Source organism: Dryas octopetala, chromosome 2, assembly GCF_963921425.1.
Source record: "Dryas octopetala chromosome 2, drDryOcto1.1, whole genome shotgun sequence".
NCBI classification, from domain to species: domain Eukaryota; kingdom Viridiplantae; phylum Streptophyta; class Magnoliopsida; order Rosales; family Rosaceae; genus Dryas; species Dryas octopetala.
Genome location: NC_141367.1, coordinates 14,499,708 through 14,568,278, shown reverse-complemented (window position 1 = coordinate 14,568,278; position 68,571 = coordinate 14,499,708). Strand labels below are relative to the sequence as shown.

The following is a 68,571-nucleotide window of genomic DNA, read 5'->3' as shown; positions in this document are numbered from 1 at the left end:
AAAACAATAGGCAATGAATTTCTACCGTTGCTAGGGTCGTTGCCCTAGGACCCTTGCCAATAACTATAGGCAACGATTTTGACAGTCGTTGCAAAATTAGCAACGACTTTGCAACGAATCATTTGTTGCATTTTGTGGCATTGAAATCCCAATTCATGGAGTTATGCCCAACGATTTATGCGTTGCCAATTATATTGTACAACACCATTTCTATTGCCTAATTTTTTTAATAGGCAATGACTTTGTTGTTGCTAAATTTTTTTGTAATAATAAATTACTTTACCATTATTAATAGGCAACGAAGACTGAGTTGCCTATTATATTATGCAACACCATCATCATTGTCTATTCAATCTAAAAGCAATGACTCTATTGTTGCCTATCATTTTTTATTGCAATCTATACTGTTGCATATGATATAAAGAAACAACTCTATTGTTGCTCAAACTTGCAATATACGAGGAACGACTTTGTTGTTGCTCAAACTCTCTGTTATTTTCATTAATTTTTTTTATTTATAAAAATAATGCTATTATTTAAAAATATAAAATTTAGAGAACCATAAAAGCTTCATAATATAATAAAACAAAAAATTACTTGACTGTTACATTGAAACTTGGCTAATTAATCCAAAACATAATTTTTACAAAAAAATAATTCCATCACATAATTTTTACAAAAAAATAATTTCATCGCAGAAAGTACCATTTCACTCATGCTGCTATCACTTAAAACAGAAGCTCTAAATGGCATATGAAGGACTACAGCTTGCAGCTCCTGAAGACTTCAGCTATGACACATGTAACAACATCACTGGATACAACAGCTCCCCGAGAATCTTGCTCCTCTCATGCATGTAGGAAGCAACAGTCTTCACAAAATGTCACTTATTACTCATTCTCAAGATCCTGTTATAGAAATATTATTATCTATGAGAAGATTAAACAAACACAGTAGCAACAAAACAGGGTCAGTGCATGAGCCTTACTGACATGTCACATACAATACTAAACAGTTTATAACACAAGTCACCATTGCATATACACAAGAATAAATTTGGCCTCGTTTAACATGATCCTAAATATAAAGGTTACTACATAAAAGAATATGATACAAACCTAGAGCTTATGGATGCATGGTTCAGTTTAGAGATTTAAAGAAAATACATCTTCTCCTATGGAAAACTACTTCATGTAACCATAAGAATAGTAGCCTTTAATTGAAATCAAGCCAGATGGTACAAAGTCTATTGTGTCTTGAGAAAGCAATCAGATTAGAGTCTATCCCAGCAGAGGCAATAACAAGTTTTATTTACAACTAGTACAAACTAAAAGCGAATTGAATGATAGATTACATGCAGTCAAAGCATGGTTAAATGCTGCTGATGGTAGTGTCTAAAATCAGTTAACTGGTTTGGAAAGATATATCTTTTATGGAAGCCTAAAGCTAAGGTCGTTGGCCAAGATATCTTAGGTTCACAAACTTGAAGCGAAAACTAGGAAACTAAAGAGAACAATGAAAGCTAAAAATTAAGTAGCCAAGTGGTTGATGTTGAGGTGTGTAAGGTACAAATGCATTAGACAAGGGCATCACTTCAGTATGTAAGGTAAAGATGTAAGAAAAAGATCAAACTGAGGTCTTATATACAAAAAGGAGACCTACCAGCATATTGTAAAGGACATGTACAATTTATACAACTGCATATTGTGTGCTGACCCTGCACGCACACAACAAAATAAAATCACCCAATAATAAAAATAGAGTTTCTAAGTTCTCAAACAAAAGGGGCAAAAAATGGTTCTAGAAAACCCTTTATTCATGTTAAACCCAGCATTTCCAAAAATGAGTAGACTAGGCAAACATCTATGCTAATATGAACAACACCTATTTAGTGACAGAGCACAAGAGAGGAACATAAGAATGGAACACAGACGTTTTTCCACAAGTCTGCAAGAAGCCAAAACATGCTAAGAGTCATTGATGCTTTTGATGGTGACTTGCAAACACAAAAAATACTAAATGGATAAAATCTAAATATGAAAAGAATAAGCAGGCAACACCAAATATAAATATAACGCTAACCAATAGGAGATAACAAGAAATAAGATACTCAAACACAAAGAAAGCAAAATTAAGTACTTAAGCACTAAAATCTTTACAAATAAAGAAAAAGATACAACTTTCACATTGATAACCAAACTCAAAATTAAGTATAATTATAACCAAATCAACAAACAACCCAACATTATAATCAAATCCTCAACTCGTCTGCAAAGGCTTAGCCCAAATAGAAATTGCAAAATTAAAACCTTGCACAAATCACAACCTAAAACTGAAACCTAAATATCAAAATAGAAATTTAAAAACTCAAGTTAGGATTTTGTTACCTCAACAGAAACAGAAATTCTAATAATCATCTGGCACCAAACCTGGAAAATCACAAACAAATTCTAATAATCATAATTAACGAAACAAAAATTTAAAAATAAAAAAAGTGCAAAAAAAAAAAATTACCCAAAAAAAAAAAAAACCCAATCGGAAGGGCGTTGATGGTGGCTGGGGTTGGGTTTCGGTGGTGGCAGAGAGAAAGAGGAAAGGCAGAGAGAGGAGAGAGAAAGTGACGCAGAGAAAGAGGAGAGGGGCAAGGATGGGGATGTGGGTTGTCGGGGTGGGTCGTCGGGGCTGGGGGTTGGGTTTCGGTGGGCAGGGGGAGAGGGAACGCAGGGAGAAGGGGAAGAAGATAGGGGCGGCGGGGAGAGAGGAGAGAGAAAGGAGGATCAAGGTAGAGAGGGGCAGATCGGGCCGGGACTAGGCTGGGCTGAGGCGGGGAGCGGCGAGGCAGAGAGAACCAGGGGAGGAGAGGGAGAATGTGTTTGACTGTTTGAGTGTCTTTGATTTTGAGATTTAGAGTGTTTTGACTTACTGGGGAGAGAGAGTGGTTTGGAAATGAAGAGGGTTAGAAAAAAAGTTTAGAGAGGGAGAAGGAAAAAATCAGGTGGGAAATTGAAATTTTTCGCTGTAGGTTCAGGCGGTAATCCCAAAAAAAAAAATTTTACAGGCTTACAAAAAATAAAGAATAAAAATAAAAATAAAAACTTAAAATAAAATTTTTCTGTAATTTTTAAAAAAGTTTATTATGTCAACTTACTTGATTACCGTGTTACCTAATTTCAACGATCGAAGCCGTTCATTTTCTATATTCATACTCAAAGATCATCCTTGTAAAAAATCGGCCAAATCAGAATGCATCTACCCGTTCAATTATCATTAGAAAAACTACGATCGTTCATAAGTTCGACCACCGTTACCTAACTCCTACATATCCGATTGAGCTAATTTTTAGCGGAGATGATCTTTGACAAAGGAACTAAAAAATGAACGGTTTGGATCGTTGAAAACACGATCGAGATGTGAGTTTTTACATATAAATACACTTGAAGAGTATTGTGCTATTAATTTTTTCGTTAAAACCTTGTTGTTTCAATAATTGTGAAGACCACAATGTGATTTCAACGATCGGAGCCGTTAATTTTCTACGTTTATGCTCAAAGATCAATCCTACAAAAAATCGGCCAAATCAAAATTCATCTACCTATTCGATTATTGTTAAAAAACCACGATCGTTCCTAAGTTCGACCACCGTTACCTAACTTTTACATATATGATCGGGCCAATTTTTTGCAAAGATGATCTTTGACTAAGAAACTAAGAAATGAACGGTTTGGATCGTTGGAAACACGATCAAGATGTGAGCTTCTACATATAAATACACATGAAGAGTATTATGCTATTAACTTTTTCGTTGAAACCTTGTTGTTTCAATAATTGTGAAAACCACAACGTAATTTTAATGATCGGAGCCGTTCATTTTCTACGTTTATACTCAAAGATCAATCTTGCAAAAAATCGGACAAATCAAAATTTATATACTCGTTCGATTATCATTAGAAAAATTACGATTGTTTATAAGTTTGACCACCGTTACTTAACTTCTACATCTCTGATTAGGCCGATTTTTTGCAGGGATGATCTTTGACTGGGAAACTAAAAAATGAACGGTTTGGATCGTTGAAAACACGATCGAGATGGAGCTTTTACATATAAATACGAATTATTTTTTCTTAGCCTATATTCTTGTAAATAGGCAACAAATTCTTTTTTTCCTTGTCGATAACAGTAATGGGCAACGAACGACATGTTGCCTATTATTCTAAAGTTGCTGCAGATGTAATGTTCAATATCTAATGTTCAATCGTTGTCCATGACCAACAATTAATTTTTCAGCATTGCCTATTATTCCGTTGCCATTTCAAGTTTTCTTGTAAATAGGATTCGTTGCTAATGCATTTTTCAATACCAAATTCAGATTTGTTGCCTATGTGCAACTATTCCTTGTCTATTCGCAGAATAGGCAATGAATTTTAATTTCTTGCCTATTGTTCCGTTGTCGTTGCCTATTATAGAATAATCGTTGCCAAAATTTATAGGAAACAAATCCATTTTGTTGCCTAAACTCTTGAACATTCATTGCCTGTACGCATAGGCAACGACAAAAATAGTCGTTGCCTATTTTATATTCATTATGACACCAAAATTTCCCACCAAATAAATAGGCAACCACTTGAAAACAATAGGCAACGACCTCATCGTTGTGAAACTTCCCGCCTCCTTCCCACCAAATTATAGGCAACCCCCTTTTTATTTCATTGCCTATTCTCATAATCCGCAACCAAAACATCGTTGCCTATGCTATAGAGATCGTTGCCTATGAATTATCCTAGATCAAGTACACGATCGTTGCGCATATAAAAAACTTTGTTGCCTAATCTCGTAATAGGCAAAGAATTTTAAGGCGTTGCCTATTGTTTCGTTGCCTAATCCCGAATTTCTTGTAGTGAAATCCGTTAAAATAAAATCATTCTCAAATCATGAAAACTGATTAAACCAAATCATTTCCAAAGGACGGAAATTCAATGATAAAACTTCTCCAAATAATGCCAAAAACCATTTCCAGAAACTATCCATATGAAAACCATGTAATGCAACCCTGAATTCATCATCTACCCATATCAAAATATTTAATTAACAAATGATTTTCAAACTTATGGAATCCAACGGATCTCAAAACATCTCATAAATTATATATTAATCGAAAATACCAAGCTAGTTAATCATAAATTTAAGCTTCCAAACAATAATAGTAAATCATTTTTATTTTCCTCTTTTCAATATGGATAAACGTGCACTAATTTGTTTAAATCTCTCAGTTAATTTAGCATGCAATAACTAAATAACTTTATTTAAATAAATAAATCATAAATTGTATAAAACATTTATTAAACGAAGTCCACTCACAGTTTACTCCAAGCTATGCCGAATCCTTTTCTTAATTGATTCCTACTCACGACTCCTCACTTGTTTGTCACTAGAATAGCCGAGAGATGAAGCTATATCGACTGTCCAACTTGTGAAAAGACAAAATTGCCCTTCAGACGCCTTTTCTCGGATCTCCAATCCGGCAGCATGACGGCATCGAGAATAAGATTTCTCGAGGCCGTGCACCAATACCCAATAGGGATCCTGGGATTGGCCTCTGGGAGTCCTAGTGAGGCTGATTAACAAGGGAAACCACCCAACCCGCAGCCACAAGTGGCGGTTCCGACAGGGGTAGTGGCGGCACAACCTAGAGGATTGTTTTTCGAAACTGGACTGATGGCCAAAAGTCGTCGGAAATGGCTGAAATCGGCGATGGAAGCCGGCAGCTGAGTTGGACTTCCCGAGTTCATTGCTCTGTCGTGGAGCATCATCGGAGCAAGAGGACACCACGGCTGAACTCGCGGTGATGAGTGGAACAAGACCCAGTGGGTCCGACCGCCAAAAAAGTCAGATCGATGGTGAAGGTTCAAATCGGGTCTGGGCTGGGTTTCGGGTTTCAAGGCTTTTCTGGGTTGAATGGAGACCAGGGGTAGAAGGAGGAGAGGTCTGTGATGGTGGGGAGCCAAAGCCCAACACTAGCCGCCACTGGACGTGCCTTCACACGCCGGTGGGATGGAGAGAGAGAGAGAGAGAGAGAGAGAGAGAGAGAGAGAGAGAGAGAGAGAGAGAGAGAGAGAGAGAGAGAAAATCTGATTTTTGGGTATTTAAAACCTACTTCTGTAAATTTATAAAATTGCCCTTCACTACACATGTCTGTATCTCTCAAACCGTAACTCGGATCAACGCGTGCTACGTGTCTATGAACTCGTGGACTCGAGACTTTCCCAATGGGCCCAAAGTCAAAAGCGAAAGCCTACTAGAATAAAAAGTCAACTTTTGGGTGAAAGAAATTTTAAAAGAAAATTAAAAATTAAAACACAACCTTTTTATTTCTCAAATCAAATCCATAATTCTTGAAAATAAATTCTCAAAATATTAAAAATAAATCTTGAAAAAAAATGCGGGGTCTCATAATTTAAAAACATAACACCTTTAACTGATAAGTTTTGAATAGCGTAAATCAATTCCAATGAAAATACCGAATAAATTCTTAAAACATTTCCAAAGTAAAATAGTAAAAATTTTTCCGAGGTCTTTTAAATTTCATTTCCTTATAAAATCTCTTAAAATGAATAAAGTTAAATAAAATTTTTAAATTTGCCTAAGAAATTTGAGTCGGGTTGTTACACTATCCATTAGAGAATTGTTACTATCTAACAGTGACAATATCAGAAAACCAAATTTTAAACCCTAAAAAATATAAAAATCATAATAACATGTTGTCATTGTCAAACAATAACAATATATAACATGTTGTTACTTACAAACAGTAACAATATATAACAAATATATAACATGATGTTACAATATATAATATATTGTTACAATATATAACATGTGTTGTTACTGCCAAGTAGTACAATATATAACATGATGTTACAGCCAAGCAGTAACAATATATAACATTGTGTTACTTATAGTTTTGATTCTATGTAAAAAATGGGCAAAAAGCCTAGCACAATTCAATCTGAAAAAATCACAATTAGTAGACCATGCACCTAAGCCATCAAAAATCGTAATTAGTAGAACAAAGGGAAAAAATGAAATTAAAGTAAAAAACACTACAACAAGCTATCAAAAACACATACTACAGCAAGCTATCAAGCTACCTAACCAACATCTCCAGCTAGCCTTTGCCGGCGATGCACTGCCGCCGAATCCAGCCCACCCTCAGATCGAGCCCACCCTTCTAGCTTGCCTCAGAGATCAACCCCAGTTGCCCCAGCCTTAGATCGCCTAGGTTAAATGAGTTTTATTTATAAGTTATTTAAAATTTCCAAAATATCCCTGCTACATCATATTTGCACCAATAATTTAAATTGAATTAATGATTTGAACCCAATTGGAAACGTAATGAAAATACGAGATTAAAATTTCAAAAATTGCAATAATAGAAATAAAGTGAAATTTTCGTTAAAGGATTGAGACCAAAAATGTACTTTAGCCAAGATTATATTATTTGATTTTAAATTGATTTCTTTTCTTTTTATTTGTGCATGAGTTTTAGTACTATATAGTTATACATGGCTACTTTTCTTTGCTCAGTCTAGCTAATATATATAAATAACTTTGATGCTATTTTTTATACTCACAAAAATTTTAAAAAACACAATTCATCAAATACTCACTACATTTTGGCAATCATAGCACAGCTGCACAAGAGTATTTTCAAATTCAAAACAGTACCATAATATCGTGTCAAACCAAAAGAAAAAGACTTTAATATTTAAACATTTTTGTTCACAACTGGAAAGATTTTTTTTTTTCTGGCCGGTCCAACAACAACTGGGAGGCTTCAAGTCTTCGGCCAAGTCTTTTCCCGGCCCCCACTCTTATCTTAAAACTGTTTTTCATTGTCTTTTTCAATCGTCTATAAAGTCCATAAACCAGAAGTTTGGCAATAAAAAATTTACAAGCTGCGGAGCTTTTTGAAGATTGCCCCAATTAGCTAGATCTGTGAGTAGTAGTTATATACTTATACTTTAATATGTAGTTTTGTTCCATTATTAATTATTATTTTTGTTTATTTTCACATATACTCGCGGACATATAATGAACTTAGATTATTTGACAGATTGAGCAATATGGCAGCTACAGTTGTCGCCAACGCAATTGTTCTTGATTTCCTTAACCAAGATAACTATAAAGAATGGAGTTTTCAGGTTAAAACCTACTTGTTGGCCGAAGGTCTTTGGGACATTGTTGAATCCACTGCTAAACCTCCTACACCAGCAGATATTGGACAAGTTAAATTTCAGGCATGGATGAAGAAGAATGCCAAGGCTTTGCATGCGATCCAGATTTCTTGCGGGACTCAGATGTTTTCTGTTATCAGTGACATTGCAGCAGCCAAAGTTGCATGGGATACTTTGGAAAAATTGTTCATGCGAGGATCATTTAGCATTGCAGGTATATATATATATATATATATATATATATATATATATACATTTTGTGTCGATCCAAACCGTTCGCAAAGATAATCTTCATTGATAGATCATCCTTGCAAAAAATTAGTCAAATCGAAAATTATTTGCCTATCTAACTTTGATAAAACTAATGGACGGTTTCATCGAAAATATTTGGTTCGTCCACTTATTTGATCAAAGTTAGATAGGCAAATGATTTCCGATTTGGCTAATTTTTTGCAAGGATAATCTATCTATGCAAATGTAAAAAATGAATGGTTCGGATTGACACAAAATGACTCTTGTGGGCCTCAATAGGGTATACTTCAACAGAAAGAGCTTGTATATATATATATATAGGGTTTAGGGTTTAAGGTTTAGGTATATAGAGGAGTGCTCTAAAGCTAACCAGTTAGCAAGTTAATACGAAGCTAACCATGCTTTTAGGCCCATCACATAACTAATTTCATAATCCGAACCATCAATTATTTAGGTTATACTTCAAAGATCATCATTACAAAAAATCAACTAAATCGGAAATCATTTCGTCATCTAATTAAGATCAAATAAATAGACGATCAGTATTTTCGATAAAAGCATATAAATAGTTGTTATTATAATCAAATGGCTAAATGACTTCCGATTTTAGAGATTTTTTACAGGGATAATCTTTGAAGTAGGGCCTAAAAAATAGACAGTTCAGATTTTGAGTTTACATTATGCAGTGGGCCCAAGATGGTGGTTAGCTTTATATTAACTTACTAACCAGTTAGTTTTAGAGCATTCTTGTAGGTATATATATATATATATCTTTCTCAAAATAAAATCGATCAAATTACTGCATGAGCAATGCTTGGGTTTTCTGAGGACCTATGTATTCCGAGTTTTGCTCTCTTATTTGGGGAAGTTTTAATTTTTCTTAAAGAAAATGACAAAGAAAGCCAAAAGAAAGTAGATCCAAGGAGTAAAATTTCGACAAAAATTAGACAGAAATGACAAAAATTGCTATCAAAGTACGAAAATTTTGAATGAAACGTACTTTACCATATATTTATTTAACATATTATCTACTACATTGATAAAAAAACATTGAAGAAACCAAATTATATATTAGGTTTCATGTGATATAAAATGAACATAATGCGCACTGAAGGCAAATACTGTTAAATAAAATTAGTATAATTAATAAATAAAATTAGTATATTCTTTATACTCTATAATCTATACACTAAACCCTATATACTTTATATACCATAATACTCTTTATATTCTATAATCTATACACTAAACCCTAAATATTATATATTTTTTAGGATATATATGGTGTAAGATATTAGGGTTTAGACCTTTAGAGTATTTTTAATTATTTTATATATAGAAATGTATTATGGTTTATGGTTTAAAAAAATAAACGAAACCCCAAAAGAGCTAAACAAAACCCCAAAAGAGCCAAACAAAACCCCAAACAAAACCCTACACCTTTTTTTTTCTTTCCAATTGTCCAAATGCCCCAAATCCCAATCAACCCTAAATCATTTTTTTCTTTTCTTTTCTTTTTTGTCTTTTTTTTTCCTTTTCTTCCCGTGATTCTCTCTTCTTCCCTCTCATTTCTCTCTCTCCCGGTCAGCCCCAGCCACTGTGTCGCATAGGTATATATCATATATCTCTTTCTCTTCTCTCTCCTCCCTCTCTTGCGCCAATCTCTCTCTCTTTCCCCGATCTGATCTTCTCCATCCCCGATCTGATCTTCTCCCTCCCCTATCTCTTCTCTTTTCTCTCTCTTCTTTCCCTTCTCTCTCCTCCCTCCCCAATCACGCCAGTGATTGGGTTTGTAACCGCCAGCAAAGAGAATGTAGAAGACAAATCGACAGAGATGGCTTGGTTCTCTAAGCGAAATTTTGCCAAATTCGATAATTTCAGTGAATACTAACAAAAAATTGATGAACTAGTGTTAAAATTTCCATACAAAAAAAAAAAAAAAAACGAAATTTAACTCCTTGAGTAGATCTACCATGACACAGTGAACTAGTGAAGCACTTGGGGGCAACAGAGTGCGATTGCTGTGGAGAACCCAAAAGTTGCTGTAGATGACAATTTTCAATCACCTATAGCAGTTTTGGTGTTTGGTAAAAAATTTAAAAACTGCTTTTATCCACAATTTTCAACTCCCTACAGCAAAAACAGAAAGCAGCTAGGTTTCTACATGCTTTTGAAAACTGTAGTGAATCACATCAACAATTTTTAGTAATTATACACAGCCACAACACTTTTACATTAACAATTATCAAACACTTTGATATTGTTTTTTGCACTCACAGCACTTTTGAAAATATAATTTACCAAACACTTAACTACTTTACTTTACAGATGACTTTACTTAGTAGGTCGACATACCTTTATAATTAGGAGGAATGAAACATAAAATGACCAGTTGAAGTCATACAATAGAAATAGTTGTATTCATGTTTTTAATTATGTAAATCACATTATGCTTATAGCTAGTAGATTAATTGAATTTGTACAAAAAATAACTAAGGGAAGTAAAATATTGAGGGAAATGGCTAAACATCGAGAGGTCCTTTTTTCAGACAAGAGATCTCGCACTGCGAATGATGATGGGGAGGCTGAGCTTGATGGCCGGGGAGGCTGAGCTTGATGGGGAGCTTGATGGGGAGGAGCAAATAGAAGCACCTAAAGGTCATAATTAATTAAGTAGTATATATTCTGAATGCTATTTTGTGTTCTGATCAAACAAGAGAAAGTGGCAATTATGTCTCTATCCTCGTAAAGATTTCTTTACTCTTTCTTTTTTAATACTAACTTGCCTTCTAGCTTGGAGGTCATAAAGTAGTACAATATCAAAATTCCATCCGAATGGGTTTTGGCAACTATTTCTAAATTATTTTGATCAAGTATTTATGTTTGTCAGCTAACATCTAAACATGAAGAATTCCATTTTCAGATGAGATATCTACCCACTTGTATGAGTCTTTCTTTGGTCATGTGAAACGTGGTAAATGGAATGAAGCAAAGGAGTATCTTACCCAACATCACGACGCAATAAGAGCAGGAAATCCATTCTACGGCTCCGAGGTTCTTGAGGAAGCAATCACGAAGAGGCATGGGCACTTGCCTATTGTACATGAGTTGGTGGAATTGATGACCGAGGAAGACATTTATGGTAGCAAAGCTTTTTCTGTTGCTGTAGAAGAAGGACTCACCCAATTAGTCAAACGCATGGCTAAAAAGAATAAGAAACTACCTACCATGCGCTTTACTGATGGCGATAGTTGGATTCCGGTTCTCGTGGCTCATGCTTCAGGCTACTCGGAAATGGCTCGATATCTCTATTCTGTCACTCCACTTGAACTTCTAATGCCGGAGAATAGTTGCGATGGCCCTGAACTTATTTCTCAGAGTTTAGTTTTTGCCAAAAAATATGGTAAGACTTCAAATATAACCAATTTAAATCTATCAGCCCCTTAGATTTTTGTCCTATAATTTTTCTTTTTTACTCACTACAGATATTGCATGGGATTTAATTCATCGGTACCCAAATTTGGCCGTTTCTAGAGACCACTTCGGACATTCCCCTTTGAAGGCATTAGCGGGCACACGTTCTGCATTCTTAAGTGGAACACAACTCACATTCTGGCAACAATGGATCTATTATTGTTAGTACTCTCCATCTTCTTTTGTCCACCTAGATATTAAGTTTAGCATTCATAAATATCCTAAATTTTATAGACAATCAATTAACAGGACAAATCCTTATATTTCATAATCTTTCTTCTATCCTTGGTGACTTAAAAAGATTAAAACAAAAATTGAGAGTTAAAACCTAATATTTAAGGAATTAACGGATTTCAATATCATAATTTTTTAAAATGTTTTAGTCAAATCCAAACATGCTACATAAGTTGGAAAAAAAATTGGACTAAATAGCATAATCTTAGTTTAATGATTGGGCCAGGTAATTAATTGTGTTCTTTTCTCCATAGGTATATACGTAGAACCAAGCCCCACCTTCAATATTGATATTTGTCTCGTAAATGGATCTGATTTGGAAGATGACAATGGTAAACAAAGGAATCATGTTTGCTCAGGTATGTCGCAACAATGAAATTTTTTCTTTTGAAATGTTTTCGCCTTGTTTTTCCTTTTCTATAATGCATCCTTTTTTCAATCCAACATAAAGTAACGGAAAATTTATATTAATTAATTAATCTGATTCTTAGGCATAATCTGCAGTAAATGAACACTGATGATAGCACAATTTTATTTTTTTTTTCAAATATGAAAAGGAGAGATTCAAACTGGAACTCTGTTCCAACATTGAAAAATTATATACTACTGCATCAATGACTAGTAATTTTTTATATTTTTAATATATTAATAGACCAATAACTAATGGCATAGTTTCGGGAAGGAAAAACACCATATACTACAACAATATATGCACATATTTATTTGTACAAATTTTTTTAATAGATTTTCCTAGGTAAGGTTAGTCCACATATTGTCTAATTATAACCCTAGCCCACCTCAACCCATACAATTTAAGACACCTGGACCCATTTCTGTTTGATAATTCTTATTAATTAAGGGTAACCTACAGAAAACGTACCTCTAAAAATTTAAGCTTTTATATAAAGAGACTTAATTAATGAATGTTTATGGCCTTATTAGGTACTTAGTTCACTAGTGCTCAACAAAAAATACACATGATAGCCCTCCCATATGACAATCCACATGCCACGTACTCAAAGTAAAAAAATTCTATAATCCGAAATTTATGTATAGGTATGTAGTATTTTTATTCCTTTATTTTTATCATGGTGTATATCATGGATGTAATTAAATATTCTTTGTACAGCTTTTGCCAACATATATACTTGAATTTGCAATGCAGTTACGGGTTTATTACGACAACTTGTTATGAAACTCCTTAAACTTTTGGGTACGCTCCATCTATAATAATTGTATTTTTTTGTTTCTACTTTTGTTTTAAGTATCAATTCTTTAAATTATCATTAATTAATGTTGTTTTGTATGTTAATTTAGGAACCAGTCACATATATGATATGAAATTGAAACATACCCGAAGTCTTGAATTTCTAAGTTGCATGTGTGAAGTGCCAAAAAGTGGAAATTATGATGAAATGCAGCGCAACTTCATTGAAGATGCAATCTTCCGAGCTGTAGAACTGGGACATGTTGAGTTTATTATCCACGCGTGCAAAGCAAATCCAAAACTTCTATGGATCATGGATGGAGAAGGAAGGAACATTTTTCGATATGCCATTCATTGCCGTCAAGAAAAAGTTTATAACCTTATATATGGGCTTGATGAAGTTGAAAGAAATCGTATTGTAAATTCTGCAGATGCGGCTAACAGAACTATAATACATGAAGCAGGGAATTTATCCACAAAGCTTAGTCAAATCCATGGTGCAACTTTACAAATTCAAAGAGAACTACAATGGTTCAAGGTAAGAATTTCTCACTATATATATATACATATATATCCTCGTTAAATCTCTATATTTTAAATCGATCTCTTCCAAATCTCATTTTCACGTGTGTGGAATTTATCTATGAGTTTTGCTATTCATACCACCTTAAAGAATAGAAAAGAAAATGATAATATGTATTATTTAATTACTGCCACAAACTTAGCTCCCGTGTGGCTCAAAAGGTTTGGGTTACGCGGCTTTCTAAAGCCCATGATGCTCAAGGATCTGTAAGAAAGTGTTACTTCGTGATCTGTAAGTTTCTATTTAATGAAATGCAGGAGGTGGAGAGTATTGTACCTTCTGATACACTTGAAGTTAGAGATTTCACTAACCTTATGACAGCACGAGACTTATTTACCGAAAATCATAAAGAATTGGTGAAGCAGGGAGAGAAATCAATCAAAGAGACAGCAACTTCTTGTACAGTTGTAGGTGCTCTCATTGTTACGATCATGTTTGCTGCAGCATTCACAGTTCCTGGTGGAAGCAATGGAAATACAGGCGTTCCCATATTCTTAGATAAAAAGCTATTTATGGTTTTTATAGTTTCAGATGCTATATCCCTCTTTTCTTCCTTAACTTCAGTCATAATATTCTTGGGACTCCTCACATCACGTTATGCAGAAAATGATTTCCTCACATCCTTGCCCACAAAAATGATATTAGGCCTTTTCACACTTTTTCTCTCTATCACTGCCATGATGATTGCCTTTTCTTCAGCCCTTTTCATTATGCTTCATGAAAAATCTTTGAATATTGTTATTCCAGTCATTTCGCTTTCTAGCGTTCCAATCATCTCATTTGTTTGTATGCATTTTTCCCTCCTTGTTGAGACTTCCGTTTCCACTTATGGGAAAGGACTATTTGACAAGAAAGTTAAACCTTGGCTAAATTCTTGATATTATGTGATGTACAAGAAAGTTAAACCTTGGCTATATTCTTGATATTATGTTATGTACGTTTATGTTTGGTATTGCCATTTTATAGAAAGCTTTTATGACTTTATGTAAAGAAAAGACAATGTACCTGTTTGGGATGCTTATTCATAAGCTAATATGTTTTATTAGTATTGCCATTTTATAGAAAGCTTTTATGATTTTATGTAAAGAAAAGACAATGTACCTGTTTGGTATGCTAATTCATAAGCTAATATGTTTTATTAGGGATGGAAATAGGTCGGCTCAGGCCATTATTGGTCAAACAACCCACCCACCTGACCATCCGAGATTGATGGATTTTCGAAACCATTATCGTCCCAACTTTGGTCGGTCGGTTGTTTGTTGGTTGATGTTGGGTCGATTGTGGGTTAGCCCGACTTTTTTTTTTTTTTTTTTTGGTTTTACACAAACATGAAACCACCATTTAAAGTTTTAAACATAAGTTACAAGCAATATTCGAAGATCTCATAAGTTACAAACAATATTCGAATAGAAAAACTAAACAACTCCTTCCAGCTAAATAATCAAAAGAAAAAAGTAAACCACTTTATGCATAATCACTTGTGCAGGTAAACCAAACAACTCCTTCCAGCTAAGTTAGTTAACTAGTCCAGTTAATAAGGAGGGCAATCAGCACCATCACCAAGCAACATCATCAGTCAACTCATTCCAAACAACTCTAAGTGCAAGTTAAATAAAACATCATCACCATGCAGCAGCACAATCAGGAGGGCCTGAGTTGAGTCAAAAGAAATTTGGAGAATTAAACCACCAACGGTCCAACACAGGTGGGATTAACCTCAGCCAGAGCACGCAATGTCAAAGTAGCCTCAATTCTTACCTGAACAAAGATTAGTTACATTTGTGTTTCTGAATCTAAACAGAATTTTTATGCCAGAATGAAGTTTGTCTAACAGATATTGATGAGTGATGAGAGACACAAAAACCAATTATAAGGCTTTGTCAAAACAACTTCTCCTTTGATATATAATTCACCTTCTGTCTGAAGCACGTACAAGTAAACGCAAAAACAAAACAATCATCTAGTACCTCTAAAAATAAATTCTTGTCAGCTAGGCCCAATTCCATCAGCCAACCAGTTCCAAACCTTCAATGACCCAACCATCTATGAAGGAAACTCAGGACTTTGTGGACCTCCATTGCAAGTCCAATGCTCAGAATCCAAAAATGGGGATCCACAAGTTAAAGAAGACGTAATCAAAGACGAAGATGGGCCTGAGAAGATATGGTTTTATGCAAGCACAACATTGAGATTCATTGTGGGATTTTGGGTTGTTTTTGGCAGTTTGGTGATAAAGAGGACCTGGAGACATCCCTATTTCGAGTTTCTTGACAAAGTGCAAGATAGGCTTGTTGTGGCAATCACAGTAAAATGCTTGGCTCGTTTACGAAGAAAGATCAAATCGGAAAGCCAACACTGAAGTTGCAGCTGTAAATTTTCTTTTGATATATATATATATTGGGTTTTATAACTTAATAAGTTTCTATTGTCTGTCATGTAGTAGATGTGGTTTGTTAGATATATAATATGTTGATTTGATTTTTAATATCTACTTCAACTTTCTGTTGTGTTTTTGTTTGTTTGTTTTTTGTTTTTGTTTTTTTTTTTTTTTGTGAGTTTGAAGATGGAATAATTACATCTCATTTATTTTATTTTCATCATTCATATGGGTTTGTTTGGGAGTAACAGAGTTCTGGGGTAAATATTAGATGAGAAATTTCTTTAAATGTTTCTTCTTCTACTTCAAAAGAACCATGGTTACTGGTAGATGCTTTATTTTAGAAGTACTGTTTTCTTCTACTTCAAAATAACAGTTTCGATAGATAAACTATGGACACTACTTGGGTCATCCTAGGGGTATCCCAAGGTCACCCCTTCCCCCAAAATTGTAATTTTGGTAATGCCGGTGCATGATCGGAACCGTTAACTTTTAGATCACCTATTATAGATCATCTCTGTAAAAAATCAACTCAATCGGAAATCGTTTTGTTATATAATTATTGTTGATTAAATAGAAAAAATCAACGGTTTAGTCAAAAAATCACTCTTTAATTGAAAACCATCAATTTTTTCTACTTAAGTGACAGCAGTTATATAACCAAACGATTTGCAATTGATTTGATTTTTTACAGAGATGATCTTTAATTGGTTATCTAAAAAGTGAACGGTTTCGATCATGTACGGCATTGCCGAAATCGAAATATGGGGTGATGGGGTGACCTTGGAATACCCCCTGGGAGTGACCCAAATATTTTCCATAAACTATTATCTCAAATAGTTTCGATAAAAATGCTATAATTAATTGCAATGAAACAAAAAGGGACTGTAGTGAGAAACAATGATATTAATGTATATTCATTTGAGATTCCCATTGTTAGTTCATTACTAGATTATGTGCATAGTGTTTTTAGGCAACATTGATAGTAGCCTACTTAGTATGCAATTCCATGATAAAAATGTACATCCAATTTGCTTATCATTAATTAGTAAATTGTAAACATTTGGAAATAACTTCTATTTCTTAAAGCTACTTAATTCCGGCCAAGTGTGAAAAATGTGTAACTTCTTTCATTCTTTGATCTGTTATTGGTAGCAATCTGCACTGATCTGAGCAATAATTAAATGGAGCGTAATTAGGATTAAGGTATGTATTTGATTTTATATTAATCCAGCATTAATCCAGCAAATGGTGTTGGAAAGGTGGGTGATCTCTTTCACATGGGTTGGTTGTTGTCTTCATTAAATAGCCCACAATTGTTTTTTACTTTGTCATTGTTTCATACTAGTTTGCATGAGTATGTATTGGTGGCTGATTTTCTTCATCTGCCCCCCTATGCTTTAGATATATGCACCTAGATAGGCTAGCTCTACTATTTCACCAGCTTGTAATAAAGGGTCTACTGACTTTTGTGATGAAAGCTCCCTATATAAAGGATATGTGTTTGTAAGTTTCTATCAAGGAAATTAGACTTGATCATTCAGTCTAGCTAATAAAATAAATTGTTCTCTTTCTTTTAGTCTTTGTGAGAGTGTGTGAGAGGTGGATAAAGTTTGTAAAATTTTCACCCATATATCTTGGTATTACTTTGTAAAGTATATACCCACAAATGGTACACATGCATTTGATCGACCTCACTATGCAACTAGCAAACCCTCAAATCTAACAGAGCCACGAAGTTAAAATTGGACATGTCAGTATCATTGTTAAGTCACAAATGACCAAAAACTGATCACAAACGATCAAAAGAGAAGGATGAACACGATGTTAAATCCAACCCAAACTCTACACAAGCTACAGTCAGCTAGCATAGTCAACAGAAAACAACAAATTGGTCAATGTAAGAATAAGATTGTAGCCATATAAGGCTTTTTTCTCGATCGTACGTTGATGCATCCTCCTTTTTGCATTTTCCAATATATTAAATGAAAATACAAAAAGTAACATGCTTTTGTGAGAAGAGGTTAAAAGAGCTCCTTCTTCAAGGGTTGGAGCCAAGTATCCTATGGCAACAATGAGCGGTAAGTGATATGCCTGAATATGCCAAAAGATTTACATTGTCCAAAAAAAAAAAAACATTTTTATTACTTAACTATTAGAATCAGAGGATAATTGAGAAATACATAATGATCCAAGCTATCCCAGAGCGATTGGGCTAGCAACACTATCTTAAATTTATACATCTATACGCTATAATTGTGTTTTTCCTATTTCTAATGGGAGTCTATAAACAAATTAAAGCAAGGAAAGGAAAGATAATCCAAATCCTGTATGGAATGGATATATCGTAGGCTACTAACTTGTTTATAAATAGCAAACTTATGCAGCCAAATCAAACACAAGTGTTGCAAGTAATTTCAATCATATTCGATCAGTCGATTAATCATACTCGATCAGTCAGTAATATCAATCATACTCGCGCGATCAGTCAATCATATTCGATCGGTGAAGATGAGGTTGTCGTGCTTATTCGTTTTGTTCCTAATTAGTGTTTTATCATCAGCTAAGCCTGGAGAAGGTTATTCTGTGGTTCTTCATAACCTCCGACGTTACCTTCAAATTGACCTCTCGAGGGTGACTGTCCCCGAAAGCATTGCTTTCGACTGCCATGGAAGAGGATCGTGTTGTAAAATTTTATTTACTCGCAAATATACGAGTCTAGTAGTATATTAACGAGGTCGAACCTCAAGGAGTGATGAAAAACGATACACTAAGCTTAAACTTAAGTTAATTTAAAGCTAACGTAGTTTGAAAATTTTGTTGGTTTGTGAGACAACTTAAAATAAAATGTAACTAAATTAAAAAGTAAATTAAGTAGATGAAAAGAGAATAAGGTAAATAAAGGTGCAAGAATTGAAATATTAAATCTAGAAAGGAAAATAACAACTTTTTGGTTTTAGAAACTAAATAATGATATAAGAACCAAGGTTAGGGTTTCACACCACTTATGAACATATTAAATGAAATTTTTAGTAATTTCCCCTTAAGGGAGGGCACCCAAGAGTCACTTGATGCCCTCTTGCAAAGATAAATATGAATTAAGCACAAAAGTTGAAGATTTATATGGTAGATCTTGATTTTGCTTAGAAAGTACAAATTTTAAGCAACTCAAGTGAACCAAAACTAAGAAACAACTAGAGTTCAAAAAGTTTGTGTTTAAAACAATTAACCATAAAGCTAAAATGTGGAAAGAGGATCTAACAACCCATAATATATGACATTATGGGTGAAAGAGGATCTCTATCTCATTTTAATATCAAAATCTAAAGCTTGTAGGATCTTAAACAAGGGGAAAATTAACATAAAGATTTCATTTAATAATGTTCATGGTGGTGCTTCCCCCTTACCTTGGTAAGGAGGTTTAGTGACCACTCATGAGTTTATATCTTAAATAAAAATAAAGGAAAAAGTAAATGAGCATGGAATTTAAAGAACAATAAAGTAAATAACACTACTAACAATAAAATAAAGAACTACATAAAATAAAAGGCATAAAGTAAATAGAGGATTAGAGAAGAGAGAAGAGTGACACAATATTAAAATTTCATTAATTAAAATGTAAGAACATTACATTCCTATTTTCTCTCAAACATCATAGCCAAATGGCTTGAGAGAGAAATCCTAGGAGAATAATACTAGAAAAGGCAGGAAATTAAATTCTAGGGTAGAAGATATCAAAAGGGGGGCTGAATGTTCCTATTTATAGGAAAATACTAGGGCTAGAAAATATGAGAGGGGATATTCGTGAAAGGAGAGAGGTGGAAGGAAAAGGCTGGAAACAGCTATAGGAGGTGCCACGTGGCAACACATGAGTGGATGATGTTTTGATTAATCAAAACATTCTGCTGGCGTGACAACTTTTCAGGAAAGGGTGCAGCGGCTGGCTGAGTTGACTTGCGGCTGGAAAGCAACGTGAGGGAGAGAGAAGAGAAGGTGGCTGATGGCTCGGTGGCTTTGTGGCTCACATGGGTGTGCTGATTTGCGGAAGAGAGATGTGAGGCGCCATGTGTTGCTGCATCATTGGAGGAGAGGATGATTAATCAAAACCGGTGGCTGGCTTCTGCTAGGCAAGTGACGGTTCAGCTCTCTCTGGGCTGGGCCGGGCTTCAGTCTTCCTTCTTTCAGTTTGTTTTGGGCCGACTGCTCCTCTTTTTCTTTTGGGCCTCCCCATTTCACATCCTACAAAACAAAAATACACTACTTAAAAATAAAATAAAATAAAAACTAAAATAAATCCTAATAAAACATTAAAACATAAAAAACTAATAAACCCACTAATTGACTAAATAATAAAAACAAGAAGTAAAATACTAAAAATGCTAAAAGATATAGACATAAATGTATGGTTTTAAGGATAAACTATGTATATAAATTAAGCTCAACAAATACCCCCAAACCTACATTTTGCTAGTCCTCGAGCAAAACTAAGATAAAAAGAAATTGATTACTTCAAATTTTTCTCAGAGAAATTCTATTACTCAAATGCATAAACTTTGGAAACAAAATTTAACTACCTTAACTCTTAAACGTGTACTCAAGAATATGAACAAGAGATTAAATATTATTCAAAGTGGTAAAATCATTTTTAAAGATTCTAAACTCAAAATATAAATGCACAAAGCCAATGCAAATTTTAACCTCTAAGTAAAATAAATTAAATCACTTTTGGAAAATATGCTTTGACTCCAATTCTCACAAGATAAATCACTCTTAAATGAAGCACATGGAGATGGTTTAATTATTTTCTCTCAAGTTATATGTGAGTATGAGTAAATGTGAACAATTTTCAAAGATAACTCACATATAAAAATCATGAAGAACGAAATTATAGAGAAAATAAAAGATCTCATGAAAGGAAATCAAATACATGAAAATATTGAATCAAGCACTTTAATTCCTACTCATTCTCTCTCCACATTCTAACCAAACTCTTCTTAAGATCAAATAAGACTTTATTGGCTTGTAATGTAAGGCTAAGGTGGAGAATGTAAGACACTTCTGAGAAAGTTTATTTTGAAAATAAAATGATACCAAGGCATTTCTTTTTCTCTCGATCATTTCCCTTTTTTTTTTTTTTTTTTGTTGACATAGTCTTTTTATTGAAGAAAATAATAATATAAAGAGAGACATTAATAACATAATGCCCTTTTTTTTTTCTTTTTTTTTAACAATTCTCAGAAAAGAGGGTAATAGTGTTTAACAAACGAAAAAGACTAAAACTAAGGCTGAAAAGGGATACTAGTGGTAAAGTTTTATTTAATGACAAGAAAGGCTCAAATTAAAACAAAAATGGCCTAAAATCATTTCCTAAGTCAAGTATGGTTATGATGCTTCAATTGAACTAAAGGAGCTTAAAGTGCAATGAGTCAAAATTCAATGTCATTTTCAAGTAATTGACCAAACAAGAAAGAATAATGAGATCATCAACGACAAAATGAGGACCCAAGAAAAATTTAGAGATAAATGTATAACACTCACAAAAATAGAATGGCTCTAAGCTCACTAGGGTCAAGTCTCCACTATTTTTTCTTAGGTAATTCAATTCAAATTTCACTCTTCAATTTCAAAATGCAATTATTGGCTTAAGTGCAAAAATATTCCAAGTTTAAGAATTAAAAAAAATGATTATATCATAAAAATAATAGGAAATCTAATGAGAGATATTCTTATTTTGCATGCAAAAATATTAAAGTAGAGAATCATGAATTTCCTAAAGCTAAGCATTGAATGCAAAAAAATCAATCTCATCATGGTGAAGCAATCAACACAAAAACAAACCTAAAACCTTTTTTTTTTTTTTTTAAGTAACTAGAAAAGTACTGGAAAATTCAAGTAAAATTTCAAAACTCCACCCCCAAACCTAAATCAAACATTGTCCTCAATAATTAAAAAGGAAAAACATAACAATGACAAGAAATAAGAAAGAAGATGGTGAAAAGAAATTACCTGAAAGAGGATACTGTCATTTCTTTAAAATTACCAACAATAAAGCTCAACAAATAATGAATGATAATTCCCAAAGATATGAAGAGAATATACACATAACAAGAAAGAAAAACAAAAGAGAAGAAAAATCCTAAATTAATTAACTAAAACAAAGAACATCAATCATGATAAATGGGATCACAAAGTAAGACTTCCTCAATCTCGTCATTTTGGAACTCAAGAAATGGTTTCAATCTTTGACCATTTACTTTAAAAACATCACCATTTTTAGGATTTTCAATTTCAATTGCCCCATGAGGAAAAATAGTGCGAACAAGGAAAGGACCAGTCCAACGAGACTTCAATTTACCAGGAAAAAGATGCAAACGAGAATTATACAAAAAGACCTTTTGATTAGGTGAAAAAGTTTTCCTCAAAATGTGTTTATCATGGAACACCTTCATACGGTCCTTGTAAGTTTTAGCACAATCATATGCATCATTCCTTAGTTCCTCAAGCTCATTTAACTGGAGCTTCCTATGAGTTCCTGCTTTGTCTAGAGCAAAATTAAATTGTTTTATGGCCCAAAATGCTCTATGTTCCAATTCAACAGGGAGATGACACGTTTTCCCAAAAACTAAGCTATAAGGAGACATTCCAATAGGGGTTTTAAAAGCGGTTCGGTAAGCCCATAATGCATCAATGAGTCGTAAAGACCAATCTTTTCGGGATGGGTTAACTGTTTTCTCCAAGATATGCTTAATCTCCCTATTAGAAATCTCAACTTGACCACTTGTTTGGAGATGGTAAGGGGTGGCAACTCGATGGGTGACGCCATAATTTTTCATTAAATGTTCAAATGGCTTATTACAAAAATGTTTCCCACCATCACTAATGATAGCGCGTGGGGTCCCAAATCGAGTGAAAATGTTTTCCTTCAAGAAACGAAGCACTACCCTATGGTCATTGGTTTTACATGCAATTGCCTCTATCCATTTGGACACATAATCCACACCCACAAGTATGTACAAATTGCCAAAGGAGTTAGGAAAGGGTCCCATAAAATCAATGCCCCAAACATCAAAGATTTCGACAACAAGGATTGGGTTCAAAGGCATCATGTTTTTCCTAGTGAGACTCCCTAACTTTTGGCATCTCTCACAAGATTGGCAATACACATGGGCATCACGAAAAAGGGAAGACCAATAGAAACCACATTGAAGGATCTTGCATTGGCGGCGGTTTTCTTAGCACTAAAGTGGCCTCCACAAGCATGGTCATGGCAAAAAGAAATGATATTGGATTGCTCACTATTCAAGACACATCTCCTAATGATCTGATCAGAGCAATATTTGTACAAGTAAGGATCATCCCAAAAATAATGTTTGACCCTAGCTAGAAACTTAAATCTATCTTGCTTGGTCCAATGGGAAGGCATCTCATTAGTAACAAGGAAGTTCACAATATCCGCATACCATGGTGTTTGGGAAACAAGCATAAGTTGCTCATCAGGAAATGTCTCAGTAATGGGAATGGACTCCTCACATGACTCAATTATCAATCTAGAAAGATGATCAGCAACCACATTTTAGAACCCCTTTTTGTCACGGATTTCAATGTCAAATTCTTGGAGCAAGAGGATCCAACGGATTAGGCGGGGTTTAGCATCTTTTTTAGACAAAAGTTATTTTAAAGCCGCATGATCAGAATAAACAATAACATTTGTGCTTGAAAAGGTAAGACCTAAACTTTTCTAACGCAAAGACAACCGCCAAAAGTTCTTTTTCAGTGGTGGAGTAGTTAAGTTGGGCATCAGTGAGGGTCTTACTTGCATAGCAAATGACATGGGGCAACCTACCAACTCGTTGTCCCAAAACGACACCTATGGCGTAATCGGATGCATCACACATAATCTCAAAGGGTTCACTCCACACGGGAGGTCTAATGATGGGAGGGGAGGTCAACAAAGACTTAAGTTTATCAAAGGCACGGATACAATCATCATCAAAGACAAAAGAGGAATCCTTGGCAAGTAAATTGTACAAGGGACGTGAAATTTTGCTAAAATTTTTGATGAATCTTCGATAAAAACCGGCGTGTCCTAAGAAAGATCTAATTTCCTTAACAGTACGTGGAGGTGGAAGATTAGAAATTAGGTCAACTTTAGCCTTATCAACCTCAATTCCCTTAGAAGAAATGATATGCCCCAATACAATACCTTTTTTGACCATGAAGTGACATTTTCCCCAATTTAAAACAAGATTTTTCTCCTTGCAACGAATTAAAACCAATGAAAGATGGTGCAAACATTCATCAAAAGAAGACCCAAAGACGGAAAAATCATCCATAAAAACCTCAAGAAACCGCTCTACCATGTCGAAGAAAATAGAAATCATGCACCTTTGAAAAGTGGCGGGTGCATTACATAACCCAAAGGGCATGCGACGGTAAGCGAAAGTACCAAATGGGCAAGTGAAGGTGGTCTTTTCTTGGTCCTCGGGTGCAATGGGGATTTGGTTGTACCCAGAATAGCCATCAAGAAAGCAATAATATATAGGCATGACCGGTTAACCTTTCAAGCATTTGGTCAATGAAAAGAAGAGGGAAGTGGTCTTTCCTAGTGACGGCATTCAATTTCCTATAATCTATGCACACACGCCAACCGGTTTGCACTCGTGTGAGAATCAATTCATTGTCCTCATTTTTCACAACGGTGATGCCAGATTTCTTTGGAACAACTTGGACAGGGCTCACCCAATGACTGTCGGAAATGGGGTAAATGACACCAACATCTAACAATTTCAAAACCTCACTCCTCACTACTTCCTTCATGACAAGATTTAAACGTTTTTGGGGCTCACGAGAAGTTTTAGTGTTATCCTCTAAGTGGATCCTATGCATGACAATGGATGGAGAAATGCCTTTAATGTCAGCAATGGACCAACCTATGGCTTCCTTATGTTCCCTCAAAATTTTCACAAGCTTGCATTTTTGTTCATCATTTAAATCAAAGGCTATGATCACGGGCAAGGTATCGGAAGATCCTAAAAACACATACTTGAGGTTATCAGGTAGTGGCTTGAGATCTAGCTTGGGTGGCTCAATAGTGGAAGAAAGTGGAGGATTTTTGGAAAGAGGAAGAGGTTCTACCCTTGGTTTCCAATTGGTGGTGTTCATGATAGGTGTGGAGTCTAAAAGTGCATTAACTTCTTCTATGGCTTCATTAAAATCAAAGTTACAACCAAAGTGGGCTAAGCATGCTTCTAGTGGGTCCTTAACACTATCCCTATGGAAAGAGTTTACCACTATTTGTTCGATTAAATTAACCTCACAAATGCTATCTTCACCCTCTTGTGATTGGTGACTTATGTTAAAAATATTAAGATCCATAGTTAAATTCCCAAATGACAAATTCATGACTCAATTCCTACAATTAATTTGGGCATTTGCGGTGGCAAGGAATGGACGTCCTAAAATTACTGGAATTTGATCACAAGCATTGGTCACGGCTTGAGTGTCAAGCGCAATAAAATTCATGGAAAAATAAAACTCATTCACTTTGACCAAAACATCTTCCACCATTCCCCTAAGAATTTTAACCGACCTATCCGCTAAAGAAAGAGTTACCAAGGTTGGTTTCATCTCTCCTAAGCCAAGTTGCACATAAACGGAGTATGGTAAAAGGTTCACGCTTGCTCCTAAATCTAACAATGCTCTTCCTATATGATGAGTTCCTATCGTGCATGCAATAGTAGGACAACCGGGATCCTTGTACTTAACCGGAATTCGATGCTCGATAATTGAACTAACTTGCTCGGTAAGAAAGGCTTGCTTTGGAATGTTGGTTCTTCTTTTTATGGTGCAAAGGTCTTTCAAAAATTTGGCATAAGAAGGCACTTGTTTGATGGCATCTAAGAAGGGAATATTGATATGGATTTGCTTGAACACTTCTAGGATGTCATTAAATTGTGCATTTTTCTTTGTCCTTGCCAACCTATGAGGAAATGGGGCTTTAGGGACAAAAGTTGGAGAAGATCAACAATTAAAGGCTCTTTTCCCTTTGACTTGACAATGTGATCAACTTTAGGCTCTAGACCACCTAATCCATTTGTTTCATTTTTTTCATTTTCATCATTTTCTTTTTCCAAATTGGGAATTTGAACCTTATTATCAATTTGCCTACCCGACCTAAGGGTTGTGATGGACTTGACATGCTCATGAGTATTGGATGAACTAGATGCATCAACATGAAATTGACCATTTGGATTAGGAATGGGTTGACTTAGAAATTTTCCCTTCTCTCTCTCCCCCACAATGTTAGTTAATTGACCAATTTGATGTTCTAGCTTCGCAATGGCTTATGTATTTTGGTGGGTGGAAGCTTTAACCTCAACAAAGGCTTAACCGGTCAATTGCATTAACTTTTGGAGTGTGTCTTCTAAAGGTGATGATGAATTTTGTTGTGGGGCAACAATTTGAGGAGTGGGATGAGGAACATGGGGAACATGGGAATATGAGGGATTAGGAGGACGGAATGAATTGTTTAGCATTGCATTTCCTCCTAAATGTGTTTGGGGTTGGCCTTGTCTCCAAGAAAAATTTGGGTGATTCTTCCAATTGGGATTGTAGGTCTTGGAAAAGGTGCCTTGATTCACAAACGGCTTCCTAAAATTGTTAAGGGCATTCGCATGCTCAACATTACTCACGGAAAAAGTATACAAGGAAAGACACGCTTGGAGATTATGCATTGGATGGGCTTGCACAATGAGAACAAACCTCATTTTGGACATGGTTAACGGCACTCATGGTTTGACTCAAGGCTAATGCCTCCACCTTTCTCGTTAGGCTCTCAATTTTAGACCCTAAGTCTACATGGTCTCTCACTTCATACATCCCCCCACGCTTTCGTTCTTTGGATTGTCTATCATGCGGGTTGGAGAAATCCCATTGTTGAGAATTTTCGGACAATTTTTCAAAAAAATCATAGGCTTGCTCTTCCCCAAGATTTAAAAACGCACCCCCATTCATGGACTCTACCATATTGCGATTTATTTGAGTTAAATTGTTGTAAAAGTATTGCACCAAACGCCACGTCTCGAAACCATGGTGAGGACATCTCAAAATTAAATCCTTGAATCGCTCCCAACTTTCATAAAACTGCTCATCGTCTTTTTGTCTAAACTCCGAAATGTCTCTCTTAAGCGCGTTAGTCCTAGACATTGGAAAAAATTTTGACAAAATTTTTTTAACAAGTTGATCCCATGAAGTGATGGAACCGGGGGGTTGGGAGTTCAACCAAGCTTTCGCTTTGTCCTTGACCGAAAATGGGAATAAACAGAGACGCACGGACTCATCGGGAAAATTTTGGTATCTAGAGGTTGAGCAAATTTCAATGAATTCTTTAACATGTGTGTACGGGTCCTCTCGATCCAATCCGTGGTAGGAGGGCAATAATTGAATGATGTGGGGTTTAATCTTAAAATGAGTTGCGGTAGTGTGGGGCAAGACTATGCAAGAAGGGGTGTCAAGGATGACGGGAGCAAAATACTCTCTTAACGAACGAATTTCAATGTTTTCACCCATTTCAATTATCGGTTCAATTCTTTTATTTAAATGTCTAAGTGTTCTCTCAAGTTCAAGGTCAAAAGGTGCTAAATCGTGATTCAATGAACAGCGACCAAGCATACACTAGACGGTTTTCAAGAAAAGAATTTCTAAAACTTTTTCAAAAAATTTTTTTAAAATTTTTTTAAAATTTTTTTAAAAATTTTTTTAATTAATTAATTAACTACCCTTTTTTAGACGAAAATATGAACAAACTAATAAACAAAGAAAACACAACTAAACAAAATCACAAAACAAGGAGTTAATCCAAACAAGCAATTTAATTATCTTTGATTTAGTCTTGGGAGGTGTCTTTTAGACAATCCTAATCTTGATTAAGCACTAGACAAGCACCTCCTCCCTTTCAAAGCAAATTAGTAGCGTACCGATATAAGGTTCTCAAAAATACAATCAGGCCGGTTCCGAAGGGGGTGGAGAAGTCACAGAAAGTCTCTCTTAAAAACCAGTCCCCTTTAAGCATCAAGATGATTGCAACCTTAAAGAACCTTTCTAGACATTATACTTTCAAAAACACTCACCGGAGTATCCACTAATTGGCTCCTTCCAAGAGGGTCCTATGAGCTTCGTGAACCCTTTGGCCAATGTCTACTTGATTTTAATTAAATTGAGTTTGGGATTAACAAATGAAAGAGATGGTTAGCCTAGGTGAGTAAGGACTTGGTGATGAAATCCAATCCTTATCTTGTTGGGGGTGAATGCCCTTACTAGTTGATTATGCAAGAATGCTAATTGAAGATGCAACAACCAACAAAACAACAATATATGAAAATTGAAATTGCACAACTAAGGCAAACACCACTCAAGAAAACTTTAAAAAGAAAAAGTTTAGAGTATACCACTAGTGTGGTGACATTGGCCACAACACACTAGGAGAAGGCAACCAAACTTTTGCTAGCCATTCCCCTTTCTTGATGACCACACCTTTGCAAACTTCTCCCCAATGGAAGCACTGAAAAGAAAATACTAGAATAAATAGTAAACTACAACAAAAGAAGAAAGAGAAATAGAACTAAAATAAAAATAAACAAGAGGTGGAAAAAGGAAAAGAGAAATGAAATAAGAGGAAATAGAAATTACCTTATCTAAAGTTGCAATGGATAAGATGCACAACACAACAATAAATAAGATCTAACCAAATTATACTAAATGACAAAAAAAATATTTGATTTTTTTTTTTTTTTAACAATACAAGCAAGAAGAAAAAAAAAATTCAACAATTGAAACTAGATGCAACAACCTAAAGACATCAAAGAAATAAATATGCTACTATATATATATTTTTTTTGTTTTTTTAGATGGCAAAAAAGACAATACTAATGGTAAAGAAAATAAAAGATGATGCTAGATACTAGTTCTGGAAGCTATAAAGAAAGAGAAAACTATAAATATGCTAAATAAAAGTAAGAATTTATATTTATCACAAGCACAAAATAAAGAAGACCACTAAAATCCGAATATCGTATTCACAGAGAGTAATGTTAAGATCGCAAAAATTTAAGATTACCTAAAATAAGATTAAATGAAAATTTCAATAATAAAGAAGCACAAAGGCGTCGGGGTTCCACCTTCAACTTGTCTATGCAATTTTATTAATTTGATTATTAGTTTTACTCAACCAACGTGTAGCTATGAAGTGCCCTTAATCAGAGATTTAGCAATAATATTTAATTCAGATATAACATATGCAAGAATAAATTCTTTTAAGGTTATTCACACACAAAGCTTTTTAATTGAATTCGTTTACAAAGAATTTTAAGCATAACATGTACTTGTGGTAATATACTATCAAGAAACAATTCCATTGAAGTTATTATAACTCTAATAGTCTCCTCATAATCATAAAAACATGGATGATTTTATAAACAATTTGAAAAACATGATTGAACCTATGAATAATATCAAACACCCATCAATCAATCAAAGAAAGAAAAATTAAAACTGAAATTGAATAACCCATAATAAAAATTTGATATTGAAGCGTAAAATTGAATCAAACTAACAAAACCACATAGTAAATTAAAAGTTTTCCCCGAACCTTAGCTAGGGAGATTAGTTCTCCATAACAAAATTAAAACCTAAATTTTAGAGTTTGGAAAGTACAAAAAATCAGAGAGAGAGTGATAGATGGAGCAGCCCCATTATATATATACTGATGTCGAACCCTGTTTCTTCTCCTAATGTGTCACAGGCAAGGAATAAAATTTCGGGTTTCGAGAAAATTTCAAAGATTTTTAAATTTTGACAGAAATTAGACGGAAATGCGGAAATTGCTATCAAAATACGAAAATTTTGAATAAAACTTTACCATATGTTTATGTAACATATTATCTACTAAATAGATAAAAAAAAATTGAAGAAATCAAATTATATAGTAGGTTTCATGTGATATAAGGTGAATATAATGCGCGCTGAAGCAAAAACTGTTAAATAAAATTAGTATATTCTTTATACTGTATAATTTAATTATACACTAATACTTTATATATTCTATATACCATAATACTCTTTATACTCTATAATCTATACATTAAACCCTATATACTCTATCTTCTTTAGGATATTAGGTTTTAAACCCTTTAAGATACTTTTAATTATTTTTTTATATAGAAATGTATTAAAGTTTAAGGTTTAAAATAACTAAACGAAATCTCAAACCTTTGTTTTTTTTTTTTCTTTCCAATTGTCCAAAGGCCCCAAACCCCCCCTCCTTTTTTCTCTCTTTTTTTTTTTCTTTCTTTCCTTACTTTTTTTCCCCGTGCCTCTATCTTAAATTTTTTTTTTTTTTGTTTTTCTTTCCTTCCTTTTTTCCCGTGCCTCTCACCTAACCAAGTTTTGTCTTCACTAAGTGTAACAACCCAAATTTTGACTTATTGGTAATTTTGTTACTTAAATTTTTCAAATTTGTTTTAAGGTTTGTTTAAAGGAATTAGAAATTTCTTTAAATTTATTTTAACTAACTTAGACCTTCGGTTGTGGTCTAGAGCTTAGTTGTGTGGAAATGAATTTTAGAAATGAAAATTCAATAATTTGGCGATTATTATTTTTTTCAGAATTAAATTATAAGAGTAGGATTTTTCATAAGTTTTTTGAAAGCAATTTGACTATTTTGAGATTATAGAAAATTAGTACTCATCAATACGAGTCCGTAGAATTTTTCGGTGAATTATTTGGAGTCTCGAGCTATTTTTGGTGAATTTCTGAAGTTGGAGAAAATAGAAAATATGATAATTTCGATAATTTCGATAAATTTCGGTAAATTTTGATAAATTTCGATAAATTTCAAAAATTTCGGTGAAATCTTCCCAAAAAATTATTAAACATGTGTTTTGATTTCGGCACGCTAAAAAAATGAAATTTTCGGCGAAATTTCAAAATTTAATACCTTGGTCACAGGTTGCCCAAAAAAAATAGGATTATTTCCTTAATCTGATGGCCCAAATCCATTCTTCTACGAGAATTCTCCACCGACTAGGAGAACTTACACTACTTGTTTTGGTGTGAGTAAGAAGGAGCACAAGTGGGCTAGAGGGAATAACATATCTTTAGATGCCCAGAATTTCTTGGGATAATAATAAGCCACGTGACCTCCTCCATACAGACCATGCCTTTGCCTATGGTCAATTCAAGTGGCGGGCCCACATGTAGAAAGCTCAATACAAAATAATATTATAGTGGCATGTGATGTAATATTTATAAATTATAATACTCTTTACTATATTATTATATATGTTTGACTTTTCAATTAATATCTAATCTAAAATACTATTAAATTTTGATATCTAAACTTAAAAACTAATGAAATTTGGTACTTAAAATCAACAGATCTATCTTTGATTGGTGTTATATATTTTTAATTTTTCAAGGGACCAATATTTTGGTGTTATATATATGAATCTTTGATTGGTGTTAATATTTTTATGCTTTCTAATTGAGTGTTATAGTTATGTTATATGCTTGGTTTTGGGAACCGAAAAACACATCAATGGAAGAATATATTATTTGATTGTAAATTGATTTCTTTTCTTTTTATTTGTGCATGAGTTAGTACTATATAGTTATACTTTACATGGCTACTTTTCTTTGCTCAGTCTAGCTAATATATATCAATAACTTTGATGCTATTTTGTATACTCACAAAAATTTTAAAAAACACAATTCATTAAATACTCACTACTTACTTCACATAAATTTTGTCTGATAGCACAGCTGCACAAGAGTATATTCAAATTCAAAACAATACCATAGTATCTTGTCAGACCAAAAGAAAAAGACTTTAATATTTTAATATTTTTGTTCACAACTGGGAAGCTTCAAGTCTTCGGCTACTTTTCTTTGCTCAGTCTAGCCAATATATATCAATAATAAAGAAACACCAAGGCGTTGGTGTTCTACCTTCAACTTGCCTACACAATTTTATTAATATGATTCTTTGTTTTACTCGACAAAGGTGCAATTAGATTTAACAATAATATTTTAATTTAAATTTAACACAAAAATAAATTCTCATTAAGATTATTCACACACAAAACATTTTAATTGAATTTGTTTAGAAATAATTTCACGCATAACATGTACTTGTGACAATATACTATCAAGAAACAATTCCATTAAAATTATTATAACTCTAGTAGTCTCCTCCTAATCATAAAAACATGGATGCTTTTACAAATAATTGAACCTATGAATAATATTAAACACCCATCAATCAATCAAAGAGAGAAAAACTAAAACTGAAATTGAATAACCTATAGCAAGAATTTGATATTGAAGATCAAAATTGAATCAAACTAACAAAACTACATAATAAATTGAAGGTTTTCCCCCTAACATTAGCTAAGGTGATTAGTTCTCCATAACAAAATTAAAACTTAAATTTTAGAATTTGGAAAGTACAAAAATTAGAAAGAGAAAAAGTGTGTGATAGATACAACAGGAAAAATTATAGGGTATAATCTATATACTATCACGTGGTATAACTAATTTAACGTGTAAAAATATTATTGAACAATGTGTTTATATTAGTAAGGTATAATATTAATAATATTTACTAATATTATAATACATAGACTGGTTATATCATATATTAATATATTGATTATACAGAATAATTTCTCGATACAGCAGCCCCTTTATATACTGATGCCGAAACCCTCTTTCTTCTCCCGATGTGTCGCAAGTTGCCCAGAAGAAATATGATTCTTTTCTTAATCTGACGACACAAATCCATTCTTCTCAACTAGGAGAATTATCCACCGACTTGGAGACCTTACGCTACTGGTTTTGGTATGAGTAAGAAGGAAAACAAGTGGGAATAGCATATCTTCTTAAATTAGATGCCCAGAATTTCTTTGGCTAATGTGACCTCCTCTTAACAGACCAGGCCTTTGCCTAGTCATGCTCTTTTCTTCCTTATTCTTCTCAATACAAGTGGCAGGCCCACATGTAGAATTACCAACAGAAGCTTTATTCTTGCCAAAAGAACTCAAACTACATAAATTTTGTGATAGCAGTATAGCACAGCTGCACAAGAGTATTTTCAAATTCAAAACAAAACCATAATATGTTGTCAGACCAAACGAAAAGACTTTAATATTTTAATATTTTTGTTCACAACTGGGAATCTTCAAGTTCAAGTCTTCGGCCGGCCTAGTCTTTGTTGGAAATAAAGTTTCCACTGATGCTCGAGTGAAGGAAGACTGATCTTAGTATAGGAAGTTAAATAATGCTGATGTGGTATTTTAGTGAGTTTCATTAAAATGATGTAATAGAGTATGACAGATGGCATTGTGTAATTGATCAAGTGTGTGTGTGGAATGAGTGAGGTAATAGGCTCACGCATCCTTTTCAGTTTTGTAACAGAATTGCTTTCATCAATATAAGATCACACACTGAACGTGAGTAAGCAAGTGAGCTACTCCAATTTTTACACAGCTCTGTTTTCTTTCCTTCCTAAACAAAATGTCTCTAAGAAATCAGTAAATCAACATGGTATCAGAGCTATGGATTCGACCTTGAGCTGGGCGTATTACTGTGATTGAGTGATTAAAAGTTTAAAAAAAAGCTGAAGAAAACACAAGGATTTTTTCAGAAATGTCTGGATCTGGCAGTATGAAGCTACGAGCTCCAGTGTTTGATGGAACAGAATTTGATTATTGGAAGGTGAGAATGGTGACAATTTTCAAGTCTCAAGGACTTTGGAAGCTGGTTGAGAAAGGGATCACAGTCCCTGACTCTAAGAAGAAGAAGAAAGATGGAGAGGCTGGAGGTGCTGATGAAGACGATGAGATCAGTGCCTATCTTGAGGATCAGAACATGAAAGATGCCAAAGCACTTGGAATCATTCAAGGAGCTGTATCAAAGACAATTTTCCCTCGAATTGTGAACCAAGAGACAGCAAAAGGAGCTTGGGATTTGCTGCAAGAGGAATACCATGGGGATGAACAAGCCAGATCTGTGAAGCTACAAGGTTTGCGCAAGGAGTTTGAATACATGAAAATGAAAGATAATGAATCTCTTCCTGCATATTTTAGTCGTTTCTTTGATCTAACTAATCAAATGGAAAAGTATGGTGAGATTATGTCACATCAGAGATTGGTTCAAAAGGTTTTAATAAGTTTAACTAAAATCTATGATCCAATGTGTGTGATAATTGAAAGAACTGTTGATATGAATACTGTATCTGTGCATGAGGTAGTTGCATCACTTAAAAGTTATGAGGTGAGACTGAGTAGGCATGAAGAGGATGATGAGAATTCTGAAAAGGCCTTTGCTAGCATGAGCATTGGTTCTAAAAATCGAAATGGCCAAGGCAGGACCTATGGCAATGATGGAGGGAAGCACAATCAAAGGCTCTGGAAAGGCAAGCCCAAGAAATGGGATAACAAGCTTACAGGAAGCTCAAAGCAAGTAAGTCACAATGATGCAGGGAAACAAAAATGCAGAATCTGTGACAAAATGCATCTTGGAGACTGTTGGTTCAAAGGCAAAGTGAGGTGTCACAATTGCAGTAAATTTGGGCATGTGATGAAAGAATGCCATCAGCCTAAGAAGGAACATTCAGTGAATTATGCAAATCAAGTACAAGAACCAGCTGCTATGTTCTATGCATGTCATAAGGCCTCTGTTGACAAGGACAAAGAGGTCTGGTATCTAGACAGTGGTTGCAGCAATCACATGACTAGCAATGAGGCTATGCTCATTGATATTGACAGATCAATGACATGTAAAGTGAAAATGGGCACTGGTGAGTTGGTGAAGTCAACTGGGAAAGGTACTCTTCCCATAGAACATGAGGGTGGTGTCAGATACATCAAGGAGGTGATGATTGTGCCTGGACTCGATGAGAACCTATTGAGTGTGGGGCAAATGGTGGAGAATGGATACTGGTTGGTGTTTGGTGACTTCATGGTTAAAATTTATGGTGATGAGAGTCTGCAACAACTTATTGCTGCTGTGCCAATGAAAGGAAACAGATGTTTTCCCTTCTCATTTGACAGTCTCAATCCAATATTGGTCAATCAAGCCACTGTTGTTGATTCCACATGGAAATGGCACAGAAGAATGGGGCATTTAAACTTTGAGAGTCTGAAAAGACTACAAGATAAAGAGATGGTGATTGGTCTGCCAAAGTTAACTGGCAAAACTCATGTATGTGAAGGGTGTGCTGCAAGTAAGACTCACAGAGCAACCTTTGATAAAGGGCAAGTGAGAAAAGCTGCTGAACCTTTGGAATTGGTCCATACAGATGTGTGTGGTCCTATGACTGAGTCTATGGGAGGAAACAGGTACTTCCTTACATTTATAGATGATAAGACTCGAATGTGTTGGGTGTATTTTCTGAAATTCAAGGCAGATGTATTCACTGTTTTTAAGAAATTCAAGTCTATGGTTGAATTGCAAAGTGGCTATAAACTGAAGAAACTAAGAAGTTACAGAGGGGGAGAATACACTTCACATGAATTTGTCAAATTCTGTGAAGATGTGGGAATTGACAAGCAACTCACTGTTGCATACTCACCCCAGCAGAATGGAACAGCAGAAAGGAAGAATAGGACAATAGTTGAGATGGCCAGGACAATGTTGCATGAGAAAAGGATGCCAAGGAAGTTTTGGGGTGAAGCAGTGCATACTGCTGTTTATCTCTTAAACAGGTGTCCTACTCAAGCCTTAGACAACAAGACTCCATTTGAGAAGTTCAGTGGGAGGAAGCCTGGTGTCAAGCATCTCAGAGTTTTTGGCTCCATCTGCTACACGCACATTCCATCTCAGCAAAGGTCCAAGCTGGATGAAACAGGCCAGAAGGGAGTCTTTGTAGGGTATGGAACAAGGGAAAAAGGCTATAGAGTTTATGATTTGACCAGTGACAAAGTTATTGTCTCAAGGAGTGTGACATTTGAGGAAGCAGGTATGTGGAATTGGGAAACCAAGGAAGCTGTCTATGTATCTGTTCCTTGGGATAACAAAGATGAGACAAGTGGAATTGATCCTGGTTTTGAGTTTTCTACTCCAACACAAGCTGTGCAAACTCAAACCATATCACCAAGCTCATCTGGATCAAGTCTTAGATCAGAGAGAAGACATATAGAGACTGAGGCACAGAATCAAGAAGGAGATGTTGTTGAAAGTACAGAAACCAGTGAGATCGAAGTATCAAACACTTATGACACCACACCACTGAAGTGGAAGAATCTAACTGAGGTTTTTGCACACTGCAAGCTCAGTGTCATTGAACCAGAGAATTATGCTGAGGCTGCAAAAGATATGGCATGGCAAAAGGCTATGAATGATGAGATAATGATGATTGAAAAGAATCATACATGGGAATTGGTAGAAAGACCAAGTAACAAGCCTATTGTTGGTGTGAAATGGATTTTCAAAACTAAACTTAATATGGATGGAACAATACAAAAGCACAAAGCAAGACTGGTGGCCAAAGGATACACTCAGAAGCCAGGTGTGGATTTCAATGAGACCTTTGCACCAGTTGCCAGATTAGATACTATCAGGACCTTGATAGCCTTGGCTGCAGAGAAAGGGTGGAAATTGTATCAACTAGATGTCAAGTCAGCATTCCTAAACGGAGTGTTAGAAGAAGAGGTCTATGTGGATCAGCCAGATGGATTTGTGGTTGAAAATGCTGAACACAAAGTCTACAAACTGAAGAAGGCTCTTTATGGCTTAAAACAGGCCCCTAGAGCTTGGTACAGCAATATAGATGCTTATCTGCTGGAATGTGGATTTAAGAAAAGTCCTAGTGAAGCTACACTATATGTGAAATGCAAGGAAGGTTTTGGGACTCTAATGGTGTCGATCTATGTTGATGATATTGTCTATACAGGTGACAATGAAGTGTTAATTGAAGAATTCAAGAGAGACATGATGCAAAGATATGAGATGACAGACTTAGGACTTCTGCATCATTTCCTTGGAATTGGAGTAATTCAGCAAGAGCATGGGATTTTTATTCATCAGAGGAAATATGCAATGACTCTGCTAGACAAGTTTGGTTTGAAACACTGCAAATCTGTATCAACACCATTGGCCACCTCAGACAAGCTTAGAAAAGAGGATGGAAGTAAGCCTGCCAGTGAGGAGTTATATAGGAAAATCATTGGGAGTTTGCTATATTTAACTGCAACCAGGCCAGATATCATGTTTGCTACCAGCCTGCTTGCTAGATTTATGCATTGTCCCACTGAGAAGCACCTTGGAACAGCTAAAAGGGTCTTAAGATACATCAAAGGTACTCTAGACTATGGCATTCAATATCAGAAAGGAGATTCACCAATTCTGATTGGATATTGTGATAGTGATTGGAGTGGAGATGAGGATGACATGAGATCAACCTCTGGATATGCTTTTTCATTTGGAAGTGGAGCTTTCTCATGGGCCTCTGTCAAACAGCATAGTGTGGCTCTATCCACAGCAGAGGCTGAATATATAAGTGCAGCAGAAGCTACAACTCAAGCAATTTGGTTAAGGTTTGTGTTAGAAGATTTTGGTGAAGAACAGGTGGAACCAACTACCATTATGTGTGACAATACCTCTGCTATAGCCATGACCAAGAATCCAGTGTTCCATCAGAGATCGAAACATATTAAAAGGAAATTCCATTTTATAAGGGATGCATTGCAGAAGGGTGTGATAGATTTGTTATACTGCAGAAGCAAGGATCAGATTGCAGACATTTTCACTAAGGCTCTTCCAAAGGATCGTTTTGCCTTCTTGAGAAACAAACTTGGAGTTAAATCAGTGCAAACTTTAGAAGGGAGTGTTGGAAATAAAGTTTCCACTGATGCTCGAGTGAAGGAAGACTGATCTTAGTATAGGAAGTTAAATAATGCTGATGTGGTATTTTAGTGAGTTTCATTAAAATGATGTAATAGAGTATGTATATATGACAGATGGCATTGTGTAATTGATCAAGTGTGTGTGTGGAATGAGTGAGGTAATAGGCTCACGCATCCTTTTCAGTTTTGTAACAGAATTGCTTTCATCAATATAAGATCACACACTGAACGTGAGTAAGCAAGTGAGCTACTCCAATTTTTACACAGCTCTGTTTTCTTTCCTTCCTAAACAAAATGTCTCTAAGAAATCAGTAAATCAACAGTCTTTTCCCGGCCCACACCCTTAATTTCCTAATTTTCTTCTGTTTTCTCCAGCGGGTTGACAGAAGACTTTAGCAAAAGACTTTTTCAATCATCTAAAAAGTCCATAAACCAGAAGTTTGGCAATAAAAAATTTACAAGCTGCGGAGCTTTTTGAAGATTGCCCCAGTTAGCTAGATCTGTGAGTAGTAGTTATATACTTATACTTTAATATGTAGTTTTGTTCCATTATTAATTCTTTTTTTTTGTTTATTTTCACATATACTCGCGGACATATAATGAACTTAGATTATTTGACAGATTGAGTAATATGGCAGCTACAGTTGTCCCCAACGCAATTGTTCTTGATTTCCTTAACCAAGATAACTATAAAGAATGGAGTTTTCAGGTTAAAACCAACTTGTTGGCCGAAGGTCTTTGGGACATTGTTGAATCCACTGCTAAACCTCCTACACCAGCAGATATTGAACAAGTTAAATTTCAGGCATGGATGAAGAAGAATGCCAAGGCTTTGCATGCGATCCAGATTTCTTGCGGGACTCGGATGTTTTTTGTTATCAGTGACATTGCAGAAGCCAAAGTTGGATGGAATACTTTGGAAGAATCGTTTAGCATTGCAGGTATACAGGGAACTTCAAGTGTGGACCTCACATTTAGTGTTTATATTTCTACCCCTCTTACTTATTTTTTCACCAATATTTAAATAAAAAAAATAATGACAAATGTATTTTGTTATAAAATGACCTTTAATTTTAAAGACTTGATTAAAAAATAAATCTACTTTATACATCCTTCTCTACTCACCCACCTTTTTATAATGATCTAAACTCTATAAATCTTTGAATCATCTTCTCTCCTTTTCTCACTTGATTATAATATTTGTGGGTAATCAACAATCAAATGGATGTTAAAAAAAACTCACGAAAATGTTAGAAAAAAATTCATTTTGCATGATGCTTTCAAATATTCTTTTTTTTTTTTTTTTTGGGTAGGACAACCACGTGTTGTTGATCCACTCTCGGGTGGAACCACCATGAAAAATCTCCCCTACTTCACAAGTACAATGAACAAGTGGCAGATATAATTCATTTGTTAATTCCTGCATTAGTCTCGTTTGAGTTTAAATCATGCATCCACATATAATCCTACATGCCTAGTACGTTCACTAATAATATGATTAATCCAAGCATTCTACCGAGTTGGAAAGAGTACCCTCTGTGTTTGAGAGGGGCTATGCATGTCTGCTTCATAATTCAAAGGTTAATGGATGTTCGTATGATTAACCATCTTGGCATAACGACAAGTCACACAAGGCTTAACATCATGTCGTTTGGGCCTAAGCCCAAAAGCTAAGCCCCTCCTAGGCTTATGGGCTCCTAGGCATCGACTTCCTAGGCCCAAAAGCTAAGCTCTTCCTGGGCTCCTAGCCCCTGACCTCATAGGCTCCGGCCTCCTAGGCTCCGGCCTCATAGGCTCCGGCCCCCTAGGTTCCGGCCTCCGAGCTCAAGCCTCATAGGCTCCGGCCTCAGAGCTCAAACCTCCTGAGCCCCCGACCCGTGTCAACTCATTCGATTCCTCAAGACAGGTGACACGTGGCGCTTCTACAGTGCGGGTCATTACAAGCGACACGTGTCATCACCGGATTGGTTGACACTCTTCCAAAGGTACTGTAAAAGAGGTACTTTCTGTTCACAAAAGGACAACTGAAATCATTATTATACTATTCACTCACTCTGCTCTCAGATCTCTCTGAACACTGACTTGAGCGTCGGAGGAGCTTTGGCCGGCACCACACCGGTGTCCTTCCCGCTCACTTTTGTGTACTTGCGCAGGGTGCTTTGGATATCATTCTCTCTCATTACTCACCAGTCGGACCCAGCTACTCGTTCCTGCCCCACTTCGACGTGTCATCCACTCAGTGGTGGGTCAACGGGCCTACGTGGTTCGACTCGACGTTGAATGCTTTACCATTTTTTAGCATCAACAATGGAATTAATTCGACCAACCATTTTACAGTGGATATAACCAAAGCTTCTCTGCTCTTGGGTCTGCACCAATTGCCAGGCATTGCTTTTTTTGTTGTTAATTTAAAGTAGGTCCAAGTATTGATTTATGAGTATGAAAGGTCACCGGCCAACCCCATTCCATTTTCCAGTTGCTTTCAAAATGGAAGTTGTCCGCTTACCGTGGAAATTAAGATGAAAATTTAAGGAGAGAAAGAGGGGGGGGTTCATCCATTTTTTTATTTTCTGCAGGTGAGGGTGGAGAACTGGAGATGGTGGGGAGGGAGGAGGGGCTATAGGTTGGGGGGTGTAATCAGGGAAAATGAAGAAGGCGTGGGGTGGGGTGGGGTGGAGTGGGGTCCGTATAGGTAATTTTCAATTTTGTTTGTTTGTTTATAATTATGCAATAAAGTAATAAACACTTAAGAAAAAAATGGGTGGGTGAGGAAATTGTTAGGGGGGTGAGAAAAGTGTTTTTTGGGTGGGTGTTTAAGTTGGTATATTAAAGATATTATAGAATTAAGGGTTAATTTCAGTTCAGTATCTCAAGTTTGCTTCAAATTTCAATTTAGTACCTCATGTTTAAAATCTTACAATGTTATACCTCATCTTTCCAATTTGTATAACTGTTAAGAGATCTGTTAAAAGCTGATGTGGCACTTACATGACACTCCCACAATGATAACTAGATGTCACGTGATCTGATAATAGGCTATGTCATGCTATGTGACATAAAAATAATTAAAAATTTAGAAACATAGCACATCATACTACATAATTATTTTTAAATTTTTAGATTTTAAATTATTTTTTATATCACTTGGCATGATGTGTCATGTTGTCAGACTACGTGAGTGCCACGTAAGTGTACGTGGAAGTGCCACGTAAGTGTCACAATCTGATAACAGCATTGTGGGAGTGCCACGTAAGTGTCACATCAGCATTTAACAGATCACTTAACAGTCATACTGACAGAGGTATGACATTGCAACAAATTGGAAAGATGAGGTATGACATTGCAAAATTTTAAACATGAGGTACTAAATTGAAATTTGAAGCAAACTTGAGATATTGAACTGAAATTAATCCTAGAATTAATGAATAGTGTGAAAAGTATATTTATATTTTATTAAAATTAAATAGTGAGTGTAAAAATAGGGTAGGTAAGAAAATAGGACAAGGGAGTGAGAATATAACTACTTTAGTATTAAATGTGGGATGAAGTGAATAGACCCACTCTATGTAGTTTTCAACAATCCGAACTATCTATTTCTTAGGCCTCTATTTATAGATCATCCTTACAAAAAATTAGCCAAATCAGAAATCATTTGCCTATCTAACTTTGATCAAACAAATAGACGCTTTGGTCAAAAATATTTGGTTCGTGTATTTGTTTGATCAAAATTAAATAGGCAAATAATTTTCGATTTGGCTAATTTTTTGCAAAGATGATCTTTGAATAGAAACCTAAATAATAGACAGTTTGGATCGTTAAAATACTATATGGAGTAAGCCTTATGAGAAATCTCACAAATAAAATTATGAGCAAATTACAATTTAGTACCTCAACTTTATATGTTATTTTAATTTAGTACTCCAACTTTGAAAATTTGCAAAAAAGTACCTCAACTTTCATTTTGTATCAAAATAATACCTTCGTTAGTTTTTCTATCAAACAAACCGTTATCTACTAATGTGGTAGGAGTATTTTCGTCTTTTTACCCACATTTAAAAAATAATAATATTTTCAAAACTTTTGAATAAAAAAATTTCTTAAAATTGTTTTTCCCCCTCCCCCTTCCTCAGCCATGCCCCACGCAGCACCACCCCCAGCCTCATTCCCAACCCCGTCCCCCACCCCCCCAATCCCAGCCCTCCCCCATCCATCCCTTCCCCTTCCTGCCCCCACCAAGCCCATCCCAGCCCGCACCCAGCCCCTGCCCCTCCCGCCCCCACCCAGCCCTTCCCCTCCCCTCCCCTCCCCTCCCCTCCCCTCCCAACCCGCACCCATCCCTTCCCCAGCCCGCCCGCTTGCCCCCACCCATCCTCCCCCCTCTCCCTCCCAGCCCCAGCCCCGTCGCACCCCCTCCCCCTCCCCTACCCCCACCCCCACCCTAGCCTCGTCGCACCACCCCCCCCCCCCCGGCCTCTTTCTTCTTCCCCACCCAGAATCACCCCTTGCCTCTCTCCCCCCAACCCAACCCCTCCCAGACCCACCCACTTCACCCCCCCTTACCCAAACCCCAACCCAGTCCCCTCACCCCCTTTACCTAACCCCGACCTTCCCTGCCCATCTCCCCCCAAATTTTTTTTTATTTTTAAATGTTTTAATTTTTTTTAAGAATTGTTTTATTCAAAAGTTTTTAAAAATATTTTATTTTTAAATATGGGAAAAAAGACGAAAATACCCCTGCCACATCGGTAGATAACGGTTTATTTGACAGAATAACTAACGGAGGTACTATTTTGACACAAAATAAAAGTTGAGGTCTTTTTTTGTAAGTTTTTAAAGTTGGGATACTAAATTGAAACAACATGTAAAATTGAAGTACTAAATATTATTTGCTCTAAAAATATTATGATATCCCATAATGGGAGGGGCCTGTATATATATCAAATTACTGCAAGAGCAATGCCTGGTTTTTATGAGGACCTATGTATTCCCAGTTTTGCTCTCTTATTTGGGGAAATTTTAATTTTTCTTAAAGAAAATGACAAAGAAAGCCAAAAGAAAGCAGATCATCTGCCATGACACAGTGAACTAGTGAAGGACTTAGGGGCAACAGAGAGGCTTTAGTGTTTTACTGATTTTAAATTTTCCTTTTTCAAAAAAGACACATGGACGCTTTTGATTTGTCCATTTTAAAAACTTTAGGAGAAAGACGACCCAAGCAGTGGAAAAATTTCTGAGCTAGAATGCATTTGGAATTTTGGAGGCCTGAAATTCGTCCTACCTTGTTGGGAATTTCTTTTATATTATTAAATTGGAGAATTTTTCCTTTTTTTTTTTTTTTTTTTATTAAATTGCCAAATTGGAGAACTTTTTGTTTCTTAATAGATAAACAAGTCAACAAAAGTTGAGTTTTATTTTGTGGGGAAACTTGAATATTTTATTGATATTTCAGTTTGGTGATCTTATATATGTATTTGTAGTAAAATTAGGAAGTATGTAGGTCGACATACCTTTGTAATTAGGAGGAATGAAACATAAAATATTGAAGTCATACAATAGAGATAGTTGTATTCATGTTTTTATGTAAATCACATTATGCTTATAGCTGGTAGATTAATTGAATTTGTACAAAAAATAACTAAGGGAAGTAAAATATTGAGGGAATTGGTTTTCTTCCCCAACAAACAAAATTTGAATGGCTAAACATCGAGAGTTCCTTTTTTCAGACAAGAGATCTCGCACTGCAAATGATGATGGGGAGCCTGAGCTTGATGGGGAGGAGCAAATAGAAGCACCTAAAGGTCATAATTAATTAAGTAGTATATTTGAGTAAAAAAGCCATAAATTAACCAAAACCCAAAGTAAAAAGCTTACTCTTAGCGGCATTTTTTTTTTTTTTTTGCAGCAATTTAGGTAATAATAATAAATAACAAAAGACCAAATAGAATAGAGTAGACCAACACCAATACAACAGACAAAATCCAATGGCTTAAAGCATAGTAAACATTGACAATAAAGAACCACAAGTGGAGGTCACGTTGAGTAATAAACAATTATCACAAGCAGCTAAAAGATTGAGTAATAAACAATCCTTAACCAACAGAGCAAAAGGACCACTAACCCATAACGCCAAAAAAAAAAAAAATTCAAAACTCATACAAAAGCTATTCAAGAAAATTAATCAGTAGTATATAAAGACAACACGATGGCCATACACTGCGCAAAAGCATGAGTTTATTATACAATGTCGCACAAAGGGACGCATATACATAGTTTGGAGAGTCCCCAAATTATGTATCTCGATCATCCATCAAAGTTTGCAACTTTTTGCAGTCGAGATTCCCACCTTAATTGATTCTTGGCTTCAATTCTTCAACAACCCTCACCAAAATCAAAACCTAAATCTCTCTACCTCTGCCTCTCTCGCACTCTCTCTCCACGTTTACTTTACCTTTTTTTTCTCTTTCAGATTTCTTTTGATTGTCATACACCAACAGTCCACATAGTCAACCATCCATGTGAATTTGACATACATGCCCTTCCACGTGACCATCACACCATCACATGTCTGTTTTTAATGCTCAGATGGACGGATTCTAACAGAATGTGGCAAATTGTCACCTGAAACAAACTATGGGTGGTAAATTAGCCACAAAAAAAAAATTAGATGGTACGGGAGCACACCTTTTATAATTCAGGTACTATTTATGCAAAAAAACCTATCAATAACTTTGAAGTTCATGTTATGAATGTTCTGAATAGGAAAATTTATACCCACAAAAATTTTAAAAAACAGAATTCATTAAATACTCACTTCACATAAATTTTGTCTGAGAACACAGCTGCACGCGTATTTCAAAATTCAAAACAATGCCATACTATCTTATCAGACGAAGAGACAAAAGACAAAAGACTTTAATATTTTAATATTTTGTTAACAACTGGGAATCCTCAAGTTCAAGTCTTCGGCCAAGTCTTTTCCCGGCCCCCACCCTTAATTCTTCTGTCTTCTCCAGCGTGTTGACAAAAGACTTTAGCAAAAGACTTTTTCAACAGTGTAAAGTCCATAAACCAGAAGTTTGGCAATAACAAATTTACAAGCTGCGGAGCTTTTTGAAGATTGCCCCAATTAGCTAGATCTGTGAGTAGTAGTTATATGTAGTTTTGTTCCATTATTAATTATTATTTTTGTTTATTTTCACATATACTCGCGGACATATAATGAACTTAGATTATTTGACAGATTGAGCAATATGGCAGCTACAGTTGTCGCCAACGCAATTGTTCTTGATTTCCTTAACCAAGATAACTATAAAGAATGGAGTTTTCAGGTTAAAACCTACTTGTTGGCCGAAGGTCTTTGGGACATTGTTGAATCCACTGCTAAACCTCCTACACCAGCAGATATTGGACAAGTTAAATTTCAGGCATGGAGGAAGAAGAATGCCAAGGCTTTGCATGCGATCCAGATTTCTTGCGGGACTCAGATGTTTTCTGTTATCAGTGACATTGCAGAAGCCAAAGTTGCATGGGATACTTTGGAAGAATCGTTCATGCGAGGATCATTTAGCATTGCAGGTATATATATATATATATATATATATATATATATATATATTATCGATTTGGCTTATTTTTTATAGGGACGATCTTTAAGGATTGACCTAAAAAATAGAAGGTCTCAATCATTGAATTCCTCGCTCTGTGGTGAGCGAGTGGTTAGGTGAGCGAAGAATTCCTTGCTTTATAATGAGCAAGTGATCATTTCTGTATATATATATATATATATATATATATATATATGAAAATTTTAAAATAAGGATGTCCTTATTTTAAGAAAAGTTAAAATATTTTTTTTGGACCTACAATTCGATGATCAGAACCGTCTATATTTTAGAACACTATTCAAAGATCATCCTTACAAAAAATCAACCAAATCAGAAACTATTTAACCAGTTTATTATAAAAAACATAATTTCAATTTTATTTGACGGACTGTATTTGTTTGTACAGTTTAGATGACCAAATAATTACCGATTTGGCTGATTTTTTACAAGCGTGACCCTTGAGAAGGGACCTAAAATATGAACGGTTTCGATTATAGAACTACATTGCCTGGTGGTACTGAAAGAGAATGTTCTTACTTTTCTTAAACGAGACTATATATATATATTTATAGGTTTCTTCAAGTGTGGGATCTCACAATTAGTGTTAAATGTGAGATGGAGCGGATGGGCCCACTCCATGTACATAATTTTTTAATAATCCGAACCGTCTATTTTTTAGGCCTCCATTCATAGATCATTCATGCAAAAAAAAAATTAGCCAAATCGGAAATCGTTTGCCTATTTAACTTTGATCAAACAATTAGACGAACTAAATATTTTCGATAAAATTATCTATTTGTTTGATCAAAATTAGATAGGTAAATAATTTCTGATTTGGCTTATTTTTTGCAAAGATGATTTATGAATAGAGGCCTAAAACAGAGACGGTTCGGATTGTTGAAAAATTATATAGAGGGGGTCATCCGTCTCATCTTACATTTAACACTAAATGTGGGATCTAAGCTCCCTATATATATATATACATATATCTCTTTCTCAAAATAAAATCGATCAAATTACTACAAGAGCAATGCTTGGGTTTTCTGAGGACCTATGTATTCCCAGTTTTGCTCTTTTATTTGGGGAATTTTTAATTTTTCTTAAAGAAAATGACAAAGAAAGCCAAAAGAAAGCAGATCTGCCAGGACACAGTGAACTAGTGAAATATTATAGCTAGTATTGCTGATTTTAAAACCAGTAAAACACTAAAGCCTCTCTTTTGTGTATTCATGTTTTTATGTTAATCACATTATGCTTATAGCTAGTAGATTAATTGAATTGTACAAAAAATAACTAAGGGAAGTAAAATATTGAGGGAATTGGTTTTCTTCCCCAACAAACAAAATTTGAATGGCTAAACATCGAGAGTTCCTTTTTTCAGACAAGAGATCTCGCACTGCAAATGATGATGGGGAGCCTGAGCTTGATGGGGAGCCTGAGCTTGATGGGGAGCTTGATGGGGAGGAGCAAATAGAAGCGCCTGAAGGTCATAATTAATTAAGTAGTATATATTCTGAATGCTATTATGTGTTCTGATCAAACAAGAGAAAGTGGCAATTATGTCTCTATCCTCGTAAAGATTTCTTTACTCTTTCCTTTTTAATACTAACTTGCCTTCTAGCTTGGAGGTCATAAAGTAGTACAATATCAAAATTCCATGCGAATGGGTTTTGGCAACTATTTCTAAATTATTTTGATCAAGTATTTATGTTTGTCTGCTAACATCTAAACATGAAGAATTCCATTTTCAGATGAGAAATCTACCCACTTGTATGAGTCTTTCTTTGGTCATGTGAAACATGGAAAATGGAATGAAGCAAAGGAGTATCTTACCCAACATCACGACGCAATAAGAGCAGGAAATCCATTCTACAGCTCCGAGGTTCTTGAGGAATCAATCACGAAGAGGCATGGGCACTTGCCTATTGTACATGAGTTGGTGGAATTGATGACAGAGGAAGACATTTATGGTAGCAAAGCTTTTTCTGTTGCTGTAGAAGCAGGACTCACCCAATTAGTCAAATGCATGGCTAAAAAGAATAAAACACTACCTACCATGCGCTTTCCTGATCATGGCGATGGTTGGATTCCAGTTCTCTTGGCTTATGCTTCAGGCCACTGGGACATGGCTCGATATCTCTATTCTGTCACTCCACTTGAACTTCTAATGCCGGAGAATGGTTGCGATGGCCCCGAACTTATTTCTCAGATTTTAGTTTGTGCCAAACAATATGGTAAGACTTCAAATATAACCAATTTAAATTTATCAGCCCCTTAGATTTTTGTCCTATAATTTTTCTTTTTTACTCACTACAGATATTGCATGGGATTTAATTCATCGTTGCCCAACTTTGGCCGTTTCTAGAGACCACTTCGGACATTCCCCTTTGAAGGCATTAGCGGGCACACGTTCTGCATTCTTAAGTGGAACTCGACTCACATTCTGGCAACAATGGATCTATTATTGTTAGTACTCTCCATCTTCTTTTGTCCACCTAGATATTAAGTTTAGCATTCATAAATATCCTAAATTTTAGAGACAATCAATTAACAGGACAAATCCTTATATTTCATAATTTTTCTTCTATACTTGGGGACTTAAAAAGATTAAAACAAAACCTCCATCGTCCCCTCCAATCTTTGGTCTTCCCCGTAATTCCATGCCAGATCTGCCCTGTACTGCAACTGAAAGCCGAAAAAGTACAGAGCCAGTGTTGCAAAACATTTTGACATGATCTTACAAACTTTTTTTTTTTTCTCCAATTTTATTTTCGACATGTTTGCTTACTTTAAAGTGTAGAATTTCATTGAATATTAGATATTAAGTTTTAACTCTTCCAAAATTTGAGAGTTAAAACCTAATATCTAAGAGATTAACAGATCTTAATATTGTAATTTTTTAAAATTTTTTAGTCAAATCTAAACATGCTAATGATGCTACATAAGTTGGTAAAAAAATTGGACTTCATAGCATAATCTTAGTTTAATGATTGGGCCAGGTAATTAATTGTGTTCTTTTATCTATAGGTATATACGTAGAACCCAGCCCTACCATCAATATTGATATTTGTCTTGTAAATGGATCTGATTTGGAAGATGACAATGGTAAACAAAGGAATCATGTTTGCTCAGGTATGTCGCAACAATGAAATTTTTTCTTTTGAAATGTTTTCGCCTTGTTGTTCCTTTTCTATAATGCATCCTTTTTTCAATCCAACATAAAGTAACGGAAAATTTACATTAATTAATTAATCTGATTCTTAGGCATAATCTGCAGTAAATGAACACTGATGATAGCACAATTTTTTTTTTTTTTCAAATATGAAATTGAGAGATTCAAACTGAAACTCTGTTCCAACATTGAAAAATTATATACTACTGCATCAATAACTAGTAATTTTTTATATTTTTTATATATTAATTGACCAATAACTAATAGCATAGATTCGGGAAGGAAAAACACCATATACTGATATACCACAACAATATATGCACATATTTATTCGTACAAATTTTTTTAATAGATTTTCCTACGTAAGGTTAGTCCACATATTGTGTAATTATAACCCTAGCCCACCTCAACCCATACAATTTAAGACACCTGGATCCATTTCTGTTTGAGAATTCTTATTAATTAAGGGTAACCTACAGAAAACGTACCTCTAAAAATTTAAGCTATTATATAAAGCGACTTAATTAATGAATGTTTACGGCCTTATTAGGTACTTAGTTCACTAGTGCTCAACAAAAAATACACATGATAGCCCTCCAATATGACAATCCACATGCCACGTACTAATGATCAAAGTAAAAAAATTCTATAATCCGAATTTATGTATAGGTATGTAGTATTTTTGTTCCTTTATTTTTTATCATGGTGTATATCATGGATGTGATTAAATATTCTTTGTACAGCTTTTGCCAACATATATACTTGAATTTGCAATGCAGTTACGGGTTTATTACGACGACTTGTTATGAAACTCCTTAAACTTTTGGGTACGCTCCATCTATATTAATTGTATTTTTTTTGTTTCTACTTTTGTTTTAAGTATCAATTCTTTAAATTATCATTAATTAATGTTGTTTTGTACGTTAATTTAGGAACCAGTCACATATATGATATGAAATTGAAACATACCCGAACTCTTGAATTTCTAAGTTGCATGTGTAAAGTGCCGAAAAGTGGAAATTATGATGAAATGCAGCGCAAATTCATTGAAGATGCAATCTTCCGAGCTGTAGAACTGGGACATGTTGAGTTTATTATCCACGCGTGCAAAGCAAATCCAAAACTTCTATGGATCATGGATGGAGAAGGAAGGAACATTTTTCGATATGCCATTCATTGCCGTCAAGAAAAAGTTTATAACCTTATATATGGGCTTGATGAAGTTGAAAGAAATCGTATTGTAAATTCTGCAGATGCGTCTAACAGTACTATAATACATGAAGCAGGGAATTTATCCACAAAGCTTAGTCAAATCCAAGGTGCAACTTTACAAATGCAAAGAGAACTACAATGGTTCAAGGTAAGAATTTCTCACTATATATATATCCTCGTTAAATCTCTATATTTTCACGTATGTGGAATTTATCTATGAGTTTTGCTATTCATACCACATTAAAGAATAGAAAAGAAAATGATAATATGCTCAAGGATCTGTAAGAAAGTGTTACTTCGTGATCTGTAAGAAAGGATCTCTAAGTTTCTATTTAATGAAATGCAGGAGGTGGAGAGTATTGTACCTTCTGATACACTTGAAGTTAGAGATTTCACTAACCTTATGACAGCACGAGACTTATTTACCGAAAATCATAAAGAATTGGTGAAGGAGGGAGAGAAATCAATCAAAGAGACAGCAACTTCTTGTACAGTTGTAGGTGCTCTCATTGTTACGATCATGTTTGCTGCAGCATTCACAGTTCCTGGTGGAAGCAATGAAATTACAGGTGTTCCCATATTCTTAGATAAAAAGCTATTTATGGTTTTTATAGTTTCAGATGCTATATCCCTCTTTTCATCCTTAACGTCAGTCATAATATTCTTGGGACTCCTCACATCACGTTATGCAGAAAATGATTTCCTCACATCCTTGCCCACAAAAATGATATTAGGCCTTGTCACACTTTTTCTCTCTATCACTGCCATGATGATTGCCTTTTCTTCAGCCCTTTTCATTATGCTGCATGAAAAATCTTTGAATATTGTTATTCCAGTCATTTCGCTTTCTAGTGTTCCAATCATCTCATTTGTTTGTATGCATTTTTCCCTCCTTGTTGAGACTTCCGTTTCTACTTACGGGAAAGGACAATTTGACAAGAAAGTTGGACGTTGGCTATAAATTCTTGATATTATGTGATGTACGTTTATGTTTAGTGTTTCTACTTACGGGAAAGGACTATTCGACAAGAATGTTAAACGTTGGCTATAAATTCTTGATATTATGTGATGAACGTTTGTTTAGTATTGCCATTTTATAGAAAGCTTTTATGACTTTATGTAAAGAAAAGACAATGTACCTGTTTGGGATGCTAATTCATAAGCTAATATGTTTGTGGGAATGGGTCGGGTCGGGCCATTATCGGCCAAACAATCGACCCACCCGACCAACCGAGATTGATGGATTTTCAAAATCATTATCATCCTGACTTTGGTGAGTCGGTTGATGTCGGGTCGGTTGTGGGTTGGCCCTTTTTTTTTTTTAATACAAACATGAAACAACCATTTAAAGTTTTAAACATAAGTTACAAACAATATTCATTCCAAGATCTCATAAGTTACAAACAATATTTGAATAGAAAAACTAAACAACTCCTTCCAGCTAAATAATCAAAAGAAACAAGTAAACCACTTTATGCATAATCACTTGTGCAGGTAAACCAAACAACACCTTCCACAACTCCTTCCAGCTAAGTTAGCTAACTAGTCCAGTTAATAAGGAGGGCAATCAGCACCATCACCATGCAACATCATCAGTCAACTCCTTCCAAACAACTCTAAGTGCAAGTTAAATAAAACATCATCACCATGCAGCAGCACAATCAGGAGGGCCTGATTTGAGTCAAAAGAAATTTGGAGAATTAAACCACCAACGGTCCAACACAGGTGGGATTAACCTCAGCCAGAGCACGCAATGTCAAAGGAACCTCAATTCTTACCTGAACAAAGATTAGTTACATTTGTGTTTCTGAATCTAAACAGAATTTTTATGCCAGAACGAAATTTGTCTAACAGATATTGATGAGTGATGAGAGACACAAAAACCAATTATAAGGCTTTGTCAAAACAACTTCTCCTTTGATATATAATTCACCTTCTGTCTGAAGCACGTACAAGTAAACGCAAAAACAAAACAATCATCTAGTACCTCTAAAAATAAATTCTTGTCAGCTAGGCCCAATTCCATCAGCCAACCAGTTCCAAACCTTCAATGACCCAACCATCTATGAAGGAAACTCAGGACTTTGTGGACCTCCATTGCAAGTCCAATGCTCAGAATCCAAAAATGGGGATCCACAACTTAAAGAAGACGTAATCGAAGACGAAGATGGGCCTGAGAAGATATGGTTTTATGCAAGCACAACATTGAGATTCATTGTGGGATTTTGGGTTGTTTTTGGCAGTTTGGTGATAAAGAGGACCTGGAGACGTGCCTATTTCCAGTTTCTTGACAAAGTGCAAGATAGGCTTGTTGTGGCAATCACAGTAAAATGCTTGGCTAGTTTACGAAGAAAGATCAAATCGGAAAGCCAACACTGAAGTTGCAGCTGGTTATAGATGGAGGAAAAGTATGATTATTTGTAAATTTTCTTTTGATATATATATTGGGTTTTATAACTTAATAAGTTTCTATTGTCTGTCATGCAGTGGCGGATCCAGAAATCAACTATTATGGGGGCAAAATTAACCCAACGAGCAAAGGCAGTTGCGAGGGAGCAGTCGCGCAGGGGGTGATGACGTTTCTGGGTCTGACGTCGTGAGCGAGCGCAGGCGCGCATGGAGAGTTGCCTTCAGCATTTCAGCCCTTCGTTTCTGCCTTGGCCCTTGGGTCTGGTCTGGCTCTGCTCTGTCACTCACCCTTTCAGCCTTTCTTCTCCTTTCTCTGCAGTCTAGTTCTTATTTTCTTGTTTAGACATTTACACAAACACATTGAATGCATTCTTGCCCTTGCGCCTGCCACCAAGACCCAAACTTCATGGGGTCAAAAACTTTCCTTAAGCCCAGCATTTCTGGGTTCATGGGGTCAATTGACCCCACCATGCATCCGCCCCTGCTGTCATGTAGTAGATGTGGTTTGTTAGATATATAATATGTTGATTTGATTTTTAATATCTACTTCAACTTTCTGTTATGTTTTTGTTTGTTTGTTTTTTTTTTTTTTTTTTTTTTTTTTTTTGTGAGTGTGAAGATGGAATAATTACATCTCATTTATTTTATTTTCATCATTCATATGGGTTTGTTTGGGAGAAACAGAGTTCTGGGGTAAATATTAGATGAGAAATTTCTTTAAATGTTTCTTCTTCTACTTCAAAGAACCATGGTTACTGGTAGATGCTTTATTTTAGAAGTACTGTTTTCTTCTACTTGAAAATAACAGTTTCGATAGATAAACTATTATCTCAAACAGTTTCGATAAAAATGCTATAATTAATTGCAATGAAAGTAAATGGGACTGTAGTGAGAAACAATGATATTAATGTATATTCATTTGAGATTCCCATTGTTAGTTCATTACTAGATCATGTGCATACTGTTTTTATGCAACATTGATAGTAGCCTACTTAGTATGCAATTCCATGATTAAAATGTACATCCAATTTGCTCATCATTAATTAGTAAATTGTAAACTTTTGGAAATAACTTCCATTTCTTAAAGCTACTTAAATTCCAAGTGTGAAAAATGTGTAACTTCTTTCATTCTTTGATCTGTTATTGGTAGCAATCTCCACTGATCTGAGCAATAATTAAATGGAGCGTAATTAGGATTAAGGTATGTATTTGAGTTTATATTAATCCAGCATTAATCCAGCAAATGGTGTTGGAAATTACAAATCAAATATGTGGAAAGGTGGGTGCAATTCACTACTACAAAATTGTCAATACATATCAGTCATGGACTGATATCTATTAAGATAATCATCTGATATAGCAAGTCGTGATATCTAATGTGCACATTTAAGATATCAGTTTTTAATTGATATGTAAATATTTTTATATATCTTTTTTTTTTTTCCAACCTGATGTCCTAAATACCAAATAGATATCAGATTTTCTATTATTTCTGATATCTACAAAATCTGAATATCAATAATTCTGGTCAATAAATATCCTATTTGACACTAATACTGACATATAACCTGATATCAATATCAGGTGTGAGGTAAAATATGATATAAAATTATAGTATCAATATCAGGTCTATGGTAGAATCTGATATATAATCTCGATATCAATATCAGGTCTGTGATAGGTAAGCTGATATTTACCTAGGTATCAATATCAGTTTTTTTTTTTCACCTAAAAGGGATATCAATAAATTGAACAAACAATTGTGCCTGAAATTTGAATCTATTCCAATTCCATAAATTCCAACATCCAAATTAACAGTATTCTGATAGTTTACAAAAAGGAATTGACAACCCACAAAAATGGGGACAGCCCTCATCCATATCTCCATCCTAATATCTAAAGCTAGCCCTCTAAATTCTTTTCAAGTTCCCTTTACAAAAACAAATGCGCACATATATATATATATATCACTAATACTAAATCTTTGCATGTGATGATCACCAACATCTCTACATGTAATTACCAACAAAATTGACCCATGAAATTTGCACCTCATCAACTTCAATTTCCTCCCATGTTGTGCTGCCTCAGATATAATAGCCCTACATAAGAACAAAAGATGGTTCAATAAATTAAGTTAACTAAATAGTTACATGAACTAAAAAATTAACATTTACATGAACTAAACAACAAAAACCAAATCTAGGACAACTTGTATTACAAAAAGCCCCAACAATACTATAAGTCTGATGAAAAGAATGATCCACTTAGCTGCCAAACTTGCAATCCTCATTCAAAACATGGTCTGAACCCAAATTCCATTGAAGTTAAAGTGCATCTCCAGTACTTTGGCTTCTTCCCTCTCCTTTCTATCAGCTTGGCTTCTAGCAAACTTCTTCCTTAAGGGGGAAAAAGTTAAATGTCACGAAGTTGTTGTGAAGACAAACACTCACAAGGTAAAAATGGCCAAAAATGAGAAGGGGGAAAGAAAAAGATAAGAGGAGGAGACATAAGTGACGGTACATTGGTAGATGATATAAGAAATGGAAAGCACATACCAGTTAACTTTAAGTACTAAAAAGTTCAACATGACAAATCATTAATCTGAGCATTGGCAACAATTCCTGCAGTAACTGTTTTCATATTGACCAGGACCTTCCTCTGAACCAAACAACATGACTAACCAGTCAACATTAAAGAATGTCACAAGTTTTATAAAAAAGAAATATATTTGTATGGTGATGTCAAATTAAATGAGAAGTCAGGACATCAGTGAGTATTTATTTTTAAGTCATTTTTCTCTAAGTCAGCATGTATGATTTATCCACAAAGCCTAGCAGTATTTATTTTTAATACTGCTTGACACTATAAAACATGTAAGCAAAAATAAAATAAAAAACATGTAGCTTTATTATGCTAGAACAAAAAATCCTTCAGCAACCCAAAAACAAGTAAATCATGTAAACAACTAAACATAGCAAGTCATATGTGCCACTTTTATGAAAAAAGCAATATATCAGAACCACATTGTTTTTGATACCCAAATCTAGAAGGGCATTGGGGATTGATGAGAATAAGCATAGCCTCAATGAGAAACAATAGAAACATATAACTTGCTCCAATGAAAATTACAATTATAACAACAAGAAATAGTAATTCTTACAATTGGCTCAAAGTCTGGACTAGACAAGTTCATGCTGAGGTTTCTCATCAACAGCAAAACCTGTAGAAATAACCAATTACGATTACAGTCACATCACCTCTTATAATTATAATAATTATAGGCACACCTCCCCTCACTATTTATTTATTGGCCAAAAACCACCATTATACAGGGTCCTTTCCTCTATCTGATGACAATAAACTTTTCTCTGTAAAAATGCTAGACAGGCAAATCTTACACAATTTCAAGCATTATAGATTTTAAACTTGCAAGAATAAATCACTGAAAGTGATATAGTTTAATCCAACTCACAGTTTCGAAATTGATGGGATTCATTTCCTTGAGTTTCTGAGCATGGCCCTTTGTGTCTAGATCAAAAACACTCCCAATGAAGCTATAAACTTTAGCAAAATCAGAAATACCTGCAACATATGAAATAATATATAAATTTTCATTTGTGAGGGTGACCATGTTTGCAAGTATAGCTACAAACGTGAACTCATCACCCATTAGACAGGCTAGCTGGATCATTGCTCAGCTGGTGGCATCTGAGGAGACTAAGCATGCACCCTCCTAATGAAATTTAATTATTGTTCATATTAAAAACACCTATTATTATTTTAAACTTTTTATAACTAATTGATCTGATATATGATATGGCAGTTTAATTGATCTCCCTTTCTATCTCTCAGTTTAATTGATCGGGATTTTAAAAATTAAGATAACAATTTTTATCTCAAATACTATTCGCAATATATACTATATTTATTGATCACATCTTTTATAAAAATAAAACATGCATAAATGAGTTATGCATGTATCTCAAATATGTGGCAATTTGATTAGTAAACTTCATAAAAATAGTTTTATTCATTCTCAAATGCTAATTAGATATTGAATCAGCTCCTCCTTAATGCTTTAGTCAGAGTATATACCTCCGTGATGATCATATATACGAATTAGTATGTCCATTAGACATTAATCGATCAAATGCAAATACATCCAACATAATGACAAACATGTCATACTTGGTCAACAAATTTATTAAAATTACAACTAGCTATCTAGCTTCTTTATTGAACTAATTGCAACCCTTTTATTCCTGAACATAATAAAATACTTTAAAAAAATTAGACAACTACAGCTAGGAACCCTTTAGAACATAGACAAATAGAATCTAGAAAAAAAAAAAAAATGTTATTAACATCACAATTATTAAGCTCCCTCTCAAGTATACTCAAAAGGGAGTGGACTATTTAGCAATGTTTAATTACCAAATATAGCCACTACACAAAAAATTTGTCCTATACAAGTCATCCAAATTCCTTGCCATCTGTGGGAAATGGTTCATCCCCTAAAAAACTCACATGCTCACATTCCAAATGAATCTGAAAAAGGGTGATCATATTGAACAAAATAATTAAACAGTAAAAAAAAAAAAAAAACATAGGTTCGTATATGTGATGAAAGCGTGTTCTGATATTCAACCACAAAAATTGAATATGGTACACAGACATGCTAGATAGAACACATGGGTTTTATTGTACACTTCCATTATGCACCCACTGCACTCTAAAATATGGTACACTCATATACATTATTCACCCCTTTTACCTGTACATAGAGGAAGGGATCAGCAACAAAATTACTTGGGAAACCAGCATCAATAACTGAAGCACAAGTCACAACAGGGTTGGCCACGGGCCAAGCCGCACTCCTGTCCCTCCATGCATTCATCTACACCAAATTCCATCCCAATTTCATAATTCAAATCACCCAAAATCAATAATTTAACAGGTACCCATCTCAGAACAATTAAAAAAAATTCAAAGCCCAAAATAAAAAAAATTAAAGAACATACCCAAATAAGAGAAAAATAAATTAATGCTTAAACAACGGCGACGGCCAGAGACCTGGAATGGAGAGAGGCTGGGGTGCGAAGCAACGGCGACGGCCAGAGAGATGCCGGGGTGCGATGCGACTACAAAGAAGTCGCAACCAAGTCGACAGGTTCAAAGCGGCGAGGTGGCAACGACGGTGGACCTCTGGACTGAGGAGGGCGAGATGACGGCGAGACAGAGAGGCGAGATGACGATGGACCTCTGGGTTTCTGGCTTTCTGAGAGAATAGAGAGTGAGAGTCTGAGAGAGTGCGATTTTTGGGTGAGGTAGATCGAGAGTGAGGGTCTGGGTTGATTTTAGTAATCGATGGAGGCTGAGAGTCGACGACGAGAGAGGCGACTGAGGGAGACAGAGAGAGGGCAGCGCAAGAGCGTGAGTGTTTCTGTTTTAGGTTTTTGCCTTTTTGGGTGAGGTAGATCGAGAGTGAAGGGTCTGGGAGTTTGGCCAAATTGGGGTTTGGGGTAATTGACTAATTGGGGTTTGGCCAATTTTTGAGTGGTTTGGGTCCTTTGGGTTTGGCCAAATCAAATTTAAAAAAAAAAAAAAAAAAAAAAAAAAAAAGACATTAGGATTGGGGTTTGGCCAAATTAAATTAAAAAAAAAATCATTAAAATTGGGGTTTGACCAAATAAATTAAAAGAAAAAACATTAGAATTAGGTATATAAAACATATATTATAGAGTAAATAATAGAGTTTAAGATATAGTGTATAGGGTATTTAATAGAGTTTAAGGTAATGGGTATAGGGTTATATACTTATATATATTATATGTTATATAATTGATTCTTTTTGTTGGTTGGGGGTTGATAACTTGATATGCTTTATAATTGATTACATATGTTTAATTAGTTGTTTACTAATAGATTATATGTAGTTATGTAGTTAAGATATCAGTTGACATGTTAGACCGATATGTTTACAAAATATAAGAAAAAGCTAAAACATTAGATATCAGGTGTGTTTGGGTGGCAGGACAATAAGGGAAAAATGTCAATTTATGATATCAGTTGACAGTTTAGACTGATGTCGTTACAAAATTGTAGAAAAAGGAAAAACATTATATATCAGGTGAAAAAAACCTAATGATTTCTAATATAGTTTAGAAATCAGAACAAAAAATTAACTGATATTATTACTTTTACAATATCAGTCGATTTGACATTTGATATAAAATTGGTGATATCTATTGACATTTTTATTGTAGTGACGTGATCTCTTTCACATGGGTTGGTCATTGTCTTCATTAAATAGCCCACAATTGTTTTTTACTTTGTCATGGTTTCATACTAGTTTGCATGAGTATGTATTGGTGGCTGATTTTTTTCATCTGCCCCCCTATGTTTTAGATATATGCATTTAGATAGGCTAGCTCTACTATTTCACCAGCTTGTAATAAAGGGTCTACTGATTTTTGTGATGAAAGTTCCCTATATAAAGGATATGTGTTTGTAAGTTTCTATCAAGGCAATCAGACTTGATCATTCAGTCTAGCTAATAAAATAAATTGTTCTCCCTCTTTTAGTCTTTGTGAGAGTGTGTGAGAGGTGGATAAAGTTTGTAAAATTTTCACCCATATATCTTGGTATTACTTTGTAAAGTATATACCAACAAAGTGGTATCAGAGCCTTAATTGCTTAACAGCAGTCCAGAGGTAAATGTCTTCTAATATGGCGCAGATGCAAGTCCCAATATTGAAGAAGGAGAAATACGAGAAATGGTGTATTCAATTCAATGCTCTCTTTGGATCCCAAGATCTTTGGGAGATAATCTGCAATGGTTATGTAGAACCTACTGCAGAGGAAGAAGTGACTTACACCACCGAGCAAAGAAACACTCTCAGAGAACAAAGGAAGAAAGACAAGAAGGCTCTGTATCTAATCTATCAAGGATTAGACGATTCAACCTTCGAGAAAGTCACTGAAGCAACGACAAGCAAGGAAGTGTGGGAAATTCTCAAAAACATATTCAAAGGTGTTGATCGTGTTATGAGAATACGGCTTCAGTAATTGAAGGCCGACTTCGAATCTGCCCGTATGAATGAAGGAGAAGGTGTCTTTGACTACTATTCACGATTAATTTCAATTGTGAATCGAATGAAGCGGAATGGAGAGAAAGTTTATGATGTTCGTGTCATGGAGAAAATTCTTCGATCCCTCACACAAAACTTTGAGCATATATGTGGTGACGGCGATTGAAGAATCCAAAGACTTGGAGGAGATAAGTGCAAAGGAGCTGCTAGGATCTCTTCGGGTCCATAAGCAACGCATGCAAAAACATGCAGGATCCACATCACTCGACCAAGCTTTGGAGTCAAAGCTAAATCTTGATAAACCACAAGGAAGTAGTGGAGCATCGAGTTCACACCGTGGAGGTTCTCGCGGACGAGGCAGAGGCCGAGGACGAGGGTGTGGTAACGCAGAGAGTCGTGAGGAAAGAAGAAAGAAAGTTAAGTGCTATAATTGTAGCCAATTTGGACATTATGCCTCAGAATGTCAAAAGGAGAAAAGGAAGAACCAAGTCAACCTTGCAGAGTCATCCAACAATGATGATTCTACTTTCCTGTTGGTTCACAGTGAAAGTGGTGGACAAGGAGAAGCTTGGTACCTTGACTCAGGTGCTAGCAATCATATATGTGGAAAAAGAGAATTTTTTGTTGAGAACTCAATGAAGGAGTTCGTGGTGATGTAAGCCTTAGATATTCTTCAAAGCGATCCGTTGAAGGAAAGGGAAGAATAAAAATCTTCCAAAAAGATGGCAAAGAAGAATACATCTCCTATGTTTATTATATTCCAAGCATGACAAGCAATATTCTCAGTATTGGACAGTTACTCCAAAAGAGGTATATTGTTATTATGGAGAATAATTCTCTCTTCCTCAAAGATGCAAGTGGGAGACTAATTGTAAAGGTTCCATTGACGAGGAATCGCATGTTCCCGTTGAATCTAAATACTAAGAAGGGGAAATGCTTCCTTGGGCTCATTGAAAACGAGTCATGGAAATGGCATTTTCGCTTTGGCCATCTTCATTTCAATAGTCTAAAGCTCTTATCGACGGGTGGAATGGTGCATGGTCTACCACAAATTGAGGTACCCAATCATGTTTGTGAAGGATGTGTGCTAGGAAAGCAATCAAGGATTTCTTTTCCTAGTGGCAAGGCATGGAGAGCAAAGGAGCCACTACAGTTGGTGCACACAGATATTTGTGGACCATTGAAGCCTATGTCATTTGGTGGAAATAGGTATTTTATTACCTTTATAGATGATTACAGTAGAAAGGTGTGGGTATATTTTCTCAAAGAAAAATCATCAGCTTTTACTGTATTCAAGGATTTTAAGGCTCGCACTGAAGTTGAGAGTAAGTGCAAGTTGGTGACTTTCAGATCGCATCGAGGGGGTGAGTACACCTCAAATGCATTTCAGGAATTTTGCATACAAAATGGTATAAAGCATCAACTGACAGCAGTTTATTCCCCACAACAAAATGGGATAGTCGAAAGGAAAAATCGCACTATCCTTGAAATGACAAGATCCATGATAAAGAGAAAGAATTGCCCAAGCAATTCTGGCCAGAGGCTATAGCATGTTCAGTGTATTTTCTGAATAGATGTCCAACCAAGAGTGTCAAGAACATGACACCTCAGGAAGCTTGGAGTGGGTACAAACCCAGTGTTGCACATCTACGGATTTTTGGGTGTGTAGCATATGCTCAAATTCCATAAGCAAAAAGGAGGAAGCTTGATGATCGTGGAGAAAAATGTATCTTTTTAGAATACAGTGAGGAGTCAAAGGCGTACAAGCTCTATAATCCAGTAACAAAGAAGTTGGTGGTTAGTAAAGATGTTATCTTTAGTGAGGAAGAAACATGGAACTGGAACAATAAGGAGGAGGCGAACACTGAAGTACAGGTTGACGATGAAGTTCAAAAAACTCCAGAACCAATCAATCAAATTGCACAACTGAGCGATCGGTCTACTCCTCTATCTTCGCGTTTGAGTTCGAGTTCTGGTTCTGGTTCTACAACTCCTCTGAATCTGCCATCTTCGACCCATTCTTCATCATCCAATCGCAGCAGCAGCTCTTTAACTCCCATTAGGATGAGAAGTCTCATAGAAATCTATGAGCAAGAAGGAGGAGATATAAATCTCTTCTATTTGTATGCAGATCATGAGCCATTAAGTTATCAAGAAGCTGAGAAAGAAGATTCCTGGAAGTTAGCAATGGAAGAAGAAATCCATGCAATTCAGAAGAATGATACATGGATGCTCACTACTTTGCCACCAAAACAGAAGGCTATTGGTGTCAAATGGGTGTACAAGATCAAACGCGCTGCAGATGGTAGTGTTGATCGGTACAAGGCAAGGCTTGTAGCTAAAGGCTACAAACAGAAATATGGAATAGACTATGAAGAAGTCTTTGCACTTGTCGCTCGACTTGATACAGTGAGATTGTTGATCTCACTTGCAGCTCATCATAGTTGGAAGATTTACCAACTTGATGTCAAGTCAGCTTTCCTCAATGGTGTTCTTGAGGAGGAAGTTTATGTTGAGCAACTTGAAGGTTTTAAAGGAAAAGGTGAAGAACACAAGGTGTATCATTTGAAGAAGGCTTTGTATGGCCAAAAGCAAGCCCCAAGAGCCTGGAATTCACGTATTGATGGCTATCTTCAAGAAAATGGATATTTTCAGTGTCCATATAAGCATTCAGTCTACATGAAAATTAGTGATAAAGGAGAAATTTTAATCTTTTGTCTTTACGTAGATTATTTGCTATTTACTGGTAGTAGTGAAACCATGTTTGAAGAATTCAAGCAGTCCATATTCAAAGAATTTGAAATGACTGACAATGGTTTAATGTCTTATTTTCTTGGGATAGAGGTGAAGCAAGAAAGCGATGGAATTTTCATTTCTCAAAAGAAGTACATGAGAGAGGTCCTTGGGAAATTCCAGATGGACAGTTGTAATTCTATCAATACTCCAGTTGCTACGGGTCTCAAGCTATCAAAAGAAGGAGAAGGAAAATTGGTGGACTCTACCTTGTTTAAGAGTCTAGTTGGAAACTTGAGATACTTGACTATGACAAGACCTGACATTGTTTATGGAGTTGGGCTCGTGAGTAGGTATATGGAGACACCTAGATAATCACATTGGCTAGCCGCAAAGAGGATTCTAGGGTATATTAAAGGTACTCTCAATTTTGGCCTTTTTTATGCTTATGGTGAAGATGCAAATTTAATTGGCTATTCAGATAGTGATTGGGGAGGTGATAGAGATGAAGGAAAAACCACTACAGGGTATGTGTTTTATCTTGGTTCAACAGCTTTCTCTTGGACATCCAAGAAGCAGGCAATTGTAACATTGTCATCATGTGAAGCCGAGTACGTGGCTGCTTCCTCAACAGTTTGTGAGAGAATTTGGTTGAGAAATCTGTTAAAATCCTTAAATCACCCACAAGAAGAATTCACTGTGATTCATGTGGACAACAAATCTGCAATCAAACTTGCCAAGAATCCAGTACAACATTGAAGGAGCAAACATATTGATATTAGGTTCCATTTTCTTAGGGACCACGTGAAGCAAAAAACATTTGAGTTGGTGTATTGTCACACCACGGAACAAGTGGCTGACATCTTTACAAAGCCACTTCCAGTTGAATCCTTCAAGAAGCTACGTGAAATGCTAGGAATGAAGGATCTGATTTGAGGGAGCATGTTGGAAATTACTAATCAAATATGTGGAAAGGTGGGTGATCTCTTTCACATAGGTTGGTTATTGTCTTCATTAAATAGCCCACAGTTATTTTTTACTTTGTCATGGTTTCATACTAGTTTGCATGAGTATGTATTGGTGGCTGATTTTCTTCATCTGCCCCCCTATGTTTTAGATATATGCACCTAGATAGGCTAGCTCTAATATTTCACCAGCTTGTAATAAATGGTCTACTGACTTTTGTGATGAAAGCTCCCTATATAAAGAATATGTGTTTGTAAGTTTCTATCAAGGCAATCAGACTTGATCATTCAGTCTAGCTAATAAAATAAATTGTTCTCTCTCTTTTAGTCTTTGTGAGAGTGTGTGAGAGGTGGATAAAGTTTGTAAAATTTTCACCCATATATCTTGGTATTACTTTGTAAAGTATATACCAACAAATGGTACACATGCATTTGACCTCACTATGCAACTAGCAAACCTTTAAATCTAACAGAGCCACGAAGTTAAAATTGGACATGTCAGTATCATTGTTAAGTCACAAATGACCAAAAACTGATCACAAACGATCAAAAGAGAAGGATGAACACGATGTTAAATCCAACGCAAACTCTACACAAGCTACAGTCAGCCAGCATAGTCAACTGAAAACAACAAATTGGTCAATGTAAGAATAAGATTGTTGCCATATAAGGCTTTTTTCTCGATCGTACGTTGGTGCATCCTCCTTTTTGCGTTTTCCTATACATTAAATGAAAATACAAAAAGTAACATGCTTTTGTGAGAAGAGGTTAAATAATTTAAAAGAGCTCCTTCTTCAAGGGTTGGAGCCAAGTATCCTATGGCAACAATCAGCGGTAAGTGATATGCCTGAATATGCCAAAAGATTTACATTGTCCAAAACAAAAACAAAAAAAAAACATTTTTATTACTTAACCAGTAGAATCAAAGGATAATTGAGAAATACATAATGATCCAAGATATCCGAGAGCGATTGGGCTAGCAACACTATCTTAAATTAATACATCTATACGCTATAATTGTGTTTTTCCTATTTCTAATGGGAGTCTATAAACAAATTAAAGCAAGGAAAGGAAAGATAATCCAAATCCTGTATGGAATGGATATACCGCAGGCTACTAACTTGTTTATAAATAGCAGACTTATGCAGCCAAATCAAACACAAGTGGTGCAAGTAATTTCAATCATATTCGATCAGTCAATTAATCATACTCGATCAGTCAGTAATATCAATCATACTCGCGCGATCAGTCAGTAATATCAATCATACTCGCGCGATCAGTCAATCATATTCGATCGGTGAAGATGAGGTTGTCGTGCTTATTCCTTTTGTTCCTAATTAGTGTTCTATCATCAGCTAAGCCTGGAGAAGGTTATTATATGGTTCATCATAACCTCCGACGTTACCTTCAAATTGACCTCTTGAGGGTGACTGGCCCTGAGAGCATTGCTTTCGACTGCCATGGACGAGGACCGTATGTCGGAGTTTCTGACGGAAGAATCTTTAATTGCAAGGAGCATACGGGCCATACAGGTAAAGATTGATTTTTTTAACACTCTGCCTCCAAGTTTTTGTGGACTTTTATGCCTAATTTTCCTTTTTAAATCAAAAATAAATTTGATTGAGTGAATTTTATATTAAATAGGCCAAGGTTATTATGTGATGGCTCAACCAACCCAGCCACTGAATCAATATGCGGTAGACCACTGGGCCTAAAGTTCGACCCTACACCTTGTGAACTCTACATTGCATATGCCTATTTTGGACTTCTAAAGACAGGGCCCAATGGTGGTCTGACCCAAAAAGTTGTCAATTCTATTGGAGGAGTACCATTTCGTTTCCTAAATGCTTTGAATATTGACACCGGAACATGAATGGTTTATTTTACAGATACTAGCACCATATACCAAAGAAGTTACATATTACATGGCTCAATGGATAATTTCATCAATTATTATTATTTTTTTAATATGTTTAACATTTTCTTTTTGTTTTTTTTCCTCATAAGGGCATGGCCTTTGGTAATCAACTCTGGTGAAAAAACAGAAAGGTTATTGCAATATAACCCTTGGACAAACATGGTGACTGTGTTGCTCCCCGGCTTGGGTTTTGCAAATGGTTTGGCTATGAGCAAGAATAATTCTTTCTTATTAGTAGTTGAAGGCGCCACAAATAAAATTCATAGGTTTTGGTTTCGTGGACTCAAAGCTTATAGGGCTGAACTTTTTTTTCAACTAGAAAGGGCTGCAAATAATATTCAAAGAAATGAAAAATGAGAGTTTTGGATAGCCCTAAATAATTTATGGGGGTGTCCCAAAAGCTTCAATCGTTCCATGGTTAACTGGAAATCCTGTAGCGATAAAGCTTGATGAGCAAGGAAACATTTTGTCGGTGTTAGATGGAGATGGTGATACTAGGCTTCAGTCCATTAGTGAAATTCATGAATACAATGGCTGGGCTGTGGGTAGGGTTGCCGACAAATACTTATGTAGGAGTTCTAAGAGTTTAAATGACATACAAAAGTATTAACTCCTTTTTTTTTTGGCCAAGTAAAAGTATTAACTCCTTAATTACATGTAATAAGTCAATTATCTTTAATTTCAAATCAATTATTATTGGATATTAATATGTTAACTATATATGTGTAATTTTCTTTTTACTTAATGAATTTTTTTTTTTTTTTTTTTGATGGATGGTTCAAAAATTCAACTTTTGGAAAATAACCCAAAGCATATGGCAAAGCTAGTTTCAGAGTTATCAAGCTAGATGAGCATTTGCAGCTCCTAGATTGTCATTCCTTTTACTATGATTAATCATGCTCCGATTTATGCCCCTTTGACCATACTCTTTCCCATTTTGGCACAAAACACAGTCCCTGTCTACACAGTTTTCCTGTTCATAGATGTAATGTCATTTTCTTGAGGGATGTAGATATATAATGCCAAGAATGATCTACTCTTATGTTAAAAATGCACTAAAAAACATGAATTTGCCATTTTGTTCATGTTTGGGATTGTGAGATGAAAAATAGAGCGACTTTCTTTTCAATATTTGAGATATGCTTCAATATTTTGTACTGGTTCATTTGATTGATAAGATTATAAGATGTTGAGTGAATACTATAGAAAAACATACCTTGTGATGAAACTTAAAAGTGTGTAAAATTTTAGTTGCTGACAGTGATCGAGGATATAAAATACATGTTCTTGGCAATGCCATTTCAGCTTAACCTTATTGTGTCATGTCCTAAATGAAATTAGGATTTGGAGATCTACACAGATGGATTGTGATCTGAGAGCAAAGCATTTAATTTGGAGATCTATGTTGGCCATTGTTAAGTCACAAATGGCCAAAAACTGATCACAAACAATCAAAAGAGAAGGATGAACACAACATTAAATCCAACCCAAACTCTACACTAGCTGCAGTCAGCCAGCAGAGTCAACTAAAAACAACAAATTGGTCAATGTAAGAAAAGAGATAAAAAAAATGCCTAAATCGGGCTACTATTTCAAGAAGGAGACGAAAATATTGCTGATTTGTTTTGTCAATGTAAGACAAATATGCAACTTCCACACTCTTCAAGTTTTACACCTTTCTCAAAATAATTTATCAGGCTTCATCCCTAGATGTATTGGCAACTTGGAACGAATGAAAGATCGGGGTTACGTGACTGAGCGAATGACCACACTGATGAACGCCCCATACCCTGATCTTGAGCATATGGACTTGATGGTGAAAGGAGTAGCATATGAATATACTAATGATATCTTACTGCTCATAAACAGCATAGACTTGTCAAGCAATAATTTGTGGGGAGAAATACAGGAAGAGATTGCAAATCTCTCAGCCTTGGGTTGCTTGAATTTATCTGGGAATTAACCAATTGACTGGAAAGATACCAGAGGTTTTGGAAGCTTACAATCGGTAGAAACTCTTGACCTATCGATGAACCATCTTTGGGGTTCAATTCCTTCAGCCATGACTAATATGACTTCACTGAGTAAATTGAACTTGTCATACAACAACTTATCAGGCCCAATTCCATCAGCCAACCAGTTCCAAACCTTCATTGACTCAACCATCTATGAAGAAAACTCCGGACTTTGTGGGTCTCCATTGCAAGTCCAATGCTCATAATCCAACAATGGGGATACACAAGTTAAAGAAGACACAGTCGAAGACGAAGATGGGTATGAGAAGATATGGTTTTATATATGCAAGCACAGCATTGGGATTCATTGTTGGATTTTGGGCTGTTTTTGGAAGTTTGGTGATAAAGAGGTCCTGGAGACATGCCTATTTCCAGTTTCTTGACGAAATGAAAGATAGGCTCGATGTAGTAATCACAGTGAAATGTGCAGCTCGCTTACGAAGAAAAATCACATCAGAAAGACAACTCTGAGGTTGTAGCTGGTTATAGAGGAAAAGTATGCATGATCATTTGCATGTAACTGTTCTTTTTTTCTTCTTTTATGTTGGGGTTTTCAACTTCAATAAGTTTCTATCGTCTGTCATGTAGTGGATGTATCATGATTTAATTTCTACTTGAACTTTCTGTTGTATTTTTTGTCAATGGTAGTCTCAATGTGCAGATGGAAGAATTGCATCTAATTTGTTTCAATTTCATCATTCATATGGGTTTGTTTGTGAGAAACAGAGTTTTGGGGTAAAGGTTATATGAGAAATTTCTTTAAATGTTTCTTTAAATTTCTCTGGCCTGCTTTACCAATAAATGACAATTTTGGTAGATAACAACTATTATCTCAAACAGCAAGGAAATGATAGAGAAAAAATTAAAAAAATATTGCATTGAACGTAAGGGGATTATAGTATGCAACAAGTATATTAATATATATTGATTTGACATTCTCATTGTTAATTCATTACTATATTATCCGCAGAGTGTTTCTGCAACAATGATAGTGGCCTGGTTAGTATGCAATACTGGATTACAGCGCACATCCAATTTGCTTATGTAATAGTTAACTTAATTTTGGAAATAACTTGCGTGTTTCTGACAGCTACTTAAATTCCAAGTTTGAAATATGTGTAAATTCTTTGATCTGTTATTGGTAACAATCTGTTTGTTTGTTTTGGTGCTTCTAGCTCTGTTTATTTGTTTT

At 35.3% G+C, this 68,571-nt stretch overlaps 3 protein-coding genes, 1 long non-coding RNA gene and 1 other non-coding gene across 6 annotated transcripts; 3 read left to right on the top strand and 2 right to left on the bottom strand.

Moving 5' to 3' along the window:
- Positions 1–578: 578 nt before the first annotated feature.
- LOC147293327 (uncharacterized) lies at positions 579–2,885 on the bottom strand. Of its 2 annotated transcripts, XR_015120735.1 has the most exons (4): positions 2,515–2,885; positions 2,388–2,429; positions 1,663–1,717; positions 579–908 (listed from the first exon to the last, which is right to left on the bottom strand). It is a non-coding gene; the product is annotated as an uncharacterized LOC147293327 (long non-coding RNA). The 2 variants fall into 2 exon arrangements; XR_015120734.1 differs by lacking the exons at positions 2,388–2,429; positions 2,515–2,885 and having other exon boundaries at positions 1,663–2,370.
- A 5,235-nt stretch (positions 2,886–8,120) lies between these two features.
- On the top strand, positions 8,121–24,749 carry LOC147293325 (uncharacterized). Its single transcript, XM_086231049.1, has 8 exons — positions 8,121–8,445; positions 11,407–11,886; positions 11,969–12,118; positions 12,446–12,550; positions 13,357–13,404; positions 13,509–13,936; positions 14,239–14,848; positions 24,658–24,749. Exons 1-8 carry the CDS (start codon positions 8,121–8,123, stop codon positions 24,747–24,749), a joined length of 2,238 nt encoding a protein of 745 aa, XP_086087175.1.
- LOC147293326 (uncharacterized) lies at positions 22,523–24,574 on the bottom strand. The gene is made up of 3 exons (XM_086234527.1): positions 24,175–24,574; positions 23,652–23,789; positions 22,523–23,511 (listed from the first exon to the last, which is right to left on the bottom strand). Exons 1-3 carry the CDS (start codon positions 24,572–24,574, stop codon positions 22,523–22,525), a joined length of 1,527 nt encoding a protein of 508 aa, XP_086090653.1.
- Positions 24,750–27,441: 2,692 nt separating the features above from the next.
- Positions 27,442–27,548, top strand: LOC147293324 (small nucleolar RNA R71). Its single transcript, XR_015120997.1, has one exon. It is a non-coding gene; the product is annotated as a small nucleolar RNA R71 (small nucleolar RNA).
- A 17,814-nt stretch (positions 27,549–45,362) lies between these two features.
- LOC147293323 (uncharacterized) lies at positions 45,363–51,206 on the top strand. The gene is made up of 9 exons (XM_086231048.1): positions 45,363–45,395; positions 45,498–45,832; positions 47,243–47,347; positions 47,613–48,095; positions 48,178–48,327; positions 48,889–48,993; positions 49,813–49,860; positions 49,966–50,393; positions 50,592–51,206. The coding sequence occupies exons 2-9, from the start codon at positions 45,508–45,510 to the stop codon at positions 51,204–51,206; spliced, it is 2,259 nt and encodes a 752-aa protein (XP_086087174.1). The 5' UTR covers positions 45,363–45,395; positions 45,498–45,507.
- Positions 51,207–68,571: the final 17,365 nt, after the last annotated feature.

Excerpts from the sequence above, each read along its gene's own strand:
- LOC147293325 (XM_086231049.1), top strand. The coding sequence starts at position 8,121 with ATGGCAGCTACAGTTGTCGCCAACGCAATTGTTCTTGATTTCCTTAAC. Across the intron at positions 8,446-11,406 it reads AGGATCATTTAGCATTGCAG|ATGAGATATCTACCCACTTG; the intron begins GTATATATATAT and ends TTCCATTTTCAG. Across the intron at positions 13,937-14,238 it reads GAGAACTACAATGGTTCAAG|GAGGTGGAGAGTATTGTACC; the intron begins GTAAGAATTTCT and ends AATGAAATGCAG.
- LOC147293326 (XM_086234527.1), bottom strand. The coding sequence starts at position 24,574 with ATGGTCAAAAAAGGTATTGTATTGGGGCATATCATTTCTTCTAAGGGA. Across the intron at positions 23,790-24,174 it reads GCCCCATGTCATTTGCTATG|CTAATGAGATGCCTTCCCAT; the intron begins CAAGTAAGACCC and ends ACTTCCTTGTTA. Across the intron at positions 23,512-23,651 it reads GAGATGTGTCTTGAATAGTG|AATCTTGTGAGAGATGCCAA; the intron begins AGCAATCCAATA and ends ATGTGTATTGCC.
- LOC147293323 (XM_086231048.1), top strand. The coding sequence starts at position 45,508 with ATGGCAGCTACAGTTGTCGCCAACGCAATTGTTCTTGATTTCCTTAAC. Across the intron at positions 48,096-48,177 it reads AGTTTGTGCCAAACAATATG|ATATTGCATGGGATTTAATT; the intron begins GTAAGACTTCAA and ends TACTCACTACAG. Across the intron at positions 48,994-49,812 it reads AAGGAATCATGTTTGCTCAG|TTACGGGTTTATTACGACGA; the intron begins GTATGTCGCAAC and ends TTTGCAATGCAG.